At 39.6% G+C, this 72,089-nt stretch overlaps 2 protein-coding genes across 2 annotated transcripts; one reads left to right on the forward strand and one right to left on the reverse strand.

Annotated features, from left to right (window-relative positions):
- The first annotated feature begins 27,133 nt into the window (after positions 1 to 27,133).
- LOC145109384 (uncharacterized) lies at positions 27,134 to 29,985 on the forward strand. Its single transcript, XM_079046519.1, has 9 exons — positions 27,134 to 27,352; positions 27,902 to 28,029; positions 28,250 to 28,297; positions 28,373 to 28,486; positions 28,581 to 28,649; positions 28,758 to 28,808; positions 29,001 to 29,090; positions 29,254 to 29,334; positions 29,780 to 29,985. The coding sequence occupies exons 1-9, from the start codon at positions 27,190 to 27,192 to the stop codon at positions 29,843 to 29,845; spliced, it is 810 nt and encodes a 269-aa protein (XP_078902645.1). The 5' UTR covers positions 27,134 to 27,189; the 3' UTR covers positions 29,846 to 29,985.
- Positions 29,986 to 61,972: 31,987 nt separating this feature from the next.
- LOC145129879 (uncharacterized) lies at positions 61,973 to 62,737 on the reverse strand. The gene has a single exon (XM_079064705.1). It carries the CDS (start codon positions 62,735 to 62,737, stop codon positions 61,973 to 61,975), a length of 765 nt encoding a protein of 254 aa, XP_078920831.1.
- Between the last annotated feature and the right edge of the window lie 9,352 nt (positions 62,738 to 72,089).

Below are 72,089 nucleotides of genomic sequence, written 5' to 3' on the forward strand. Positions count from 1 at the left end.
TAAATTTTGAATTGTTTAGACACACATGTGAGCTATCTAAGGCAAAGGTGTATGAGCTTAAAAAGCTTAGATAAAGGCTTATCAAAGCATTAGGTATTAGAAATATGAACTTAAGGAATTCAATAAGCATTGTTTTATAGAAGTTCAATTGTTTTCTGAATACATGTCAAAGCTAGTGGGAGCATAAGTGTTATGCTGGTAAGAAAATAATCATCATGTTAGTGGGAGCATGATTATTATGGTAAGTATTGCAAGTTAGCAATATTAATTATAGAAAACAAAGATTCACTTTGCAAAGTTGCAAGGGTTGAAAAGTTGTTTTGCTATAATTAAGGGAGAGAATATTATACTTCGTTTCAAAATTCTAAAGCTTAGATCGAGAAACGTTAATAAATATAGTCAAGGATACATAGTGCATTCTCAAAATTCGATTATGATTACGGCATCCCTCTTCATAGTTTGAATTGTGGGAACAGGGCACATAAAATATTATGGCAGAAGGCTGATAAAGTATCACGTTTTTATGTAAGACATTATGCATCGTGTCCAATACGCTTCGGGTATAGGATCGATTGCATATGCTATAATATTTGACCATTCTAAAATTTTCCAAATGCCTAGGGCATTAATAGGGAAAAAGGACTAGAATCGGTTTTGACAAAAATAATTAAACAACTATCAAAGGACGATCTGAGGTTCACTGAGGATTTGTCGCTTGTGAGTAGTTGGATGTGACATCCCCAATTTCACGGCCAGAAAAAAACGATTTCGTTTATGCTTTTCTAAAATAATTTCAGAGTAATCATTTGATTAAAAGTGTTGCGAAATTTGTTCCCAGAAAAACATGATAAATATGTTATCAAATCATTTCCGAAGAAATGTATTTTATTCACTTAAACCATTCGGATGTCATTGTCAATACAAAAACATAAGCATAAACAAAACTTACATTCGTTTACACTAGTGATCTACTTCTCTTTTAATCTCTCAGTGTAAAGCAACTTCGTATCGATACTTGTGATACAAATAAACTGAGTGGGTCAGGCTTGGGAGCCTGGTGAGCATATAGGGTTTTCAACCCACAATAAATAATAAACTTATTAAATTCTCAATCAACAATAAATTTATTAATTTCATCAACCAAAATAACCCTAATTACCCATTCCCATTATCCTCACTTTACGTCCCTAAAACAACTATCATAAGGGACCTAGCCTAAGGATTATCACTAGGGGTGACAACATTGCTTTGGGGGTTCCTCAGGAAGTTATGTCAAATAAAACAAACATCGGGGTGACAACATTGCTTTCCCTCACCAAGTTATGTCAAACAAGACATCCTAACATAAAACAACCAACAAGGTGACAACATTGCTTTCCTTCAGCAATTTATGTCAAATAGGCACGAAGTCACATCGTCGTCATGTGCTAGTCCATAACTCTTATTCATCGACGGTATTTCCCACGAGAGTTTTCCCCGCAATACATGTCAATGGGTTTTCCATACAGCTGATGAACATACTTAAGGGGTTTCCCCAGCCTTACATGCCCTAAAGGCACTCATGAGGGGAATAGAGTACAGCGAATGAACACTTAAGTCCATTAACACCTACAGGTTACGAGCCTGCTAGTGTTCCACAAACCATCAAAACAGTCCATGGTTGTCATCCATACTTTGCTGAATGACGGGGGTTTTAGCGTACATCGAATGAACACTTAAGTCCATTAACACCTACAGGTTGCGAGCCTGCTAGTGTTCCGCAGTCCGTCTAGAACAGTCCATGGTTGTCATCCCTACTCTGCTGAATGACGGGGGTCAACGTTGGGTAAGGGCTTTTCTCATATTGCACCACTCACGCCAACATCTGGGTAAAAGCTTTTCCCATATTTCACCACTAACTCTCAACTCATGATCTATATCACTGATCATCTCATCTATCCAACTTACCTTTCATCACACACCCACTATTTAACTCATGATCTATATCACTAACTCATGAAGCTTGTCCAATCACTTCATAAAAGAACAAAAACTCCAAAGCTCTTCCAAATAAAAGTATAGGGAAAATACTGATAAAGTACTCTCGTACGCTCCCGTACCCCGACACGTAATAGTGTCAAAAGGAAGAACTAATGGATGAACACATAGTTCAAAAACACCTAATGAACATATAGTTCAAGAACACTTTATGAACATATAGTTCAAACATACGTACCGATTACAAGTCTACTAACGTTCCACTAGACTATCTAAAATAGTCTGTGGTCGTTGTCTCTACTCTGCTAGATGACTAGATCATCTTAAACATCGATACCTCTCATCACTTTTATTTTATCACACATCATCTAATTCATCTACCCATGTTTTACCCAACATATTTGTAGATAAAAATATATATACAGTTTAAAGCTTGTATAAAACATCAATTCAATAGTCACCTCAAATAAACAATTAATATATTTACACATAGCACGTATTTTAAGGTAAATACTTCATATCTATGTGTAAGGTGAAAGTGACTACACACTCACCTGATTTAATGAAAATCGGGCAGCAATTCGTTTCCTAAAACGATCGTTTCTAATAAAACCGGGAGTTTTATTGAGAAACCGGGCTCTGCGAAGGTCGGGCTTCGAAACCGAAAAAATAAATTTACCGGGCTTCTCGGGCACTCCAGGACGTGTTTCGGGCGTTGGAATTGATCTCGGGGCATCGGGGGTGGTCAAAATAACCAAAATATTGAAAAAGGGGCCAAAATTGCAAATTTTCCAACTTTAGCCGGGAGGGTTCGCACCCTCCTATTTATAGTGTCCGAAGCTGCTGATCCAAGGGCTGAGAAGCCTCCACGTGTCAGCAGATCCGAAGAGGGCAGATGGCTTCGCACGTGTCCTGCGCTTGCGAGGGCCTCGCTGGCGTCTTCTTTGTGGACCGAAGCCTGGGTCCGAGGGTCGGGTCCGAAGCAGGAGGAAAGGGTGACAGCTGGTGCAAAGATCGGACACTCGGCAGGCTTTGCGAGGTTTGGACTAGGCTGCACACGCGTCGCTCCTCGGATGCGCCACAGCTCCGGATGACTCAGCAATTCTCGGACACGTGACATGCTCTAAGCGAAGGTGACGTGACAAAAACGTGACTATGCGAATTTTCTCGATTTTTATGCAAAAACTTCTAAAATCCATAACTTTCGCATACGAGCTCCGTTTTTGACGTTCTTTATATGCACGTGTAGGTAAAATTACGCTCTACAACTTTCGTTTAGACTTTGTCGGCTAATTTTGACTTTAATTTTTATATTATTATTTTTAACTGACCGGGACAAGAAATCCGTTAAAAATTCATAACTTCTTCATCCGACGTCCGTTTTCGTCAGACTTTTTACCGTTGAGCTACTAATGACGAGACCTTCAATTCTCGTTTAGGTTGTGTCGACAAAAAATCACTCGATCTAAAATTCGAGTTTTTAGCTGTCTACTGCTAAGCTGAAACTTCGAAAAATCATAACTTCCTCATACGAAGTCAGATTTGGGCGTTCTTTTTATCGAACTTCTCGGTTTAACGAATACCACAAGTTTAGTTTAGATCACTAAGGCTAAAAAGTAGTTTATCAAAAACTCACTTTTTACGACATTCGGCCCCGTGCCGGTTTTGTCGCGAAACTTCGACAGGTCATAACTTCTTCGTTATAACTCGGATTTCGACATTCTTTATATATCCGTAATCCTTGTCACGCCCACTACAAGTTTCTTAATAGATATCAGCTTTATCTAATATTTAATTTTGACGCTCATTTTTATTCTTAATTAATTAAACCCTAATAATTAAGCATAAAACACATAATTCACATAAAATTCACATAATTCCTTTTCATTTCTTCTAAATGAGTTACAAAGGTTAACCTAGACCATTATGTCAATATTAATGCCTATCCTAGAAACACGGGTGTTACAACTCTCTCCCCCTTAGAATGATTCCGTCCCCGGAATCACACATTAGCAAACAAATACGGGTAGCGACTCCTCATGTCACTCTCCGTTTCCCTGGTGAGATTTGGCCCATTCGTATGTTTCCAACGCACAAGCACTAAATCGACCATTTTTATATCACAACTTCCTAGTGTTACGGTCAACGATTGCCTCAGGTTCTTTAATCAACCTCTTGTTTTCATCCAACCAAAATTTAGAAATGGGAATTATGTCGAGCACATCTCCCATAAATTTTCTCAAATAACACACATAAAAGGTGTTATGAATACCCTCCAGTTCTTCCGGTAATTCTAGCTTGTAAGCTTGATTCCCGATTCTCTGAAGAACTTTAAATGGTCCAATAAACCTTGGACTTAACTTTCCCCTTCTACCAAATCCTATAAGTCCCTTCCACGGCGAGACTTTAAGTAAAACCGAATCTCCAACTTTGAATGATATCGGTTATCTTTTCTTGTCAGCATAGCTCTTTTGAGCAGCTAACCTCCTTTCCCTAATCACTTTCAACTTTTCAGCAGTTTGATGGACTATTTCAAGTCCCATAAACTGCTTTTCCTCAGCTTCCAGCCAACATGACAGCATTCGACACTTTTCCCCATACAAAGCGTGATAAGGTGCCATCTTGATGCTTGAGTGGAAACTATTACTATAGGAAAATTCTACTAGAGGTAAGTGTTTACCCCAATTACCTTGGAATCCCAGGGTACATGCTCTCAGCATATCCTCCAATGTTTGAATTGTTCGTTCGCTCTTACCATCGGCTTGTGGATGGTAAGCTGTATTCAAACACAACTTGGTACCCAATTCCTCTTATAGACTCCTCCAAAACCTTGAGGTGAAACGGCTGTCACGATCGGATACAATCGTTAATGAAACACCATGAAGCCTCACACTTTCCTTCACATAAGAATTCGCAAGTTTATCCATAGACCATTTCTCGTTGGCTGCTATGAAATGCGCACTCTTAGTGAAGCGATCAACGATCACCCAAATCATGTCGTGACCGTTCCTTGTTTTAGGCAGTTTAGTTACAAAATCCATAGTGATACCTTCCCATTTACCCATGGGTACATGTAAAGGATCTAAACTCCCATACGGTTTCTGATGTTGTGCCATAACCCTAGCACAAGTTACACACTCAGCCACATACTTAGCAACATCGAGCTTCACCATCGGCCACCAGTAATAGGGTTTTAGATCCCTATACATTTTCGCACTGTCGGGATGAATCGAGTACATGGTTTTGTGAGCTTCTTCCATCAGAAGACCTCTTACTCCTCCCATCCTAGGTATCCAAATCCTACCTTTGAATACCTTTAGTCCTTGACCGTTTGTATCAAACACCAACGTTTTATCCCAAACGTTCCTCCTTTCAGTCATTTTTGTCTAAAGCTTCCTCCTGAGCTTTCTTTTATACTTCCCACAATTGTAGAGACAACTTCAATTCTCAACGCTCTTGGCCTTTTCTTTTCAAGATTCACCTTCCAACTGAGAGCATTAGCAACAACATTTGCTTTACCAGGGTGGTAAAGTATCTCACAGTCGTAGTCCTTGAGTAACTCTAGCCAGTGTCGTTGCCTCATGTTCAATTCCTTCTGATTAAAGAGATATTGAAGACTCTTATAATCAGTGAAAAGTTTGCATTTAGTACCATAAAGATAGTGCCTCCCTATCTTTAAGGCGAATACTACCACTGCCAACTCCAAATCATGAGTGGGGTAGTTCTTTTCATACTCCTTCAATTGCCTCAATGCTTACGGTATCACTTTATCCCTTTGGGTCAGAACACAACCTAACCCAACTTCTTTAACAACGAACGCGATACTTCTATTGATCGCTTTGATCAGCCTTTACTTCAATTCAGCTTAAGTCAACTGCTACATCGAACTTGGTTTTCTGAACCACGTAACAAACTCATCGTAGTCGGACTCAATTTGATATGACCACTAGGGTCGGAATAACAATCATCTTCTTAGTCATTACCGAAACGATGGTAACGACAGACTAGAATAAGACGGAATCAATTACGAGTTCCTTGGTAACCTTGTGACTTTCCCTGATCCAAGTGTGAGTCCTGTGCGTCCAGTAGTATAGATCTCTACTACTATTCACACCTACTCATATTCGTCCCAAGTACTGTCTCGCAGTCCCTAAGTCCTAAAATCACAAAACAATTTAACACATACAAATGTGTCCAATTAATCATAGAATTTCCCTAGACTCTACTAGGACTTCTTCCATGCGTATCTTCAGTCATTAATTCTACTTCAACTTGGTTGGTGATGGAAATTCCAGATGATGGAACAACTTCAAGAGATTCACCAACCATTCATCATCCTGCCAATGGGAGGTGTACTTCAGACGTATCGTACCCCTCTCAACGTTCCGTTATTTTATTAGACATATTCTAAAGGCAAGATACCACTCTTATGATATCTTTTGATAGGTATCATTCACTATCATAAGCTTTTCATTTCCTCCATCTATTCAATTCTCTACGAGTCTTTATCATAACCTTTTGTACACCCAAGCAGACGTTCGATGTACCAGTCGAGAATTTAAGATAGGAAAGCTTTATTTACGATAAACGTATAAATCTCCTTATCACTACGAAACGTTTACATGTTAGTTCTAATCTCGTAATCATACGCTTAGAATCCTACACACATAAGGTTTCCAGATCCGGTCGGCAACAGACCATAGATCCGAACAAATAATAGCATCATTATAGCTATAACACAAAACATTTAGCACATAAAAGCATTTTAGGCATCCTTCCTAAAATAAACTAGTGCTTGTGTCAATTTAGGTGTACTACCTAAAATATAATAGACACACTCAACTCACAATCATCGCTTAGCATTCTAAATTTTAAGTCTAGAAATCCTACAATTTCTTAGTTCGCTTAAACTAATGCTCTGATACCAACTGTGACATCCCCAATTTCACGGCCAGAAAAAAACGATTTCGTTTATGCTTTTTAAAATAATTTCAGAGTAATCATTTGATTAAAAGTGTTGCGGAATTTGTTCCCAGAAAAACATGATAAATATGTTATCAAATCATTTCCGAAGAAATGTATTTTATTCACTTAAACCATTGGGATGTCATTGTCAATACAAAAACATAAGCATAAACAAAACTTACATTCGCTTACACTAGTGATCTACTTCTCTTTTAATCTCTCAGTGTAAAGCAACTTCGTATCGATACCTGTGATACAAATAAACTGAGTGGGTCAGGCTTGGGAGCCTAGTGAGCATATAGGGTTTTCAACCCATAATAAATAATAAACTTATTAAGTTCTCAATCAACAATAAATTTATTAATTTCATCAACCAAAATAACCCTAATTACCCATTCCCATTATCCTCACTTTACGTCCCTAAAACAACTATCATAAGGGACCTAGCCTAAGGATTATCACTAGGGGTGACAACATTGCTTTGGGGGTTCCTCAGGAAGTTATGTCAAATAAAACAAACATCGGGGTGACAACATTGCTTTCCCTCACCAAGTTATGTCAAACAAGACATCCTAACATAAAATAACCAACAAGGTGACAACATTGCTTTCCTTCATCAATTTATGTCAAATAGGCACGAAGTCACATCGTCGCCATGTGCTAGTCCATAGCTCTTATTCATTGACGGTATTTCCCACGGGAGTTTTCCCCGCAATACATGTCAATGGGTTTTCCATACAGCTGATGAACATACTTAAGGGGTTTCCCCAGCCTTACATGCCCTAAAGGCACTCATGAGGGGAATAGAGTACAGCGAATGAACACTTAAGTCCATTAACACCTACAGGTTACGAGCCTGCTAGTGTTCCACAAACCATCAAAACAGTCCATGGTTGTCATCCATACTTTGCTGAATGACGGGGGTTTTAGCGTACATCGAATGAACACTTAAGTCCATTAACACCTACAGGTTGCGAGCCTGCTAGTGTTCCGCAGTCCGTCTAGAACAGTCCATGGTTGTCATCCCTACTCTGCTGAATGACGGGGGTCAACGTTGGGTAAGGGCTTTTCTCATATTGCACCACTCACGCCAACATCTGGGTAAAAGCTTTTCCCATATTTCACCACTAACTCTCAACTCATGATCTATATCACTGATCATCTCATCTATCCAACTTACCTTTCATCACACACCCACTATTTAACTCATGATCTATATCACTAACTCATGAAGCTTGTCCAATCACTTCATAAAAGAACAAAAACTCCAAAGCTCTTCCAAATAAAAGTATAGGGAAAATACTGATAAAGTACTCTCGTACGCTCCCGTACCCCGACACGTAATAGTGTCAAAAGGAAGAACTAATGGATGAACACATAGTTCAAAAACACCTAATGAACATATAGTTCAAGAACACTTTATGAACATATAGTTCAAACATACGTACCGATTACAAGTCTACTAACGTTCCACTAGACTATCTAAAATAGTCTGTGGTCGTTGTCTCTACTCTGCTAGATGACTAGATCATCTTAAACATCGATACCTCTCATCACTTTTATTTTATCACACATCATCTAATTCATCTACCCATGTTTTACCCAACATATTTGTAGATAAAAATATATATACAGTTTAAAACTTGTATAAAACATCAATTCAATAGTCACCTCAAATAAACAATTAATATATTTACACATAGCACGTATTTTAAGGTAAATACTTCATATCTATGTGTAAGGTGAAAGTGACTACACACTCACCTGATTTAATGAAAATCGAGCAGCAATTCGTTTCCTAAAACGATCGTTTCTAATAAAACCGAGAGTTTTATTGAGAAACCGGGCTCTGCGAGGGTCGGGCTTCGAAACCGAAAAAATAAATTTCCCGGGCTTCTCGGGCACTCCGGGACGTGTTTCGGGCGTTGGAATTGATCTCGGGGCATCGGGTGTGGTCAAAATAACCAAAATATTGAAAAAGGGGCCAAAATTGCCAATTTTCCAACTTTAGCCGGTAGGGTTCACACCCTCCTATTTATAGTGTCCGAAGCTGCTGATCCAAGGGCTGAGAAGCCTCCACGCGTCAGCAGATCCGAAGAGGGCAGATGGGTTCGCACGTGGACTGCGCATGCGAGGGCCTCGCTGGCGTCTTCTTAGTGGACCGAAGCCTGGGTCCGAGGGTCGGGTCCGAAGCAGGAGGAAAGGGTGACAGCTGGTGCGAAGATCGGACACTCGGCAGGCTTTGCGAGGTTCGGACTAGGCTACACACGCGTCACTCCTTGGATGCGCCACAACTCCGGATGACTCAGCAATTCTCGGACACGTGGCATGCTCTAAGCGAAGGTGACGTGACAAAAACGTGACTATGCGAATTTTCTCGATTTTTGTGCAAAAACTTCTAAAATCCATAACTTTCGCATACGAGCTCCGTTTTTGACGTTCTTTATATGCACGTGTAGGTAAAATTACGCTCTACAACTTTCGTTTAGACTTTGTCGGCTAATTTTGACTTTAATTTTTATATTATTATTTTTAACAGACCGGGACAGGAAATCCGTTAAAAATTCATAACTTCTTCATCCGACGTCCGTTTTCGTCAGACTTTTTACCGTTGAGCTACTAATGACGAGACCTTCGATTCTCGTTTAGGTTGTGTCGGCAAAAAATCACTCGATCTAAAATTCGAGTTTTTAGCTGTGTACTGCTAAGCTGAAACTTCGAAAAATCATAACTTCCTCATATGAAGTCAGATTTGGGCATTCTTTTATCGAACTTCTCGGTTTAACGAATACTACAAGTTTCGTTTAGATCACTAAGGCTAAAAAGTAGTTTATCAAAAACTCACTTTTTACGACATTCGGTCCCGTGCCGGTTTTGTCGTGAAACTTCGACATGTCATAACTTCTTCGTTATAACTCGGATTTCGGCATTCTTTATATATCTGTAATCCTTGTCATGCCCACTACAAGTTTCGTAATAGATATCGGATTTATCTAATATTTAATTTTGATGCTCATTTTTATTCTTAATTAATTAAACCCTAATAATTAAGCATAAAACACATAATTCATATAAAATTCACATAATTCTTTTTCATTTCTTCTAAATGAGTTACAAAGGTTAACCTAGACCATTATGTCAATATTAATGCCTAGCCTAGAAACACGGGCGTTACATTGGAAGTATAGTACTGGATGGACTATATTGACATTATTATGAATAGATAAGATTCTATTAAGAATGAGTTGTCATATGGCAAATATGGAAATGTTTCCATTAATGGGAGCTGGATATTAAGAAATATGTCTAGATTAGAAACTTTTATGCGAGAAGGATGTTCAAAGGAATGTATTTTGAATGTGAGACTTTACGTCTATGGAATTGTCTTGTAACAATTTCCGATAGAATACCTTGTAATTTCATTAGCCGGGTTTTGGTGACTTTTGTGCTATGACATTACGAAAGAATCATTGCATAAAATGTTAGAATCTGACATATTCTAAAAGTGGCAAGAATTTGGTATTCTTATACTAATAATAAGGATTGGGGATTGTGAAATGAGTTTCATTGGAAAAGTTTTCAATTGATCTATTTCACAAAGTATGGACCATAGGAAACTAAAGTGTGTATGCTTGGAGCATGGGACAATTGTGGTTATAATTCGAGTAATAAGTTGATTTTCTAAAACAGTAAGCAATGAATAATGAGTAATCAATATGGTGTTTAAATAAAAGTGTTTTTATTTACGCTCAAAAGTTTTGGGACCATATAGGATTAATATTATTATTGCGTTTCATTTTGCATGTTTTGACTTCCAGAATAACTAGGTTATTCGAACCTCCACAGTCGGTCATACGTTGGAAGTAGGTATGAAGGAAGACTGCCATGAATCTGTCTATAGATTGTCTAAAGTGTTTAGACATAGCACAAGTTTGCTGCAAAGTTCATGAGTGCTTTGATAAGATTAAAGTATTGGATTAAACCCACGCTCACTTGAATCACTTCATGGTTTTATCACGAGTGATTGGTGAGACGATAACATTGTATATTCTTGAAACCGAGACGTGTGAGTTGTTATTTGCTGGTCGGTTGAACATTGATGATAAGTAAACGCACCAGTAACTTGGTGTTATAAAACTTATTGTTGTGTGTGATTCGATTAGTAGGTGCAAGCAAGCATTTGAGTCAAAGTTTATCCATTCCTTTTACCCAAGGTGGGATAAAAGCGATATCTGTGGGCCCCTCGATGATTTAGTGATGACAAAGGAAAGTGCTCGGCCGGGCCAGGACTGATTTGATTTGTTCAATTAGTCAGTCGTCATAAATCGGAAATCGGGAAACGACACATAGACTGAGAGAATGATTTCAATCCATGTCTCATGTCTATACGATATCTTGTAGAATGGAGGAATATATAATCCCTTATCTAAAGGACACGCATATCTGATAAGATCAGAGTTGACAGCGGCTTTTAGAAGCTACGATTGCTGATCAGGTTCTGAAGTCATACGCAGAATAGTTATTAGACTTATCCAAGTGGGAGACTGTTGGATTAGTGTCTAAGTCCGTAACTATTTTGGTATGTACTTGACCCGATTATGAGCATGGTCCTTTTGGGTTGCCTTCACCATAGCAATATGTAGGATGAATTAAGGAGAGAAAGGTTTAAATTATGATTTATTAATATATTATAAGAATAATATATTAAAGGAGAAATCATATAGTTTAATTAATATTAGTCAAGAATTAATTAAGAATTAATTTTGTGGCTAAAAGAGATTAATTAAACTTAGGGGACTGGATTTGTAATTATAAGATAATTACGATTGGGCTATGGATCACCTAATAATATATAGGTTGGACGAATTTATGGGAAGCCCATTAGAAATCGTCCAAGGGATATGTTAAAGGAGTCCATGGGCTGCTTAGAGCCTAAGCAGCCAGATTAGGGTTTCCTAGTTGTAAACCCTAATAGCCTACATGTATATAAAGGACCCTTAAGCCCCAAAAATGTGGACAAGTAATCCTTTAGGGTTTCCAGCCGTTTTTGGTGCCTCCTCTCTCCTCCCTCTTCATCCAAGTTGCTTAGTGGTGTTTGTGACTCCATTAGAGGTGCAACACTTGAGGCACTAAGCTTTCTGAAGCCAATCAAAGCAAGGATTGATTGTTATTGCTATATAACAATCAAAGGTAATTACTTAACCCTTATTTCAGTTCTTATTTGATAGATCTAGGGTTTGTAAGTCTTGGATTCATTGCATGTACAATAGAGAAACCTAGATCCAAGCATTAGGGTTTGTATGAGCACATAGGATTGTTCTTATGCATAAAACCCATCAAACGCATCATAGGAAAATAGACACATTCATTGTTCATTGATAATAATTCCTTATGTATATGAAAATTTGCCTTTATAAGGCATACGATACGTGAAATGAAATAAAACCTAATAGAATAACGACTCCATGAGTAGTGTAATCACTTACTCATGTTGTCGGTAGTACATAGGGAAAAGCATAAGGGAAAACGAATAGGATAGCAAGATAAAAGGTACCAGTCGTGACGAGTAGGGCCTGGTGGTGCTGACGATGAGGTAGACGCGCCCTGAAGTTCGACTAATTTACGTTCGGAGATCCGTACACGTTCCTCCAGCGCGGTGTGTCTCTCCTGGTATTCTCTGACCTCCGCTCGTGCAGTGGTAAGATCTTCCATGAGCCGTTCCATCGGGTAGAAGTCTCGCTCTAGGTCTCGCGTGCGAGCATCTGTAACCTACATAGCCGCCAACATCTGTATTACCCGGTCGGTGGTCACCTGAGCCTGGTCACCGATGTCCCTAATACGTCTGACCATGACAGGGAGTGTGCGATCCGCTGGTCCTCCATCCTGGAGGTTGTAGTAACCTCGGTTCATCCCAAATGGTGGTTGCTGACCCTGACATTGGCCCCATCTCTCGATATCGCTAGCCCAAGGAGGTGTAGGGCCATTATAACCCATCCTATGCGGTGGTACCCTTGCCATGTAGGGAGGGTTGATAACTTTAGACTCTGCGTCCGATTCCTCGTCCTCTTCAACCTCTTCCTCGTCATCTTCCTCGACTTCTTCATCGATGTCCTCTTCTTCAAACTCTATCGGTACTTCGGGATCTTCCATGGGTTCCTCAGGGTCTTCTTCTGGGTCTTCCTCAATCCAACCCCCATTCCCCTGATTAGGAAAGTAAGGGTCTCCGGGGAGGTGAAAGCCTGCCATGTCGTCTGTGCAAGAATATATGAGTACGAGAAAATAGATAGAATGCCAAAATACTCCTATAGTATTTTAATTATTTTAGGTTTGGTCCTTAAAACATTTGGGTAAACAATTGGGAAGCTTTATACTTGTTTCAACACCACTACCACTCCCGAACACATGTTGGTCATATCTCAAATAAATATAGTTGATCAGACTATATTTATCCCATATATGACTACATAACTGCCCAGGTTTGACTGTAGTGTTCAACCTTTAAGTTATCTTGTTTTGTTCTTGTTATGATACGGTCCTAACAAGTATGTATACTTTTAGTCAGAGTGTTTTAGTCCCATTGTATTTATAGTTGTATATCTTGTATGGCTAGATATACTAGTTCACTATAAACAATGTTTTGATACCAATCTGTCACACCCCCGGACCAGAACGGCGGAAACATCCGGAGGCGGGTGACTTCATTGAGCAGTATCATAACAGTTGCATATAAATGAAACATAGAAAATCCAAACATCATACATCAATATAACAAGCTTACATTGTTTTACATCTTGTTTATGTTCTCAAATTTTACACAAAAGAGACATCAGTAAGCAAATCCAAAATATAGCAAATTAATCTTGAGTCCGCGATCCACAACCTGCTTATTGGTTTCCTGAGAATACAAGTGGTTTGAAAAGTGTCAACATAAAATATGTTGGTGAGTTCCTAAGCATTTTTGTATAAAACTTTGATGATAGTTTAGAAATCCAGAAAATCCGATATTTTCTTATTAAAATAGTTGTATGTCTTGTTTCAACTCGAGCATAGTTGCATGGGTGCCTTAGTTAGTCGTTTTCGAAATCGTATATAATTGTTTCCTCCAGAAAATCCTATATTTTCTGATGTATAAAATAGTAGCTTTGAAAACCATAACACTTGTGTAGAAGAGTTTCATTTGAACAAACCAAAACATAGTTGCTTTTAAACCAAAAGTGAAATCTGTATAAATCCATTTCTGATATATTCTAGTGACTCGTTATAACCATACTAATATGACGGAGTGCCCGTTATGACGTTCTTCAGGCGTCGGTTTCGTTTAAGACATTTGTTACCCTAGACTGGTCGGTCTAGCTGTAGCGAACAACGAAGGTGCGGGGTGTCAATCCCGTATAGATCTATACACAAATTCCCGTTCCCCCTCCAAGAGACTCTGGTTATAACTCTTACAGGAGTTTAGGCATACACTATTATATATAAATATATGTACTGTGAAGATTGTCTGACTAGAATACTAATAGATTTTTGAACAATCGTGAAATCTATTATTTATTAATTAAATAATAGTAGTTGTACTCGTTGACTAGATATTTCGTTTCGTTTCGTTTCGTTTGTTGAAAATAATTCGCTTTGTATATTTATCAATCGACCCAATATTAGAGAAGTCGGTAAAATGGCTCTTCCCTTTATAAATTACTAAGTGAGACCCCATTTGTCGGAAGGTGTCAATTTATGATTTGTGTAAACTATGACTTGTGCGCAATTATGACAGCACCTTTATGACATGCAAATTTTTCTGTCATAAAGGCTCTATTTGTACATTTTCTTAATGAAATTATTTATATCAAATATTTATAAATAATTCCTAACAGTTTGCAAGTAGTCCTTAATAGGACATAATGTTCCAATTCTCGAAAATTCTAGAAATAATATTAACATTTCAAGGTCTATTTCAACAACTTTTTATTTCTAGATATGAAGACATGGATAAAGGGAGTATACTGGACACACCCAAAAACTTGGGAGGCTCTTTTGTAAACAAGTATTCTTTATGTGGTGATTAAAATATTATTTATACTTCATGAGATTTGTGAATTCTCACGTTCATGGAAAGTTATAATAAAATAATAATATTTTAACACTCACCCCAAACATACAGTACATGCAATTATCCAAGGATTTAGAACAAGAGTTGACTTGTACTCTCCCCCAAAAACAATAAAAACTTTGAAAAAGGTGGGGTATTAAGCTCACCTTGGTTAGCTTGCTGGGTGATTTGAAGAGATGTTAGGAGTTTCCAAGTTCCCACACTTAGAAGTTTCTTTGAACTTAGAAATATCCTAAGGAAAATTTTTGTGTAAATATAATGAAGCCTTAGGAATATTGTGACGAATCACTTAGCCAAAGAAGATGAACACTTACAAAAATCTGGGAATTTTTCTTGAAGGAGGGGGACTTGAGGCTTGAATGAGTTGAGAGCACCCTTAGGAGTTTACTGGATGTGAAAGTGAGAAGTGGAATATGGGAAGAAGGAGTTCACGTATTCTAAGTGGGGAGGTTAGGAGATGACTTGACACTTGCTTGGAGGACTGGTGTACAAGGCTTAGTTATCTATGGGTGTTTTGTGTTTATCTGGGATTTGCATGGGAAATGAGGGATTTACATCACATCATAAAGTCAAACCCCTTTATCTTCTTAAAACCTCTTTAAAATCTTGGGTATTATTTTATATGAATATGTTTAAAATAATTAATTTTGGCATAAAGTAGGGGTTTAAGGGGGTCTAAGATATGAAAAATAAGAGTTTGGTGTGATTTCCGACGTCAAAATGCCTTAAAATGTTGAAAAAGTCCAAAAATGACAAAAATCCGGAGTGTATCCTTGCTCCTGCCAGGGTCCGAAGTGCTTAGGAAGGATTCCGGAGTCATGATCCAAGTTTCAGAGAAAGGAGGGAATTTCCGAAGCCATACAGTAATTCCCGGAGTCAGCAAGACGAATTCCGAAGCGCTTCTTCTGATCCGGAGTCAGGAGGCGAAGTCTGGAGGTCTGGTCCGGATGTGCGAAGCCGGCTCCCAATTCTGAAACGGCGTGAGCCAAGGTCTTCTGGAGTAAGGTTCCGAAGCAAGCCTTAACCTTCCGGAGCATGCGAGATCCGAAGCTAGGGAGGGGTTCCGAAGATGCGAGTCCTCTTGGTTCTTAGAAGGAATTCCGGACTAAGAGGGTTCCGGCCAAGATGTTCAGGACCATGAGGGTTCCGGACCAAGAGGAGTCCGGACCAAGAGGATTCCGGACCAAGAGGGTCCTTTTGGGTTTTCTCCTTTGGTTTTGGGTTGTTTTCGACTGAGGAAGGTACATAGAGAGATTTGGGAGAGATTTCACGTACTTGGAGAGATTTAGGAGAGATTTCACATACTTGGAGAGATTTGCGAGAGAGAGAGAGATACGGTGGGAGAGATTGAGAGAGACTTTTCTGGGGGCCTTTATTAATGTTTTTCTTCATAGTGCAAGGTCCTTAGACTTAGTTACATTCTATTTTGAGTGTTATATACCCCCGAAGGGCACGCAATAGTGTTTTATAGAGTTGTTATTTCCCCCAATCTGATTAGGGTTTAGAATTTTGAACATTTGAAACTTTCAAGTGTCACCTTGCATTAAGATTTAGAGCCATACATTAGTAAACATAAAGTAATCCCTAACATAATAACACTAGTTGAGTTGACCAGTTGAACTTGACTTGATTTTGACTTGACCAGAAGTTTGCCGGTTGTCACAGTTGTCACCGGGAATGCTTTTCTGCCACCGTGAAGGGTGGCTGAGCTCATAGAATCATGACGGGGACGCGTCATATGGCTGTAGTAGCAAAGCAATGCCGGTGTGAGTGTCTTCTCGTGAGGAGTCGGAAAACCGTTGTTGCGGCTTCCGGAAGCACCGCTGCTGCCGCTGTTTTGTGTTGTTGTTGCCGCCGTGTGCCACCAGGTGGGTGGCTGGGGTCGTTTTCTGATCATTTAGGGTGTATGTGTTTATTTTAGTTAAGTGGTGTTGGGTTGTTTGGCCGAAATTCGCAAGAACAGCCACCGCCACCACGAGCCACCGCCGGCCACCACTAGGGTGGCTGTGTGTGTGTATTATGTTAGTTAGTGTGTGTGTCTATCTTTGGATTAAAGCATTGTAATTGTTATTAACAAGAGAATAAAGAAAAGAACCAAATCACGACCGTGAGGTGGTGGCCGCTGCCGTGAGCCGCCATTGACCACCACTACCCGTGGTGGTAGTGGGTGGTGCCCTACTAGCAAAACCCTAATTGACCTAATGAAACCCTAATAGGCTTAATGATTTAGTTTTGAGCCTACTGGGCCATGATTGGATGGGAAACCCTAATTAGGGTTTAGAAAATCAAATCCTGGCACCACTCAGCCCTTGTGGCCATGGAGGTTCGCCTGCAGTGACTCCAGGGCATGAGGCAAAGCTTCATGTTTGCAGCGGGGGATTAGTCGGTGCACGAAAGCTGGCCCGGAAACCCTCGTTAGGGAAGTTCCCTTTCCAAAAAAAACCCTAATATTGGATTATGGGCCTTGGACTTATTGGGATCCACATTTGGGCCATTGGAATTGGACTATGTATTAAGCCCGATTACACCATATGGTGTATCTAGTAGATTAGTGGACCTAATGGATTAACTCCTTAATGGATTAAGTCCTTAATAGGTTAAGTGAGAAACACTTAACCCTAATTGTCATTTTATGTGAAACCCTAATTTTACTTGGGCCTTTGTTTTGGGCTTTGGTGATTGGGCCAATAATGGGCCATTCAAGAACAATCATATGGACTAGAATAATTTAATGGGCTTAAGGGTAAGGCCCATGTAAGGGGGTTGGGCCCAATTTGGAAAATTGAGCCATAGATGGGCCATAGTTCGGGCCTTGATGAGCATGAGTTATTGGACCATCAGAATGTCAAGTATTGGACCAAGAATAAATGGTTGGGCCTTAAGGCAAGACCATGTAGAGACTTGGTCCCAATTGGGAAAATTGGGCCATAGATGGGCCATTGTTAATTATTAGACTTTTGGGGCTTTGGGATTGGGCCTTGGGCTTGAATCAAGCTAAGATAAGGGTAAAGCAGTCTTTTACCCCAAGCATGGACTTATGAGTATATGTGATGGAACCCAATTATTAATTGGGTGTGATTTTGATGTTGACAGATTCGGGAATCTGTCATCCAGCAGCTAGGGTTTTGTCAGCAGGACTTCAGCAGTGTGAGGTGAGTTTTCCTCCAGTAGGAACGGGTCTAAGGCACCAACGCTGGTTCGTTTATGTAGTTGCAGTATGCCGGGGTAAGCCCGATGCAGTTTATATGTTTCCGGACTTCGGTCCGATGTCGGGGCGGTCCCGAGAAGTAGTTATGTATGCTTGATGTCTTTGTGATTCATGCATGTTTATGTTATGTGTTATATGTTCCGGACTTCGGTCCGATGCCGGGCAAGCCCGATGTAGTATATGTGATTATGTTATATGTTTATGTTTATGTTATGTTCAATTTATACCGGACTTCAATCCGATACCGGGCGAGGCCCGATGCAGTGGGCGGGGCCCAAGTTATTCCGGACTTCGGTCCGATGTCGGGTGGGGCCCGATGCAGTGGGCGGGGCCCAAATTTATGCCGGACTTTGGTCCGATGTCGGGCGGGGCCCGATGCAGTGGGCAAGGCCCAGTATGTGTTATATATGTTATTGTATGGTATGTGGTAGTTTGGGGGAGCTCACTAAGCTTCGTGCTTACAGTTTCAGTTTTGGTTTCAGGTACTTCTACTAGCAAAGGGAAGGGCTCGGGATGATCGCATGACACACACCACAACTTTCAGCCTGGGATTGATTGAGACTCTGATATATTTTCTCATTTGTTTTTGATACAGTATTTGATATGAGATTTTGAGATACATAACACTTGGTTTTCTTATTGATTATGGATGATTATAGTTTTTATAATATTTTCAAAACGAAATTTTTGGCTTGTGTTTTTGGGATGTTTCAAGTTGGTATCAAAGCCTTAGTTTGAGGGATTCGAGCACACTTTTGGGTGTGTCTGAACTCAAACTAAAGAATTGGTGTAGAAATTTTCAAAAGGAAAATCAATTTTTGTAAGAAGGATTTTGAGGAAAGAAAAGAGTTTTAGAAAAAGCGAAAATAAATTTTAGAAAGAAAAGAACTTTGAAAAGAGAAAAGGGTGTGGTGCATGCAATCAGCCGAGCTCAAGTAAGTACTCCCAAATTACCCATACAAGTTTATGTTATGATATGTTTTTCATCTTTATGAGAACAACATGCTAGATAAGGACTAAGGATCTAGGAAGGATGCCTTATGTGCCTATTATATGTGTACCAGCTTATTAAGAACTGCATGCTAGTACAAATTAGTCAGTATGATAGCTAGAGTAGTATATGCTTGATTATGTGTACTCAATGCCCGAATGTTGCTAGCTTTGTGCTTTTAGGAGTTCTAGTTGTCTTTCACCAACTAGTAAACGAATATGTTAAGCTACATATTGCAAGGACTAATAATTTCAGAAGGTTCGGTCTAGCTCTATTTCGCAGCTCTTGTTTGAGTCCAACCGTTGTAGGGTAGGATCTCTTATTCGAAGAATTATCTAGTCTGAGTAATATGTAATAGTATTTGCGAGCTAGTTGGGGGAAGAAAGCAGGGACTTCTTATGCAGCTGATGGCGGAGAGTGAGTTGGTGATTACCCTAGGGCAAGCCTAGGATGAGAGTAACAGAGAGCAGTATCAGTAGAAGGGACTTGGTGGAGTCAAGGCAGTTCTTGAGGAGAGTACGGATAGATGTGGAAGGTAGTATGGGCTCGTACTACTGAAAGCAGAGGATCCGTACTCGAATCAAGGAAGACTGAGGTAAGACCAGAGAACTTGTAGTGTGTGAGATCCCTCGAGTTTTGACGAGTATTATGGTGATTGTGATGGTATATTTCCGAGTATAGTGACGCTATGTGGCAGAACAAATGGTAGTTCTGGTGTCGACTAGGGATCAGGCTCGGACTCTGTAGCCGGGCAGCTCGATGATCAGATAAGGGAGTTCATTCCATATGAGATTACGTGCAGTATTATTGACCAGACTCCTGTGATCCTCAGTATGATCAAGGAGGGCATTATAGAGATTTGTGATGAGAGACCGAGTGTATTCTGCACTGAGATAGCAGTCATGATAGGGACCCGTACGTTGATGTTTCGGGAATTCAGAGTTTGTGGAGCTTCAGATTGTCATGAGGCATAGGGACATCATTGTTAGCAGCAGATGGTTGGCAGATGTCGCCAACACCTTTCTTACCAGACGTTGTCTCGAAAGGAGACAAGATCTGAATTACTTCCTGTCTCCTGAGGGACAGAGCACGAGATTGATAGGGAGAGGTTGGTAGTAAGTTGAGTAATGAAGCGGTTGATGCTATGTCATTGGATGGCTTTTAGATCAGATTCTGGGCAGAGTGTGCCCAGGCGATTGAGGCGCAGCAGTTGGCGCGAGAGTTGTTAGATCTCCACCAGACGACTGAGACTGTGGCAGAGATCACTGCCAAGTCTCGGAAAAGAGCTTATATGGTACCGCAATATGCAACAGAAGAGGAAATGAGTAAGGTAGGACATCATGACATACTATAGAATGATAGCAGGTAGATTGGGAGTATCTCGGGGTGTGAGACCCTGGATGATATGACTTCTAGAGCTCGAGATTGGGATATTGACTTGGAGCACACTGGGAAGAGGGAACCAGATCAGTTGCTTATATTGAGGGGTCTCGGGAGGAGACTGTAGATTTCAGATCAGCTTTTGAGAGGCCAGCAGGGTCAGATTCAGTACAGCACGTGCTGGAAACTGCACGATGGAGCCTTTCGTTCCAAGGTTTTGAGTAAGTGTAACTCTGGGTTATCCTTTTTTTGTGTTTGAATTATATTTTCAAGAGATGTCATATGTTAATTGCATACCGAGAAGTATTAGCGGATAGTGAAAGATCATTTCCCTAATTGCGGGATTGGGAGAGTACAACGTCATCTTGGTATTTCAAGACTAAGGGGTAGCACAAGGAGCACCTGAGGGAGGTGCTAGAGACTCTGAGGAGGGAGAGACTTTTTGCAAAGTTCTCCAAATGTGGGTTCTGTTTGCGCGAGGTGCAATTTCTTGGGCACCTTGTCAACCAGAAGGGTATTTAGTCGATCCGACCAAGATAGAGGATGTGATGCAGTGGGAGATTCCGACGTCTCCAACTGAGATTCGGAGTTTCCAGGGTCTAGCGAGTTATTACCGAAGATTTATTCGGGACTTCTCCAGGATTGCATTTTCGTTGACTTGACTGACCAATAAGTCGGTGGCCTTTCTATGGGGGCCTGAGCAGCATGCAGCCTTTGAGACTCTCAGACCGCGGTTGTGCGAGGCACCAGTTCCCACCCTACCAGAGGGTGTAGATGATTTTGTGGGTTATTGTGATGCTTCGATCATGGGCATGGGTGAGGTACTGATACATCGGGGTCACGTGATAGTAGTCCTTAGGGAATTAGGTTGGGGATTCCAGTCAGGACATGGGTTCAATAGAGTGTTTGGTCAAGCGCGCGTTCCACCCAGGTAGTGTGAGAAAGTGTTGTAAGTCTGTGGGTGTAGCCGCAGCCTTCACTAGCAACCATGTAGTGTGAGAAAGTGTTGTAAGTCTGCGGGTGTAGCCGTAGCTTTCACTAGCATCCAAATAGTGCTAGAGTGTTCTGAGACTATGGGTGTAGCCGCAACATTCACTAGATTGGTAGATAGCATGGGAGTGTTGCTAGATCAAAGAAGGAATAATAGTACCCGCCAGTTCGGGTGTAGCAGTGAGGATATGGAAATCCACGGATTGGATTTCAGAATTTCCCAGATGGATTAGATCTGGCTGAGCCAGTGATAAGACTGTAGGAGCGCCACTACAGTTATGGGATCAGGGAAGCAATGGACCGAATAAGATTGCTTGTGATATCAGGCTACCATTAGTCAGGTAGTAATCACTTTTAGCCTTGGATTTGGAGGATGCCAGGATCCGACGTATGGACCCGATCAGTTAGATCAGAAAGTTATTAGAGCCTCAGTGGCATGATAATTAGTGGCAACTAGTTCCGGAGAAGGATTTCATTCGGAAGTTGTGTGAGGCGACTAAGTGGGAGTTCTTTTAGCAACAACCGGGCCGGAACCCGGTATTTTAGAGGACTGACGAATGAATTGAGACCAGGAAGGCTTCGATAGGTTTTGGGAAGTAGCCAAGTAGCAGCGTGATGTTTCAAGAAGTTCAGTGTTTTAGGCAGATCAGTGCTTCAGACCGTTTCAGTGTCTCAAGAAGTAACGACATTTTGGGATTCCATGTATGGTTAGAGTCAAGGACAGCTTGGGTTATGCTAACTCACTCACAGCAGGATTATCTGAGCCTTGGCCAAGTATCAGTAAATTACATGGATAAGCGGATTTGTGATTATGTTTTCTAGTGGGAACCTCGAGTTATCAGAAGTTGAGTAGGCAGCTAGGGGACAAGTGGAAGGGTTCGGCGATAATGATTCAATATGGGCGGTTCGTCAGAGATTCAGACCATCTCGAGACTACAGATTTCAGAATGAGTAATGTGATCATAATGCAAGGAATTCGCTTATCTTCAGGTTTTAGAATCCTGCGAGGGGTAGTTTTGGTTGTCTTGGAAAGGTTAGGTTATGCTCGGGATTATGGCCATGTCGTTCGAGTTGTCTGGCATGTAAGGAATGATAAGGGTTGATTTCGAGGATGAAATCCAATTTAAGTGGGGGAGATTTGTAACACCCCGTTTAATAAATAAATAAATAAATGTAATTCCCAGACTATTTTGTGATGAATTTTGATAGTTGAGGGTTGGTTAGTAAATTACAGAGTTGATTTGAGAAGAATTTTAGAAGCGGGGGTATGTTTGGTAATTATTAGGACTTATTATGATTGGAATTATGGAATGATGGGCAAAAGGATAAATATTGGATTTAATTTGAAAAGATCCCATGGGGAGGGACCAAAATTGTAATTATGGAAAAGTTGTGAAATGGAAGGGGTATAAGACCCGGTAACCCTAACCCTAACTGATGAGGGCAGCCGCCATCATCGGAAATCCTCCAGCAGCCACCCTCGCCTCACCTCACCTCTCTCCCAGCCGTCGCAACCTCCTAGCCGCCGTGAATCCGGAAACCGCTGAAGCCGACCGCCATGCACGTTTTTCCGGTCAGCCATGGTTTCCATGTGATCCCTTGCCGCCTTGCTGCTGTCACTGCTGCCATTTCCGACGAGAGGTGAGGCTGAGAATCGGAGCCGGACGTCGTGAATCGCTGTCGTCAACCTAAGTCGCCGGTGCTGCTTGGGCTGTCGAACGCCGCCACTCCTCCGCCATTGAAACGCTGATAATGCTGCTGCCGGTTTTGTTGAAGGCCCAGTTGTCGCCGGGAATGCTTTTCTGCCACCGTGAAGGGTGGCTGAGCTCGTGGAATCATGACGGGGACGCGTCATATGGATGTAGTAGGAAAGAAATGCCGGCGTGAGTGTCTTCTCGTGAGGAGTCGGAAAACCGCCGTTGCGGCTACCGGAAGCACCGCTGTTGCCGCCGTTTTGTGTTGCTGTTGCCGCCGTGTGCCACCAGGTGGGTAGCTGGAGTCGTTTTGTGATCAGTTAGGGTGTATGTGTTTATTTTAGTTAAGTGGTGTTGGGTTGTTTGGCCGAAATTCGCAAGAACAGCCACCGCCACCACGAACCACCACCGACCACCACTAGGGTGGTTGTGTGTGTATTATGTTAGTTAGTGTGTGTATGTCTATCTTTGGATTAAAGCATTGTAATTGTAATTAGCAAGAGAATAATGAAAAGAACCAAACCACCACCGTGAGGTGGTGGCCGCCGCCGTGAGCCGCCATTGACCACCACTACTCATGGTGGTAGTGGGTGGTGCCTCACTAGCAAAACCCTAATTGACCTAATGAAACCCTAATGGGTTTAAAGACTCAGTTTTGGGCCTATTGGGCCATGATTGGATGGGAAACCTTAATTAGGGTTTAGAAAACCCTAATATTGGATTATGGGCCTTGGACTTATTGGGATCCACATTTGGGCCATTGGAATTGGACTAGGTATTAAGCCCGATTACACCATATGATGTATCTAGTAGATTAGTGGACCTAATGGATTAAGTCCTTAATGGGTTAAGTGAGAAAAACTTAACCCTAATTGTCATTTTATGTGAAACCCTAATTTCACTTGGGCCTTAAGTTGGGCCTTTATTTTGGGCTTTGGTGATTGGGCCAATAATGGGCCATTCAAGAACAATCATATGGACTAGAATAATTTAATGGGCTTAAGGGTAAGGCTCATGTAAGGGGTTTGGGCCCAATTTGGAAAATTGGGCCATAGTTCGGGCCTTGATGAGCATGAGTTATTGGACCATCGGAATGTCAAGTATTGGACCAAGAATAAATGGTTGGGCCTTAAGGCAAGACCATGTAGAGACTTGGGCGCAATTGGGAAAATTGGGCCATAGATGGGCCATGGTTAATTATTAGACTTTTGGGCCTTTGGGATTGGGCCTGGGGTGACAAATATCATACCGTCTGACGCCTGAAGAACGTCGTAGAGGTCATCAGTCATATCAAGCATGGTTATACGACCCACAATAGTATATACTAACCTTTTGTTTACATGATTTCATTCTTCATTAGTTTTATTTTAATTAATGAAACTAATATACCTACTGATAGTAACCAGGGTTTTCCAACAGAACATTCTATACATACTGGTGATAGCCAGGGTTTTCGTATTTATAGATCATTGTAACAAATTCATACATTAGAAAATATTGTATTTTCTTGGGAACATATAAACATTTTCACTGATTCATTAACAGGTTTTTATCACAAAAACATGCTTATGAACTCACCAGCTTTAATGCTGATACTATCTTTTCAAAATCGCTTGTATTCTCAGGTAATCAGTAGACATGTACCTCAGCAGATTTTTGAGAAAACGGAGCATATAGAGTCACGTCTTTATATTTTTGTTATACTTTTGATGTATATGAATACGAATCAGACAGATGTAAATACTTTTTATATATTCAATGTAATGGTTGTGTTTACTTTGAGTACTATGATGCAATTGTTGTGATACTACATATGACGTCATCCACCCCCGAACGTTTCTGTCGTTTCGGTTTGGGGGTGTGACACGTACGCTGTGCGTACGAGGGTCAGGTTGAAAACCCAAATTTTAGGGTTGTACCCTATATAAGCATTATGTTAGCCCTTTTCCTTCATTTCTAGGTCAGCCTCCACCCTCTCAAAACCCTAAATCGTCCTTTAGCTTCCTTGGTGGCATTTTGAGCTCATGGTGTCCATTTTTGGTGTATTTGGTCCATTTCCAAGAAGATGGAGTTTGGTGCAAGGATGGGAATCAAGGAATAACTTATGGATCTTGCTTATGTGTCTCATTTCTAGCTTGTTGGAGGTAAAAAGCTTTAAACTTGATCATTGATGTCTTAGATCTATCATGTATGAGTTTTGGTTCATTTTGGTCCCAAGAATGAGATCTAGTGGTATTGATCGCATTCCAGGAGCTTTGAGTTGCCCCTCTTAGTGTGTCTGAGGTTTAAGGTCCATAAAGTTGGCACTTTTAGAGTTTAAAACCATCCATGTTTGAGTTTGGGTCCTTTTCATGAAAGTAGAATGCTACACTTTGAGATTGGGTCTTCCTGGGGCATGCAAAGTCACCAAGTCAGTGACTTTATGGTTCTAGATGTTCATTTAGAATTGATCTGTGGTTTGGACTTATGAGATCAAGCATTAAGAGCTTAATGAAGGTTTTAGCTCAAAGGAGGAGTATGTTGGGCGTACAAGTCTGTACGTGCAGCGTACAAGCCAAGCAGCCTGTACGCTTAACGTATAGCTGAGTACGCCCCGCGTACTCAGTCATGGGAAGTTTTGCTTATTGGGCTTCGGTGTCGGCCATCTGTTGGGCTTATTTGTTATGGGCCCTGTTGGTTTATCGGGTTTTGGTCTGATAGTGATTTTGTGAAGGCCCACAAATGGTTTGGGCCCAATTTGGAAAATTGGGCCATGATTTGGGCCACGAGTAGTTTTTGGTATTTTTGGGCTTGAGTGTTTGAGTTATTAATGGGCCATTAGAACACAAAGTGTTTTGGACTAGAAAGAATGGTTAGGCCTTGAGGTAAGGCCCATGTAAGGGGTTGGGCCCAATTTGGAAAATTAGGCCATTGGTCGATTAATTGGCGTTTGGGCCTTTCAGATTGTAAGATTGGGTCTTAGAATTGGACAAATCTAGGTTAGGGGTAAATGGTCTTTTTACCCCAAGTATGGACTTATGGTTATGGATTGGAACCCAATTATTAAATTGGGTGTTGTTTTGTTTGATAGCGGGGGGATTTAACGGATCTGCAGTCAGAGAGTATCTGTGGGATTCAGCTGTCCGATATGAGTCTTCTCATTATATCCATGGGTCGAAGGCAACAATGTCGGTCCATTATGTGTTATGTGATATGCTAGTTGTCTCTGTGATACTTGCATGGAAGACCCCGGGGGAGCCCGTGGCATTTGGACATCAGACCATGGGGGGGGGGGATGACATTCCAGGTAAAGACCATGGGAGGAGCCCATGACATACCAGATAAAGACCATGGGGGGAGCCCATGGTAGCTATATGTATGTTGCATGATAATCTGTGGTTGTATGTTGTATGGTAATTTGGGGAACTCAGTAAGCTTTATGCTTACAGTTTTCAGTTTATGTTTCAGGTACTCCGGTTTTTAAATGGAATGCTCGGGATGATTGCAAAGCACACACCACATATTTCCGTTTTCTATGAATTACTTTGATTTGTAGATGTTTTGGCAATTTAAATCTTTTTAAGTTTCTATTGCTACGGAAAAAATTGATTTTACTTTTAGTGCTTAGCTTTGGTCCACTTTTATGGTTTGACAACTTAAGTCCTCCTAAATTTTAATTTTGTTTATGATTTGGCAATTAGTCCTCCTTAATTTCTATTGCTACCGAAATAGTTCTTTTTATTTTCCAATTAATTTTAAGTTTCTATTGCTCCTAAATTTCCTACCCATACTGTACATAACTCGAAGAATATGGACTATAATGAAACTCTTTGATGTTTAAAACTAAAATAATCATTGACCGGAGTTACAGTGAGAGTGAGGGAGCAGACGAAGAACAATGACGATCTCACCTTCCATGCTTCCCGCCGTTTTGTTATTTTATCTCTTAATAATATGCAACTCAATGGCTGAGATTCCTCAATCTTCACGCACCGGCGGCGATGCTCGCCGATATTTGATAGATGAAATTCGAGAAGCGGAGCTAAAGGTCGTTAGATTAGGTAAGTTGTTCTTCGATCTCGAAATTGTTTTCTTTTTAGCATCGAATTATTATTCACAACTGATTTCTTAAGTGTTTAGCCACTCACCACATTAGTATATCTATTTTTGTTTACTTTCTCATTAGCTGTAAATATGCGAAAGAGCATTGATCTTCCTGAGTCAACTTTTTTCAAATTGGAAGCTGCAACTGATGAAAATCTTCTATTCAAAGTGTTATTTACTAACTTCGATGTAGTTATCAAGGTTTTGCAAATCTAATTTTTATGATCCTGAGTTGAAAGTTAGTACTGTAATAGTACATTAGCAGTTCAGCACCAAATTTAGCATTATATTTTCACTATGGAAAGTAAACCTACAAAATCCAAAATCTTTAAATCTTCCAGGAATATTTAGTAACTCAAGAACTACTGCTTCTGATTACTACATATGTTATCTCAATAGATTTTGGTATTTCTATTCTTTCAAATAGTAGGGTTTAGAAAGAAACACTTTGTGCAAAGTCATGAATATTGCTTTTTTCATTGTTGTCCATGTGGACATTAATGCAGAATCTATCCTTGTGGAAAGCAATTCAATAGTAGATTCAAAAGATCTTTATGTCAAAGAAAGTGAGAAGATGGTGGAGGAGATGAGCAATGAAGTTGATCATTTGCAATCTGTTTTGTTAGCTATGAAGGTTCTCATATTTATTTCTTCTTTTGTACTAAAGGACATAACATATTGTACTATTTTTGGCATGTATTGGATTAAGACTCTAAACTGATGTCATCATGACAAAAGTTGCAATTTTTGTTCCACCAAAAAAGGTGGAACAAGGTAGGAAAGAGACTCACTCTTGCACTCTCGTTTGTGTAAATGACGTAAATGCCCTCTTCATTCCCATCATGTGTTTGCAGAATGATTCATCAAGTGAAAATGAAAGGTTTACTCGGCTTGAAGAAGAGGTTCAATGCTATTAAATAAACTTTTCATTTACTTCACTTGTAACAAATGTAACTAAATCAGATGCCTGTGTTCAGGTTCGACTTCTTTGGGATACTGCAAGAAGAAACAATTTTGAGCTTCACAATTTGGAATCCAAAGCACAAGATGCTGAAAAAAGGCTGAAAGTAACCAAATCAAGGATTGAAAAGGTTAGTGATTGCTTTTCTGTAATTCTACAATGGTAAAAAATCACTGAATTCATTATTATCTCTTTCAAAAAAAAAAAATTGTTTATAAACACAGATGGATGCAATTGTAACAGAACAATGGATTCATATTCAACATCTTGAACAGGCTCTTGAAATTTCACAGGTTTGTAATTCTTTCTTTCACCCTAAAATATCGATTTATAATGGATTCAAAATTTCTAAGCAAATAAAAAAAAAAACTATTGATGAAGTTGTAAATCTTAAATTACAGAGGCGAATAGAGGAGGTGAAAAGGAATGCTACCAGGTGCTATTTTCTAAAGGTAATGATACATAATACTTCATTTTTCATACTTTCAATTGTAAATGTCAAACATTTTATTCAACTTTCATAGCAAAAATGCAAAACCTTCTAAAATGGTAATAACAATAATAATAATAATAATAATAATAATAATAATAATAATAATAATAATAATAACAATAATAATAATAATAATAACTATTATTTGTAGTTTGGCAAAAGTCAACTCGGAAGTTTTGTTGATGACTTGTGGAGAATGATGGGAAGAAGTTGGTCAGCAGTAAAACAGTATCATCACCAGGTGAAGAAAATGAGATTGTAAACTATTTGAACATTCTTACGAGTTTACCCTTGTTGTACAATTGGACAATGCCTGTCGTACAATGACCACAGGGGTATATTCGTAAATGTAGCTGATTAAATTTCAAATAAAAAAATATTGACATTTGTGTCTTGGTATTCAGCTGCAAGGGTTTGTAAAGAATGAAATGCAGAAATGGAAATACACTGCTGCTTATGCCAACAAAGAAGTAGTCTTTTTCTTGGTAAGATGCTTTTGCATTATTTGACAAAAATTACATAAATGGTCCTTGTGGTTTACCAAGGGTCACAAACTCAGTCCTTGCTAATTTTAAACTTGTATGAATGGTCATTTTTGATAACACCGTTAGTTTTAGTCCGTTAGTGTGAGGGTAATTTGGTCTTTTTAGGTAGCAGGGACTGAGTTTGTGACAATGGGTAAACCATACGGACCATTTAAAAAATGAAAGTTTAAAAAATGAAAGGGAGGAAAATAACATTTTTACAAAGTTCAAAGTGAAGGGTGAAAATGAAAATTTAAAAAGTAAAGGGTGAAAAGGACTGAGTTTGTGACCTTTGGTAAACGATAGGGACCATTTATGTAAATATGTCTTATTTATTTAAAAAAATCATCTTTATGCATTAAACGAAGAATTAAATCCGTATTTATCTAAAGATTGAATATTTCAGGCATCTGCTCTAATCACATTCCCAGCTTTGAGCTTTGGGGTGTTTCTCTTGAACAATTTTTGCTAGCAAATGGATCTCTTTACATTGATAAAATAGTTTATTATAATTACAGGTCTGAAAATAGGATGATTTAGCTTGTATAATCTTCAAATACATGATAATGTAAAAGATTATTTTTAATAAATTTGTAGGTAAAAGTTGCGTTAGCTAGTGATATTTTTATAGTTGGGTATTCATATATACGTGTTATGGTACACTGGATGGATCCCAAAACTTGGTTTATGCAAAAAGTATTACACTATTTTTAGAAGATTACACCAATTATTTACAAATTACATGTCTTTCAATGCTTCACAAAATTTGTCACTTATATTGCAACACAATTTGGTGCTACAATTCAAACTCTTCAACGTGACAACAAAAAGAGTACAACTCCCACTTTATGAATTTTTGCAACTAAGGCATCCGTTATATATCCACCACTAACCACTACAGTGGTAGATGTCACATCATCACCATACTCTCTACCACTAAGGCTACCCGGTATGGGACGTTTTTCACGCGTCTTGGGCTGAGGTGGCAGCCTCTCCCACGCGTGAACACCGCCCCCAAAGCCGGTGGACTGCGTGTGACGTGGCTCCGGAGACGCGACGAGACGCCCAATCAAAATTTTTCATTTTCTAACGTTCGGAATTTTGTAAACAAACGGCTATATAACCGTTTAAACATTAAAAAAAAAAATTACTATTTACAATTAAACACAACCATCTACACCTATAAATTATCCACTATTCTACTTACAATTTACACTTCAAAAAACACTCTCTATATTTTATTACCTTCTACAAAAAAACCTCATCTCTCATATTTTTTTTTTCTCTCTACATGGATTCAAATCCAAACACCCCAAACACTCCAAATGCAAATGTTAGCTACATGTAATTGTTAACCTCCCCAATCCAACAACAACCTCTATTCACCACTTCATACCCCCAAAACTTCTACCAACAACAACCACAACAATTCAATCAACCCCAATTCCAAGCCTTTCAACAACAACCTTCTCAACAATGTCAACAACCTTCTCAACAATTTCAACAAACTTCTTTTACACTTCAACAATTTCAACAATCTCAATCTCAACCTATAAATCTCGACAATGACGACGACGACGAACGAGTCCAAGAAACACAACAACCAACTCGTCGAAGGCAAAAAAAAACCAAAGATCCAAGAAAAAAAAACTACCGCATGGAACGAAGACGAGGAGGAAGCTTTAGCAAAAACTTGAATTTTCATATCCCAAGACGGGGATGTCGCCAACGCACAATCGGGTCAAAGTTTTTGGTGTCGTATTTTAGATCATTTCCACGCGTTATTAGGAAAGAAAACGGAGCGGACGTACGACTCGATCAACGCAAAATGACGTGACTTACGAGCGGCTTGCACCAAATTCAATGGCATATTTGACAAGCTTAAAAACATGCATAGAAGTGGTAGCAACGACTTCAACATTTTAGCGACCGCGGCCTACGAATACAAAATTACCACCAACGGTAAACCGTTCGGCCACCAAAAACCGTGAGAAGTTTGTCGTAACGGTCCAAAATGGGTTCTATATCCGGAAATGGAGAACGTCCGAGTCGGACGTGGGTTTTGGACTCGACGTCAACGATGACTTCGACGCCACCGAGGGAGAGGGCCTACCGGACGTCCAACTTCGTCGACCACCGGGACGGGACAAAGCGAGAAAGGGAGCGTCTTCAAGCGGAAATGCACCGGCAACTAGCGAAAGCGAGCTTGCGACATCCATAGATAAGGCTCTAGTGTTTCTAGAAAAAAAGTACGAATCGTCGGAGGCAGCTAATCGCCAAAAAATAGCTCTTACCGATCTTCAAATCATAAACACAAAGCCCCAACCAGATCTCGACCCGGAAAATCTTGCGACCGTTCTTAAAATTCAACGACAAGTCCGGGAGAAATATGAAATTTAGGTTCTAATCTCAATGGTTTTAAGTAATTTAGGATTTTATTTATGGTTTTAAGTAATTTAGGATTTTAATTTTTTTATGTTTTTTTTAAAGAATTTAAGAATTTTAATTTGTGTTTTTTATATTAATGTAATATGGTTTTAATTTTAATGTTTGTGTGTTTTTTTATTTAAATTATGGTTTTATTTTAAATTATGGTTTGTATTTTGTTTTTTATTTAATATAATGCTAAAAAAAATAAAAAGAAGGAATTTGTGGAGTGGTAACCATTTCCAATATTTAGTGGGTTGGTGGTGGGTTGGGTGTGAAGCTGACGTGGCGCACACGTGGCAGCACTTTTCCGGTGGGGTGGGTGTGACCATTCCCCATAGCCTAACCATGGGATACCTACCACTAAACATACAGCTCCAACTTATTTTTTTAAATTAAATTTAAATAAAAAATACATAAAAATCATATAAAATTTTCTAAATACTGTTTTTCATTAATTTAAAATACCAAATTACACTAAATAAAAACTACATTAATTAAAATAAAAAAATAAAAATAACATTAAAAATAAAAATTACATTAATTAAAATAAAAAATAAAAATAACATTAAGAATTAAAAACCTAAAAATACCAAACTTCTAATTTGTGTGTTTAAGCAAAGTTATTCTATTTTGGGGAATTCTTCAACTTTTGACAAACTTTGGCATGTCCGAAACGCTTATGATTTGTGTTTTCATATTGCTCCATGGTCATATTAACCAGATCCATATCGGCTTCGTGTACTTTGTTTATAACAAAATTTTAAATTTCATTGAATTCAGAACATTTGGCCTCATATCGCGCCACTTCGAGAATATTTCATTAACATTTCGAATTGCACAACCCATTAAACCATGGAAAACACTTTCAACATTTCTTCAAAGAGAACCAGAAGTTTAACCTGCGCCTTCTTCCGAACCGTCACCCATGCTTGTGCTAATTTCTCTTCTTCCTTTTTTTTTGACCATTTCTTATTTTTGGGAGACATGGTTTTTAAAGGATCAAACAACAAAAATGTATGATGACTAAAGTGAAAAGAAATGTATGAAAATTAAAAAGATGAGTGGTAGTATTTATAGGTAAATTTAGAAGGAAGATAAATAAATTGAAAGTAGCCGTTAGGAAGGAGGAAGGAGGTCAAACAAGATTTAAGGCAAAAAATGAATTGATTGGCCGTTTGAAATCGTTGTCCGGAGCACGAAGGGCAATGACCATGACCCACCACGAACCACCGGGATGGTGTGCACGGTCGTGGTTCGTGGCCACCTAGACCACGACCCACTTCGTGGCCACATTCCGGATGGTCTAACATGGCATCACCTTTTGATTCACTTTCCCTTACATGTTTCCCCCAAAATTGTAAGGTAGGATGGAAAATTTGTACTATAAGCAATATTATCCGATTTTTAACGATTTTGAAACATAGTTACCTCTTTGAGTCATTTTCCTATTGTTTTTTTTCCTTTACTTATTTTTTACCGGTAATTGCCGGTTACCAAAGGTAAAATTTGAACAAAGAATGTACTTCGTTAGTGTTTTTTGTACAAATGCTTTACTTGGATGATGCTTTTTGGACACACCAAACTTGAATGGTATTTTTTGAACGATTTTAAAACATAGTTACCCATATAAGTCATTTTCCCTATTATCCGCACCCACCTTAATAACAATAGCAAGAAAAAGATACACGGTTTATCATCTTCTCAGTCCATCTCTAAATAGTCTAATAATAAGAATTTAGTAGTTGCCTAGTTGCTCTAAATTTAACGTATAAATATATATTTTCAAATATATTTTTTTATATATTTTGCATATAAAAATACATATTTATACTTAAAAATATAGTTTTATACGTAAAAGTAAAGGTTTAAATGTAAAAGTGGAAAAAAAATACATATTTTTGTACAAAAATATTTCATTTATACATAACGATATGTTTTATATTTATTTATACATATGAATAAATAAATAATATGTATGTATACTAAAAGATACTAAAATACATAGCAGGAATATATATTCTACATAATAGAGGTAATATTAATTTCAACCACAAGGTTTGGCCTAATCGTAAATCCATTGCCAAACTGCAGATTAACCGATTTTGATTCCCGCCTCTATTTTTGTGTTTCTTTTAAAAGTTGGCAGACCTTGTAACAATATATTATATTAGTGAATGTTGAAAACTAAAGAGTAAAAACGCTTCACAACTCAGTGGTAGACTCGACACTTCCCTGATTGTGACAACCCGAAATTTCTGTCATGTACAACCATTCAATTCAATAGAAGTCAAAACAGTTTCTGCTAACTTTCAAGCTTTTTGGAATAAGTTTGAGTGTTTTGAAGTTAGTACTTTAGGAGATAACAGTAGAGAGGATGCCCTAGGGTTTATTGTGCATCAATAAAGTTCCAAAAACTCCAAGAGTTTGGAGTTTACGGCCCAAATGGTATTAGGGCCGTAAACCCTAATGACTATATAAGTGACACTTAGTTTATTTTTAACTTTTTTTCACACTTCCAAGTCTAGAACCAATTCTCTCTCAAGTATCATCCAAAGTTCTTCAAAAATCTTCAAGAAAGTAAGTGTTTTCTTCCTTGTTTAGTTGATATCTACCCTAATCTAGTGATCTTATATGATTTCATCCATGAAATCATTCCATTTGTGTAGATCTTCAAGTGTTCTTAGTTTCACCAAGAACACCAAGAACACACACTAGTGTTCTTGGACTTTTAGCACCTTTTCAAGCTTTTACATAGTAAGTACTCTTACCTTGGCTTGTTATAAGACTTGTTACACTCCTAAAACATCTAGAAATCACAAGGAAACACTAGATCAAAGGTGTTTACAGTCCAAGATGTTCTTGGACCGTAAACCCTAATAAAGGGGCCAAAGTGTGCCCTAGTCCCTACCAAGCCTTGTAAACTAGTTTAGATCTCATCCTTGATGTGCTTAGGACTTAAAACATCAAAAAGACCATAATCCATAGGGGTTTACGGCCGTAAACACATGGAGAAGTGGTCCATGGGCCGTAAACTCCATTTAGGAGTGAAATGATGCCACAAACACTTCCTAAGGCTTATACATGAAGTAGGATGCTTCCTTATGACTTGAAAAGCTTCAAATCGCAAAATGGTAAAAGTACCATGAGTTTACGGCCATAAACTCATGGGTTTACGACCGTAAACTCAAGGGGTGATGGTCACAAAACCGTAAACTCCAATAAAGGGTCCCCTTGAACCCTAAACTCAATAGCCAAGTCCTACCACCCTTAGATGCAATCCTTAGGACTTATAGCACCTAAATCAAGTGTTTTACATGTCTTAGGATGTCTTAACTTGGTTAATTAGTTGTTTTATAACTAATTGGATACATATATGTGTCCTTATATGTTAACTAGGATCCTTGTGTGTGCTCAAGTCTTCACTTGACACTTAGCATGCTATATCAATCCGTTCATCCAAACCACTCACTACAGGTGAGTTCATACCCCTTAATTAACCTTTTAAATGTTTTTAAATGCTTTTGTGGGGGGGGGGGGGGCGGGGATACAAGTTGATCTATTATAGTTATTATATCAATCACATGTGATTAATAACTACCAAACAAGTGTATTTCTTACTTTTCAAACTGTTTTACTTCAAACTGTTCTACAAAACCCTTTTTCATGTCAAATACTTTTACTTAAACTCTTTTACACTTATTTTCTGTTAAATGTATATCTTTATAGATATAGTTATATAAGTAGGATTGAAAGGACTTAGAACTGATAACTCACCTTACCTCCTGTTCCTCGTTTGGTTGTGGACTTAAGGTATCGGTTATTTGTCCGAAGGTCGTTTGAATCGTAGTTATATATTATGTATATGTATATAGATATAAAAGTTTCTTCTTTCTATTCAAAACCTTTGGGTAGCAAAGGCATACATACATGTTTATACATTCAAATCATACTACTAGTAAGCTACTATAGGTGTAGTTTAGGGAGTTACTAATACTATTACTAGAACAATGAATCATACAATGAGTCAGTTCATACATGAGTCAATACATGCTAGATAGAGAGAGAACACACAATACAGCTAGTACACACAATACATTACAATACATGCTAGATAGAGAGAGAACACACAATACAGCTAGTACACACAATACATTACAATACATGCTAGATAGAGAGAGAACACAATACAGCTAGTACACACAGTACATTACAATACAGGCTATGGCTCCATGTTTCCAAACTTTCCACCCACGGAGGCGTCGGGCCTTGAAAAGTCGGACGAGGGTTAGGATCAGCCCATGCCATTCAATGGAGACCGAAGCTTTTATGACCTGAGTGAAGGAGGCTCAGCAGACAGAGTCTTGCCAATCCTGGTCCGCAGAGTGGCCCGAAATGAGATTCAAGGCAGGACAACCCTCCATCAAATCACGGAAGTTGTCACCAATACGAGAATGCATACCCTCCGCACCATTCGTCTGGAAGATTCTCGTGACAGATCTAGAGTAGACCATGAGACCCTGCAGCAAGAGCTAGCTGAAACTCGAGCTGAAGTCATAGAGCTCCGAGTACGCCAAAGGGTGTACGAAAGGCACCTCATTGATATGGAGCGTCAGCTGGCTGAACTAAGGGTTCACCCAAGGGATAACCGTCACCAGTAGGAGATATTCTACCTTTATTTCCTTGGTGGAAAGAATAGTCTTCCTATCTATGCTCTAAGTACCACTTTTCTAAGTAACTAACTTTGTACTATAAGTACTTTCTAGTTAGGCCAGTATGCCATCAAAACTTTTTCTACTTCGGATATGATGTAAGACCTACTCCAAGGTCATTTTTCCCAAATATATTACATCTTAAATATCAATGATATTGTCAGTCGGCTAAATTCTGTGCCAATCCCTATTCAGATACTTTCGTTTTACTATCGTTAGAATCCTATCTAAACCCTCACTTCGTCGAATTAATGAGCTATGGTGAATTAGCTCAAGGATTCCTTCCAATTCTTGCCGAAGGTTGGATAGCAATTGTCTTATAACCATTCTATGAACTTACTTCTACTCTTTACTAGGACTGCATCATAGGGATATATGTCAAACCCTCGAGAACTTACTCCTACTCTTTACATGAATGGTCGAAATACTCCTAAGTTCAACCCTAACCACTCACGAACTCATTTTCTTTTGCATAACAGAATCATGTCGTCACCCAGGAATAACCAGCCGAGCAACGAAACCACTATCCTTCATATCGACTCCGCTACGTTCCAAGCAGTGGTAACAGCTGTCGTGGCAGCTGTCCTTGCATACCTCAACGCTAACAGCCCAAGCAAGGCTGACGAGGGGGTTGAAAATTTCGATCGTTGTATCGATTCGGGAAGCCAAAAAATGATAACAGTCACAGACTCACAAAGCCGAAAAACAGAGAACAAGAAACGAAAGCGCCAAGCCCAGAAGGAGCGCAAGCGATCCCAAAGACTTGCCATGCAACAGCAACAAGTGGCAACCCCTGCCATCCCAGTACCGATCAGACCGTACGAGGGAAAACTTCTGAGGTGTGACAAGTGTAGCTTTCATCATAATGGGGCTTGCCATGAAATCCAATGTTGCAATTGCCTGAAAATAGGGCACCATGCTCGTAGCTGTGGAGCACCGGCACGACCCATCACTCAAGCCCCTGACATCGGAGTCAGCCAGGCTTACTATGGTGCCGGTGAAATCGGACACCTTAAGAGGAATTGTTCGAAAAGGAGGAGCAGCAAAAGCGACCGTGACTACATAAACCTGACCCGACACATCATTTCCACCACCGATGCGGGTGCTCGCCAGATGTGTCATTTATGTGGTGAGATAGGACATCTCAAGAAGGATTGTCCAATAACGAAGAACTCTGGCGCAGACGGGAAGATACTAAGGATCACAGCCGCAGGAGAGACTACTCCGGACCCACGTTGAAATATTAGGGCGTTTCGTTTTATTAGACTTATAAACTGTTAAAAACTAGTGCAAATCGAATCTTATCTTTTTGGCGAGATCCCGTCAGTCAAGGGACTCTCGTGCTGCGTATACTTGCTTTTTGTGGTATACCCTGTTCGCAGCAGTAGTCTTATAGATAAACCTAAGGTACTTAAACTTTGTAGAAGTTGCACTGTGATGTTTTGTAACCCCTTTATGATCTAGTCTAACGCCTTTTATTCCGAGTAGTCTGACATTATCGTTTAACTTGAGTAAATGCGATCCTCACAATGCCAGTTTCATGTGTAAATTCTTTTCTCCGAAATCGCCTTTCTAGCGAAGCCGTCATTCCAGAACTCCGAGGTACTCATGCAGAGAGTACCTTATGTCTCGTATCCTTCCCGAAGACACTTCAGCAAAACTCCCCAGAGTACCACTCGTACAGTACGTCAAGTTCAACCCGAAGACCCGTACGATTGATCTATCACTGAAGAAGGTATACGCAACGGTGGTATATAATCAAGGTTCTACAGGCTTAGAATTGGTAATTCCGCTTTAACTTCTTTTCCTTGTTTGGATGTGAGCTTGAAGAAGAATTATTTATTCGATTGCCTTTTCAGTCTTAATTATATACGACTCGTATACACGAAACTGTGATTGATGAACCAAATATGACTTCCGATATGAACTTTACGACGGAGACTGCCCAAGACTACGAGTGATAGTACTGCCATGCGCATAAACTTAGAATCCAAATCAAATGCCCTTCCCACCGATCGAGTAAATAGATTCAGATAGAACAGAAAACCCCCAGGATTACCTCCACAACTCCGAGTCGAGTTCAGAATCGACTTAGTTTCGGGGGCTACCCCAGTAGCCAAATCGCCCTATCGTCTAGCACCTGCAGAGATGCAAGAACTATCCAGTCAACTTAACGAACTGCTCAGAAGGGCTTAATAAGACCAAGCTGCTCACCATGGGGAGCCCCAGTCTTGTTCGTCAAGAAGAAAGACGGGTCGTTTAGTATGTGCATCGACTACAGGGAGCTCAACTAGTTGACCGTTAAGAATCGTTATCCTCTGCCTCGTATTGATGATTTATTTGACCAACTTAAAGGGGCGAACTTCTTTTCAAAAATCGACTTAAGATCCGGATATCACCAACTACGAGTGCTAGGGGAGGATGTTCCGAAGACAACCTTCCGAACTCGTTATGGGCACTACGAATTCGTAGTGATGCCGTTCGGATTAACAAACGCGCCCGCAGTATTCATGGAATTAATGAATAGGGTGTGTCGTCCTTACTTGGATCAGTTCGTCATCGTCTTCATCGATGACATACTTATTTACCCTTGTAGTAAGGAGGATCATAGTCAACAACTTCAGCACGTACTGGAAACATTTCGATTAGAGAATCTTTGTGCGGAATTCTCTTAAATGCGAGTTTGGATTCGAAGGGTCAAATTCCTGTGTCACATTTCTAGTGAAGAGGGAATTCCAGTAGACACTTCCAAACTCCAGGCCGTTGAGAATGATTAGATCCGAAGATACCTACGGAAATTCGCAAATTTCTAAGTCTCGCAGTCTACAAAGTAGATTCTATCAGAACTTCTCCCAATTCGAGAAGCCCCGTACAACTTTGACCCAGAAGGGCGTGGCCTGTGACTGGGAAGAGAAGCCGGATAGAGCGTTCCAAACGCTAAAATGAGCCTTGTGCATCACGCCAATACTATCCCTCCCTGAAGGGATAGAAGACTTCGTTGTCTATTTCGATACGTCAAATCAAGGGCTCGGGTGTGTTCTGATGCAGCGAGGTAAGGTTATTACCTAAGCCTCCCATCAGTTGGAAACACTCAAATCTAGTTATGAAATGCACGATCTGGAGTTAGAGGACATCAATAGAGAGGATCGTTCAGTTTAATGGACGATTAAAAGCCTCTAATTGTCCGACCGAAAGGTTACGCAGGGCTTTCCGAGATTCTCGCTGGAATCGGCCCTGTAGCTTACAGACTCAACTTACCACGCGAACTCAGTAGCGTACATTCTACTTTCCACGTCTCGAACTTGAAAAAGTGTCTGTCCGACGAGACTCTTGTAATCCCACTCGACGAGATCGAGATCAACGAGAGCTTCAACTTCGTGGAAGAACCTGTAGAGATCATGGACCGGGAGGTCAAGCAAACGAAACAAAGTCGTATCCTGATAGTGAAGGTTCGCTGGAACGCCAAGCGAGGACCTGAATTCACTTGGGAACAAGAGGATCAGATGAAACTGAAATGTCCTCGTCTGTTACTTAGTCATTTGTAACTACTTATTTGCTTAAATTCTAATTTTGGGACGAAATTCATTCTAACGGGGGGATGATGTGACAACCCGAAATTTCTGTCCTGTACAACCATTCAATTCAATAGAAGTCAAAACAGTTTCTGCTAACTTTCAAGCTTTTTGGAATAAGTTTGAGTGTTTTGAAGTTAGTACTTCAGGAGATAACAGGAGAGAGGATACCCTAGGGTATATTGTGCATCAATAAAGTTCCAAAAAACTCCAAGATTTTGGAGTTTACGGCCCAAATGGTATTAGGGCCGTAAACCCTAATGACTATATAAGTGACACTTAGTTTATTTTTAACTTTTTTTCACACTTCCAAGTCTAGAACCAATTCTCTCTCAAGTATCATCCAAAGTTCTTCAAAAATCTTCAAGAAAGTAAGTGTTTTCTTCCTTGTTTAGTTAATATCTACCCTAATCTAGTGATCTTACATGATTTCATCCATGAAATCATTCCATTTGTGTAGATCTTCAAGTGTTCTTAGTTTCACCAAGAACACCAAGAACACACACTAGTGTTCTTGGACTTTTAGCACCTTTTCAAGCTTATACATAGTAAGTACTCTTACCTTGTCTTGTTATAAGACTTGTTACACTCCTAAAACATCTAGAAATCACAAGGAAACACTAGATCAAAGGTGTTTACGGTCCAAGATGTTCTTGGACCGTAAACGCTAATAAAGGGGCCAAAGTGTGCCCTAGTCCCTACCAAGCCTTGTAAACTAGTTTAGATCTCATCCTTGATGTGCTTAGGACTTAAAACAACAAAAAGACCATAAACCATAGGGGTTTACGGCCATAAACACATGGAGAAGTGGTCCATGGGCCGTAAACTCCATTTAGGAGTGAAATGATGCCACAAACACTTCCTAAGGCTTATACATGAAGTATGATGCTTCCTTATGACTTGAAAAGCTTCAAATCACAAAATGGTATAAGTACCATGAGTTTACGGCCGTAAACTCATGGGTTTACGACCGCAAACTCAAGGGGTGATGGTCACAAAACCGTAAACTCCAATAAAGGGTCCCCTTGAACCCTAAACTCAATAGCCAAGTCCTACCACCCTTAGATGCAATCCTTAGGACTTATAGCACTTAAATCAAGTGTTTTACATGTCTTAGGATGTCTTAGCTTGGTTAATTAGTTGTTTTATAACTAATTGGATATATATATGTGTCATTATATGTTAACTAGGATCCTTGTGTGTGCTCAAGTCTTCACTTGACACTTAGCATCCTATATCAATCCGTTCATCCAAACCACTCACTACAGGTGAGTTCATACCCCTTAATTAACCTTTTAAATGTTTTTAAATGCTTTTGTGGGGGGGGGGATACAAGTTGATCTATTATAGTTATTATATCAATCACATGTGATTAATAACTACCAAACAAGTGTATTTCTTACTTTTCAAACTGTTTTACTTCAAACTGTTCTACAAAACCCTTTTTCATGTCAAATACTTTTACTTAAACTCTTTTACACTTATTTTCTGTTAAATGTATATCTTTATAGATATAGTTATATAAGTAGGATTGAAAGGACTTAGAACTGATAACTCACCTTACCTCCTGTTCCTCGTTTGGTTGTGGACTTAAGGTATCAGTTATTTGTCCGAAGGTCGTTTGAATCGTAGTTATATATTATGTATATGTATATAGATATAAAAGTTTCTTCTTTCTATTCAAAACCTTTGGGTAGCAAAGGCATACATACATGTTTATACATTCAAATCATACTACTAGTAAGCTACTATAGGTGTAGTTTAGGGAGTGACTAATACTATGACTAGAACAATGAATCATACAATGAGTCAGTTCATTCATGAGTCAATACATGCTAGATAGAGAGAGAACACACAATACAGCTAGTACACACAATACATTACAATACATGCTAGATAGAGAGAGAACACACAATACAGCTAGTACACACAGTACATTACAATACATGCTAGATAGAGAGAGAACACAATACAGCTTGTACACACAGTACATTACAATACAGGCTAGACAGAGGGAGAACATACAATACAGCTAGCACATACATTACATATACATTTCTTCAGTTATGTGAGCCACGTAACGGGGCATGGCATCACCTGCATGACCGTTTTGTATCCAGAATCTCCTTAATTGGGGAGCGTATGAGTTTGTGTATAGATCTATACTGGATTGACTATCCTACACCTTGCTGCTCGCTATAGTGGGACTTGCAAGTCTATGGGTGCCAAACGTCATTTCTTACAACGTCTTACATCGTCGTTTTTCTATAGTCGGTAGCAGGATACAGGCCGATCACATGGTACTTTAAATTACAGTTGGTTTAAGGTAGTTAGTACAACAGTAGTTACTTATTACAATACTACAGTACTATTTCATTTTCCCATTACATTCACTTTTTGATATTTCACACAATAAACAGTAATGTAAAAACTATATTTTTGGTAAATGATAGTCAGATTTGGGAAAATACATACTCTTTACAAGAGACACACACACGATCACTATATGCCTTGGTAGAAGGCTACTTTTAGTAGGAAACATAGGGTTTTCTAGGAGATTCAAACCTTTTCAAACATTCACAAACTTTTACATACTTACACAGCACATCCTTACAAGCACTTTCTTACAAATACATACACTAAAATACTTATGATCTCACCAGCTATAAAGCTGATACTCTCTTTCAAAATAACTTATATCTTCAGGTCACCAGTAGACAGGTACCGATACAGGGTTTAGAGAAGATGGAGATCGTTCAAGACTCATCTTTCATTTTGATTTGTATTTTTGGTGTCTATTAAATTGTCAGAACACACTTATATTAAAATTATATTATTAATGCAGTGGATGATGTTGTTGCTTGTTTACTACTATTCATTGTTGTGATACTGTACATGACGTCCTCCGCCCCAGAACGTTTCCGCCGTTCTTGGTTTTGGGGTGTGACAGATTGGTATCAGAGCTTTATTTTTAGTGAATTGAGTATATCAACCCATAAAAGATATACAGACTATAAATACAATGGGATTAAAATACTCTGACCAAGAGTTTATACTTCTAAATAATAAAATATTTAATTAAGTATACATGCCTGCATTCATACTAAAATCAATGTCACTAGGACAAAACAAAAGTATTACGATTGTTGGGCAGCACAAGTAGACTTAGAGACATATAGTCAAAACTGGGAAGATATAGCCTGATCAACTATATTATCCGAGGGTTGACTAGCATGTGCCTAAGTGTGGTTGTGAGGTTGCAACAAGTCTAAAAACTTACCCACAATACCACAATGAGAACAATAGAACATAAACCTAAAATACTATAGGGGTATTTTGTGTTACTATAAACTACTTATGTGCTAGATTCTTATATCCCTTTTGTCGCGTAGATCATGGCTGGATTCCATCCCTACGAAAACTTGTACTTCCCTAACCAAGGTAATGGAGGAGGGTTTGAAGCTGATCCAGGAAATGACCACCCAATCCCCGTGGATGGTCACCAGGCTGAAGGCTTCGCAGATGGTTCTGACTCCGAGCCTGAAGTTGAGAACCTACCCCCGATGGCTCTTGTTCCAAATCCTAACCCTCGTCCGGCTTTTCAAGGCCCGACGCCTCCGTGGGTGGAAAGTTTGGAAACATGGAGCCAAGGGCAGGATCAGCCCATGCCATTCAATGGAGACCGAAGCTTTTATGACCTGAGTGAAGGAGGCTCAGCAGACAGAGTCTTGCCAATCCTGGTCCGCAGAGTGGCCCGAAATGAGATTCAAGGCAGGACAACCCTCCATCAAATCACGGAAGTTGTCACCAATACCAGAATGCATACCCTCCGCACCATTCGTCTGGAAGATGCTCGTGACAGATCTAGAGTAGACCATGAGACCCTGCAGCAAGAGCTAGCTGAAACTCGAGCTGAAGTCATAGAGCTCCGAGTACGCCAAAGGGTGTACGAAAGGCACCTCATTGATATGGAGCGTCAGCTGGATGAACTAAGGGTTCACCCAAGGGATAACCGTCACCAGTAGGAGATATTCTACCTTTATTTCCTTGGTGGAAAGAATAGTCTTCCTATCTATGCTCTAAGTACCACTTTTCTAAGTAACTAACTTTGTACTATAAGTACTTTCTAGTTAGGCCAGTATGCCGTCAAAACTTTTTCTACTTCGGATATGATGTAAGACCTACTCCAAGGTCATTTTTCCCAAATATATTACATCTTAAATATCAATGATATTGTCAGTCGGCTAAATTCTGTGCCAATCCCTATTCAGATACTTTCGTTTTACTATCGTTAGAATCCTATCTAAACCCTCACTTCGTCGAATTAATGAGCTATGGTGAATTAGCTCAAGGATTCCTTCCAATTCTTGCCGAAGGTTGGATAGCAATTGTCTTATAACCATTCTATGAACTTACTTCTACTCTTTACTAGGACTGCATCATAGGGATATAGGTCAAACCCTCGAGAACTTACTCCTACTCTTTACATGAATGGTCGAAATACTCCTAAGTTCAACCCTAACCACTCACGAACTCATTTTCTTTTGCATAACAGAATCATGTCGTCACCCAGGAATAACCAGCCGAGCAACGAAACCACTATCCTTCATATCGACTCCGCTACGTTCCAAGCAGTGGTAACAGCTGTCGTGGCAGCTGTCCTTGCATACCTCAACGCTAACAGCCCAAGCAAGGCTGACGAGGGGGTTGAAAATTTCGATCGTTGTATCGATTCGGGAAGCCAAAAAATGATAACAGTCACAGACTCACAAAGCCGAAAAACACAGAACAAGAAACGAAAGCGCCAAGCCCAGAAGGAGCGCAAGCGATCCCAAAGACTTGCCATGCAACAGCAACAAGTGGCAACCCCTGCCATCCCAGTACCGATCAGACCGTACGAGGGAAAACTTCTGAGGTGTGACAAGTGTAGCTTTCATCATAATGGGGCTTGCCATGAAATCCAATGTTGCAATTGCCTGAAAATAGGGCACCATGCTCGTAGCTGTGGAGCACCGGCACGACCCATCACTCAAGCCCCTGACATCGGAGTCAGCCAGGCTTACTATGGTGTCGGTGAAATCGGACACCTTAAGAGGAATTGTTCGAAAAGGAGGAGCAGCAAAAGCGACCGTGACTACATAAACCTGACCCGACACATCATTTCCACCACCGATGCGGGTGCTCGCCAGATGTGTCATTTATGTGGTGAGATAGGACATCTCAAGAAGGATTGTCCAATAACGAAGAACTCTGGCACAGACGGGAAGATACTAAGGATCACAGCCGCAGGAGAGACTACTCCGGACCCACGTTGAAATATTAGGGCGTTTCGTTTTATTAGACTTATATACTATTAAAAACTAGTGCAAATCGAATCTTATCTTTTTGGCGAGATCCCGTCAGTCAAGGGACTCTCGTGCTGCGTATACTTGCTTTTTGTGGTATACCCTGTTCGCAGCAGTAGTCTTATAGATAAACCTAAGGTACTTAAACTTTGTAGAAGTTGCACTGTGATGTTTTGTAACCCCTATATGATCTAGTCTAACGCCTTTTATTCCGAGTAGTCTGACATTATCGTTTAACTTGAGTAAATGCGATCCTCACAATGCCAGTTTCATGTGTAAATTCTTTTCTCCGAAATCGCCTTTCTAGCGAAGCCGTCATTCCAGAACTCCGAGGTACTCATGCAGAGAGTACCTTATGTCTCGTATCCTTCCCGAAGATACTTCAGCAAAACTCCCCGGAGTACCACTTGTACAGTACGTCAAGTTCAACCTGAAGACCCATACGATTGATCTATCACTGAAGAAGGTATACGCAAGGGTGGTATATAATCAAGGTTCTACAGGCTTAGAATTGGTAATTCCGCTTTAACTTCTTTTCCTTGTTTGGATGTGAGCTTGAAGAAGAATTATTTATTCGATTGCCTTTTCAGTCTTAATTATATACGACTCGTATACACGAAACTGTGATTGATGAACCAAATATAAATTCCGATATGAACTTTACGACGGAGACTGCCCAAGACTACGAGTGATAGTACTGCCATGCGGATAAACTTAGAATCCAAATCAAATGCCCTTCCCACCGATCGAGTAAATAGATTCAGATAGAACAGAAAACCCCCAGGATTACCTCCACAACGCCGAGTCGAGTTCAGAATCGACTTAGTTTCGGGGGCTACCCCAGTAGCCAAATCGCCCTATCGTCTAGCACCTGCAGAGATGCAAGAACTATCCAGTCAACTTAACGAACTGCTCAGAAGGGCTTAATAAGACCAAGCTTCTCACCATGGGGAGCCCCAGTCTTGTTCGTCAAGAAGAAAGACGGGTCGTTTAGTATGTGCATCGACTACAGGGAGCTCAACAAGTTGACCGTTAAGAATCGTTATCCTCTGCCTCGTATTGACGATTTATTTGACCAACTTAAAGGGGCGAAGTTATTTTCAAAAATCGACTTAAGATCCGGATATCACCAACTACGAGTGCTAGGGGAGGATGTTCCGAAGACAGCCTTCCGAACTCGTTATGGGCACTACGAATTCGTAGTGATGCCGTTCGGATTAACAAACGCGCCCGCAATATTCATGGAATTAATGAATATGGTGTGTCGTCCTTACTCTGATCAGTTCGTCATCGTCTTCATCAATGACATACTTATCTACCCTCGTAGTAAGGAGGATCATAGTCAACAACTTCATCACGTACTGGAAACATTTCGGTTAGAGAATCTTTGCGCGGAATTCTCTTAAATGCGAGTTTGGATTCGAAGGGTCAAATTCCTGTGTTAGATTTCTAGTGAAGAGGGAATTCCAGTAGACACTTCCAAACTCCAGGCCGTTGAGAATGATTAGATCCAAAGATACCTACGGAAATTCGCAAATTTCTAAGTCTCGCAGTCTACTAAAGTAGATTCTATCAGAACTTCTCCCAATTCGAGAAGCCCTGTACAGCTTTGACCCAGAAGGGCGTGGCCTGTGACTGGGAAGAGAAGCCGGATAGAGCGTTCCAAACGCTAAAATGAGCCTTGTGCATCACGCCAATACTATCCCTCCCTGAAGGGATAGAAGACTTCGTTGTCTATTTCGATACGTCAAATCAAGGGCTCGGGTGTGTTCTGATGCAGCGAGGTAAGGTTATTACCTAAGCCTCCCATCAGTTGGAAACACTCAAATCTAGTTATGAAATGCACGATCTGGAGTTAGAGGACATCAATAGAGAGGATCGTTCAGTTTAATGGACGATTAAAAGCCTCTAATTGTCCGATCGAAAGGTTACGCAGGGCTTTTCTAGATTCTCACTGGAATCGGCCCTGTAGCTTACAGACTCAACTTACCACACGAACTCAGTAGCGTACATTCTACTTTCCACGTCTTGAACTTGAAAAAGTGTCTGTCCGACGAGACTCTTGTAATCCCACTCGACGAGATCGAGATCAACGAGAGCCTCAACTTCGTGGAAGAACCTGTAGAGATCATGGACCGGGAGGTCAAGCAAACGAAACAAAGTCGTATCCCGATAGTGAAGGTTCGCTGGAACGCCAAGCGAGGACCTGAATTCACTTGGGAACGAGAGGATCAGATGAAACTGAAATTTCCTCGTCTGTTACTTAGTCATTTGTAACTACTTATTTGCTTAAATTCTAATTTCGGGACGAAATTCATTCTAACGGGGGGATGATGTGACAACCCGAAATTTCTGTCCTGTACAACCATTCAATTCAATAGAAGTCAAAACAGTTTCTGCTAACTTTCAAGCTTTTTGGAATAAGTTTGAGTGTTTTGAAGTTAGTACTTCAGGAGATAACAGGAGAGAGGATACCCTAGGGTTTATTGTGCATCAATAAAGTTCCAAAAACTCCAAGAGTTTGGAGTTTACGGCCCAAATGGTATTAGGGCCGTAAACCCTAATGACTATATAAGTGACACTTAGTTTATTTTTAACTTTTTTTCACACTTCCAAGTCTAGAACCAATTCTCTCTCAAGTATCATCCAAAGTTCTTCAAAAATCTTCAAGAAAGTAAGTGTTTTCTTCCTTGTTTAGTTGATATCTACCCTAATCTAGTGATCTTACATGATTTCATCCATGTAATCATTCCATTTGTGTAGATATTCAAGTGTTCTTAGTTTCACCAAGAACACCAAGAACACACACTAGTGTTCTTGGACTTTTCGCACCTTTTCAAGCTTATACATAGTAAGTACTCTTACCTTGTCTTGTTATAAGACTTGTTACACTCCTAAACATCTAGAAATCACAAGGAAACACTAGATCAAAGGTGTTTACGGTCCAAGATGTTCTTGGACCGTAAACCCTAATAAAGGGGCCAAAGTGTGCCCTAGTCCCTACCAAGCCTTGTAAACTAGTTTAGATCTCATCCTTGATGTGCTTAGGACTTAAAAAAACAAAAAGAGCATAAACCATAGGGGTTTACGGCCATAAACACATGGAGAAGTGGTCCATGGGCCATAAACTCCATTTAGGAGTGAAATGATGCCACAAACACTTCCTAAGGCTTATACATGAAGTAGGATGCTTCCTTATGACTTGAAAAGCTTCAAATCGCAAAATGGTATAAGTACCATGAGTTTACGGCCGTAAACTCATGGGTTTACGACCGTAAACTCAAGGGGTGATGGTCACAAAACCGTAAACTCCAATAAAGGGTCCCCTTGAACCCTAAACTCAATAGCCAAGTCCTACCACCCTTAGATGCAATCCTTAGGACTTATAGCACTTAAATCAAGTGTTTTACATGTCTTAGGATGTCTTAACTTGGTTAATTAGTTGTTTTATAACTAATTGGATACATATATGTGTCATTATATGTTAACTAGGATCCTTGTGTGTGCTCAAGTCTTCACTTGACACTTAGCATCCTATATCAATCCGTTCATCCAAACCACTCACTACAGGTGAGTTCATACCCCTTAATTAACCTTTTAAATGTTTTTAAATGCTTTTGTGGGGGGGGGGATACAAGTTGATCTATTATAGTTATTATATCAATCACAAGTGATTAATAACTATCAAATAAGTGTATTTCTTACTTTTCAAACTGTTTTACTTCAAACTGTTCTACAAAACCCTTTTTCATGTCAAATACTTTTACTTAAACTCTTTTTTCACTTATTTTCTGTTAAATGTATATCTTTATAGATATAGTTATATAAGTAGGATTGAAAGGACTTAGAACTGATAACTCACCTTACCTCCTGTTCCTCGTTTGGTTGTGGACTTAAGGTATCAGTTATTTGTCCGAAGGTCGTTTGAATCGTAGTTATATATTATGTATATGTATATAGATATAAAAGTTTCTTCTTTCTATTCAAAACCTTTGGGTAGCAAAGGCATACATACATGTTTATACATTCAAATCATACTACTAGTAAGCTACTATAGGTGTAGTTTAGGGAGTGACTAATACTATGACTAGAACAATGAATCATACAATGAGTCAGTTCATTCATGAGTCAATACATGCTAGATAGAGAGAGAACACACAATACAGCTAGTACACACAATACATTACAATACATGCTAGATAGAGAGAGAACACACAATACAGCTAGTACACACAGTACATTACAATACATGCTAGATAGAGAGAGAACACAATACAGCTTGTACACACAGTACATTACAATACAGGCTAGACAGAGGGAGAACATACAATACAGCTAGCACATACATTACATATACATTTCTTCAGTTATGTGAGCCACGTAACGGGGCATGGCATCACCTGCATGACCGTTTTGTATCCAGAATCTCCTTAATTGGGGAGCGTATGAGTTTGTGTATAGATCTATACTGGATTGACTATCCTACACCTTGCTGCTCGCTATAGTGGGACTTGCAAGTCTATGGGTGCCAAACGTCATTTCTTACAACGTCTTACATCGTCGTTTTTCTATAGTCGGTAGCAGGATACAGGCCGATCACATGGTACTTTAAATTACAGTTGGTTTAAGGTAGTTAGTACAACAGTAGTTACTTATTACAATACTACAGTACTATTTCATTTTCCCATTACATTCACTTTTTGATATTTCACACAATAAACAGTAATGTAAAAACTATATTTTTGGTAAATGATAGTCAGATTTGGGAAAATACATACTCTTTACAAGAGACACACACACGATCACTATATGCCTTGGTAGAAGGCTACTTTTAGTAGGAAACATAGGGTTTTCTAGGAGATTCAAACCTTTTCAAACATTCACAAACTTTTACATACTTACACAGCACATACTTACAAGCACTTTCTTACAAATACATACACTAAAATACTTATGATCTCACCAGCTATAAAGCTGATACTCTCTTTCAAAATAACTTATATCTTCAGGTCACCAGTAGACAGGTACCGATACAGGGTTTAGAGAAGATGGAGATCGTTCAAGACTCATCTTTCATTTTGATTTGTATTTTTGGTGTCTATTAAATTGTCAGAACACACTTATATTAAAATTATATTATTAATGCAGTGGATGATGTTGTTGCTTGTTTACTACTATTCATTGTTGTGATACTGTACATGACGTCCTCCGCCCCAGAACGTTTCCGCCGTTCTTGGTTTTGGGGTGTGACAGATTGGTATCAGAGCTTTATTTTTAGTGAATTGAGTATATCAACCCATAAAAGATATACAGACTATAAATACAATGGGATTAAAATACTCTGACCAAGAGTTTATACTTCTAAATAATAAAATATTTAATTAAGTATACATGCCTGCATTCATACTAAAATCAATGTCACTAGGACAAAACAAAAGTATTACGATTGTTGGGCAGCACAAGTAGACTTAGAGACATATAGTCAAAACTGGGAAGATATAGCCTGATCAACTATATTATCCGAGGGTTGACTAGCATGTGCCTAAGTGTGGTTGTGAGGTTGCAACAAGTCTAAAAACTTACCCACAATACCACAATGAGAACAATAGAACATAAACCTAAAATACTATAGGGGTATTTTGTGTTACTATAAACTACTTATGTGCTAGATTCTTATATCCCTTTTGTCGCGTAGATCATGGCTGGATTCCATCCCTACGAAAACTTGTACTTCCCTAACCAAGGTAATGGAGGAGGGTTTGAAGCTGATCCAGGAAATGACCACCCAATCCCCGTGGATGGTCACCAGGCTGAAGGCTTCGCAGATGGTTCTGACTCCGAGCCTGAAGTTGAGAACCTACCCCCGATGGCTCTTGTTCCAAATCCTAACCCTCGTCCGGCTTTTCAAGGCCCGACGCCTCCGTGGGTGGAAAGTTTGGAAACATGGAGCCAAGGGCAGGATCAGCCCATGCCATTCAATGGAGACCGAAGCTTTTATGACCTGAGTGAAGGAGGCTCAGCAGACAGAGTCTTGCCAATCCTGGTCCGCAGAGTGGCCCGAAATGAGATTCAAGGCAGGACAACCCTCCATCAAATCACGGAAGTTGTCACCAATACCAGAATGCATACCCTCCGCACCATTCGTCTGGAAGATGCTCGTGACAGATCTAGAGTAGACCATGAGACCCTGCAGCAAGAGCTAGCTGAAACTCGAGCTGAAGTCATAGAGCTCCGAGTACGCCAAAGGGTGTACGAAAGGCACCTCATTGATATGGAGCGTCAGCTGGATGAACTAAGGGTTCACCCAAGGGATAACCGTCACCAGTAGGAGATATTCTACCTTTATTTCCTTGGTGGAAAGAATAGTCTTCCTATCTATGCTCTAAGTACCACTTTTCTAAGTAACTAACTTTGTACTATAAGTACTTTCTAGTTAGGCCAGTATGCCGTCAAAACTTTTTCTACTTCGGATATGATGTAAGACCTACTCCAAGGTCATTTTTCCCAAATATATTACATCTTAAATATCAATGATATTGTCAGTCGGCTAAATTCTGTGCCAATCCCTATTCAGATACTTTCGTTTTACTATCGTTAGAATCCTATCTAAACCCTCACTTCGTCGAATTAATGAGCTATGGTGAATTAGCTCAAGGATTCCTTCCAATTCTTGCCGAAGGTTGGATAGCAATTGTCTTATAACCATTCTATGAACTTACTTCTACTCTTTACTAGGACTGCATCATAGGGATATAGGTCAAACCCTCGAGAACTTACTCCTACTCTTTACATGAATGGTCGAAATACTCCTAAGTTCAACCCTAACCACTCACGAACTCATTTTCTTTTGCATAACAGAATCATGTCGTCACCCAGGAATAACCAGCCGAGCAACGAAACCACTATCCTTCATATCGACTCCGCTACGTTCCAAGCAGTGGTAACAGCTGTCGTGGCAGCTGTCCTTGCATACCTCAACGCTAACAGCCCAAGCAAGGCTGACGAGGGGGTTGAAAATTTCGATCGTTGTATCGATTCGGGAAGCCAAAAAATGATAACAGTCACAGACTCACAAAGCCGAAAAACAGAGAACAAGAAACGAAAGCGCCAAGCCCAGAAGGAGCGCAAGCGATCCCAAAGACTTGCCATGCAACAGCAACAAGTGGCAACCCCTGCCATCCCAGTACCGATCAGACCGTACGAGGGAAAACTTCTGAGGTGTGACAAGTGTAGCTTTCATCATAATGGGGCTTGCCATGAAATCCAATGTTGCAATTGCCTGAAAATAGGGCACCATGCTCGTAGCTGTGGAGCACCGGCACGACCCATCACTCAAGCCCCTGACATCGGAGTCAGCCAGGCTTACTATGGTGTCGGTGAAATCGGACACCTTAAGAGGAATTGTTCGAAAAGGAGGAGCAGCAAAAGCGACCGTGACTACATAAACCTGACCCGACACATCATTTCCACCACCGATGCGGGTGCTCGCCAGATGTGTCATTTATGTGGTGAGATAGGACATCTCAAGAAGGATTGTCCAATAACGAAGAACTCTGGCACAGACGGGAAGATACTAAGGATCACAGCCGCAGGAGAGACTACTCCGGACCCACGTTGAAATATTAGGGCGTTTCGTTTTATTAGACTTATATACTATTAAAAACTAGTGCAAATCGAGTCTTATCTTTTTGGCGAGATCCCGTCAGTCAAGGGACTCTCGTGCTGCGTATACTTGCTTTTTGTGGTATACCCTGTTCGCAGCAGTAGTCTTATAGATAAACCTAAGGTACTTAAACTTTGTAGAAGTTGCACTGTGATGTTTTGTAACCCCTATATGATCTAGTCTAACGCCTTTTATTCCGAGTAGTCTGACATTATCGTTTAACTTGAGTAAATGCGATCCTCACAATGCCAGTTTCATGTGTAAATTCTTTTCTCCGAAATCGCCTTTCTAGCGAAGCCGTCATTCCAGAACTCCGAGGTACTCATGCAGAGAGTACCTTATGTCTCGTATCCTTCCCGAAGATACTTCAGCAAAACTCCCCGGAGTACCACTTGTACAGTACGTCAAGTTCAACCTGAAGACCCATACGATTGATCTATCACTGAAGAAGGTATACGCAAGGGTGGTATATAATCAAGGTTCTACAGGCTTAGAATTGGTAATTCCGCTTTAACTTCTTTTCCTTGTTTGGATGTGAGCTTGAAGAAGAATTATTTATTCGATTGCCTTTTCAGTCTTAATTATATACGAGTCGTATACACGAAACTGTGATTGATGAACCAAATATAAATTCCGATATGAACTTTACGACGGAGACTGCCCAAGACTACGAGTGATAGTACTGCCATGCGGATAAACTTAGAATCCAAATCAAATGCCCTTCCCACCGATCGAGTAAATAGATTCAGATAGAACAGAAAACCCCCAGGATTACCTCCACAACGCCGAGTCGAGTTCAGAATCGACTTAGTTTCGGGGGCTACCCCAGTAGCCAAATCGCCCTATCGTCTAGCACCTGCAGAGATGCAAGAACTATCCAGTCAACTTAACGAACTGCTCAGAAGGGCTTAATAAGACCAAGCTTCTCACCATGGGGAGCCCCAGTCTTGTTCGTCAAGAAGAAAGACGGGTCGTTTAGTATGTGCATCGACTACAGGGAGCTCAACAAGTTGACCGTTAAGAATCGTTATCCTCTGCCTCGTATTGACGATTTATTTGACCAACTTAAAGGGGCGAAGTTATTTTCAAAAATCGACTTAAGATCCGGATATCACCAACTACGAGTGCTAGGGGAGGATGTTCCGAAGACAGCCTTCCGAACTCGTTATGGGCACTACGAATTCGTAGTGATGCCGTTCGGATTAACAAACGCGCCCGCAATATTCATGGAATTAATGAATATGGTGTGTCGTCCTTACTCTGATCAGTTCGTCATCGTCTTCATCAATGACATACTTATCTACCCTCGTAGTAAGGAGGATCATAGTCAACAACTTCATCACGTACTGGAAACATTTCGGTTAGAGAATCTTTGCGCGGAATTCTCTTAAATGCGAGTTTGGATTCGAAGGGTCAAATTCCTGTGTTAGATTTCTAGTGAAGAGGGAATTCCAGTAGACACTTCCAAACTCCAGGCCGTTGAGAATGATTAGATCCAAAGATACCTACGGAAATTCGCAAATTTCTAAGTCTCGCAGTCTACTAAAGTAGATTCTATCAGAACTTCTCCCAATTCGAGAAGCCCTGTACAGCTTTGACCCAGAAGGGCGTGGCCTGTGACTGGGAAGAGAAGCCGGATAGAGCGTTCCAAACGCTAAAATGAGCCTTGTGCATCACGCCAATACTATCCCTCCCTGAAGGGATAGAAGACTTCGTTGTCTATTTCGATACGTCAAATCAAGGGCTCGGGTGTGTTCTGATGCAGCGAGGTAAGGTTATTACCTAAGCCTCCCATCAGTTGGAAACACTCAAATCTAGTTATGAAATGCACGATCTGGAGTTAGAGGACATCAATAGAGAGGATCGTTCAGTTTAATGGACGATTAAAAGCCTCTAATTGTCCGATCGAAAGGTTACGCAGGGCTTTTCTAGATTCTCACTGGAATCGGCCCTGTAGCTTACAGACTCAACTTACCACACGAACTCAGTAGCGTACATTCTACTTTCCACGTCTTGAACTTGAAAAAGTGTCTGTCCGACGAGACTCTTGTAATCCCACTCGACGAGATCGAGATCAACGAGAGCCTCAACTTCGTGGAAGAACCTGTAGAGATCATGGACCGGGAGGTCAAGCAAACGAAACAAAGTCGTATCCCGATAGTGAAGGTTCGCTGGAACGCCAAGCGAGGACCTGAATTCACTTGGGAACGAGAGGATCAGATGAAACTGAAATTTCCTCGTCTGTTACTTAGTCATTTGTAACTACTTATTTGCTTAAATTCTAATTTCGGGACGAAATTCATTCTAACGGGGGGATGATGTGACAACCCGAAATTTCTGTCCTGTACAACCATTCAATTCAATAGAAGTCAAAACAGTTTCTGCTAACTTTCAAGCTTTTTGGAATAAGTTTGAGTGTTTTGAAGTTAGTACTTCAGGAGATAACAGGAGAGAGGATACCCTAGGGTTTATTGTGCATCAATAAAGTTCCAAAAACTCCAAGAGTTTGGAGTTTACGGCCCAAATGGTATTAGGGCCGTAAACCCTAATGACTATATAAGTGACACTTAGTTTATTTTTAACTTTTTTTCACACTTCCAAGTCTAGAACCAATTCTCTCTCAAGTATCATCCAAAGTTCTTCAAAAATCTTCAAGAAAGTAAGTGTTTTCTTCCTTGTTTAGTTGATATCTACCCTAATCTAGTGATCTTACATGATTTCATCCATGTAATCATTCCATTTGTGTAGATATTCAAGTGTTCTTAGTTTCACCAAGAACACCAAGAACACACACTAGTGTTCTTGGACTTTTCGCACCTTTTCAAGCTTATACATAGTAAGTACTCTTACCTTGTCTTGTTATAAGACTTGTTACACTCCTAAACATCTAGAAATCACAAGGAAACACTAGATCAAAGGTGTTTACGGTCCAAGATGTTCTTGGACCGTAAACCCTAATAAAGGGGCCAAAGTGTGCCCTAGTCCCTACCAAGCCTTGTAAACTAGTTTAGATCTCATCCTTGATGTGCTTAGGACTTAAAAAAACAAAAAGAGCATAAACCATAGGGGTTTACGGCCATAAACACATGGAGAAGTGGTCCATGGGCCATAAACTCCATTTAGGAGTGAAATGATGCCACAAACACTTCCTAAGGCTTATACATGAAGTAGGATGCTTCCTTATGACTTGAAAAGCTTCAAATCGCAAAATGGTATAAGTACCATGAGTTTACGGCCGTAAACTCATGGGTTTACGACCGTAAACTCAAGGGGTGATGGTCACAAAACCGTAAACTCCAATAAAGGGTCCCCTTGAACCCTAAACTCAATAGCCAAGTCCTACCACCCTTAGATGCAATCCTTAGGACTTATAGCACTTAAATCAAGTGTTTTACATGTCTTAGGATGTCTTAACTTGGTTAATTAGTTGTTTTATAACTAATTGGATACATATATGTGTCATTATATGTTAACTAGGATCCTTGTGTGTGCTCAAGTCTTCACTTGACACTTAGCATCCTATATCAATCCGTTCATCCAAACCACTCACTACAGGTGAGTTCATACCCCTTAATTAACCTTTTAAATGTTTTTAAATGCTTTTGTTGGGGGGGGGGGATACAAGTTGATCTATTATAGTTATTATATCAATCACAAGTGATTAATAACTATCAAACAAGTGTATTTCTTACTTTTCAAACTGTTTTACTTCAAACTGTTCTACAAAACCCTTTTTCATGTCAAATACTTTTACTTAAACTCTTTTTTCACTTATTTTCTGTTAAATGTATATCTTTATAGATATAGTTATATAAGTAGGATTGAAAGGACTTAGAACTGATAACTCACCTTACCTCCTGTTCCTCGTTTGGTTGTGGACTTAAGGTATCGGTTATTTGTCCGAAGGTCATTTGAATCCTAGTTATATATTATGTATATGTATATAGATATAAAAGTTTCTTCTTTCTATTCAAAACCTTTGGGTAGCAAAGGCATACATACATGTTTATACATTCAAATCATACTACTAGTAAGCTACTATAGGTGTAGTTTAGGGAGTGACTAATACTATGACTAGAACAATGAATCATACAATGAGTCAGTTCATACATGAGTCAATACATGCTAGATAGAGAGAGAACACACAATACAGCTAGTACACACAATACATTACAATACATTCTAGATAGAGAGAGAACACACAATACAGCTAGTACACAGTACATTACAATACATGCTAGATAGAGAGAGAACACAATACAGCTAGTACACACAGTACATTACAATACAGGCTAGACAGAGGGAGAACATACAATACAACTAGCTTATACATTACATATACATTTCTTCAGTTATGTGAGCCACGTAACGGGGCATGGCATCACCTGCATGACCGTTTTGTATCCAGAATCTCCTTAATTGGGGAGCGTATGAGTTTGTGTATAGATCTATACTGGATTGACTATCCTACACCTTGCTGCTCGCTATAGTGAGACTTGCAAGTCTACGGGTGCCAAACGTCATTTCTTACGACGTCTTACATCGTCGTTTTTCTATAGTCGGTAGCAGGATACATGCCGATCACATGGTACTTTAAATTACAATTGGTTTAAGGTAGTTAGTACAACAGTAGTTACTTATTACAATACTACAGTACTATTTCATTTTCCCATTACATTCACTTTGTGATATTTCACACAATAAACAGTAATGTAAAAACTATATTTTTGGTAAATGATAGTCAGATTTGGGAAAATACATACTCTTACAAGAGACACACACACAATCACTAGATGCCTTGGTAGAAGGCTACTTTTAGTAGGAAACATAGGGTTTTCTAGGTGATTCAAACCTTTTCAAACATTCGCAAACTTTTACATACTTACACATCACATACTTACAAGCACTTTCTTACAAATACAGACACTAAAATACTTATGATCTCACCAGCTATAAAGCTGATACTCTCTTTCAAAATAACTTGTATCTTCAGGTCACCAGTAGACAGGTACCGATGCAGGGTTTAGAGAAGATGGAGCTCGTTTAAGACTCATCTTTCATTTTGATTTGTATTTTTGGTGTCTATTAAATTGTCAGAACACACTTATATTAAAATTATATTATTAATGCAATGGATGATGTTGTTGCTTGTTTACTACTATTCATTGTTGTGATACTGTACATGACGTCCTCCGCCCCAGAACGTTTCCGCCGTTCTTGGTTTTGGGGTGTGACACTGATAGATTGGTATTTTCCCATAACGTAATCTTCATTACTCAATAAAATATATACAAATACAAGTATTGGGCTACAACAAATACATGGGCTAAACTAATACAAATGGACTACACATAATAATACATATACACTAATACACCCTCGTAGTTTGAGCGGGAGGTCGAGGGCAAACACTCAAATTGGATCTGAATTCCGTGAAGAGGGATGATGGCAGTCCCTTGGTGAAGATGTCGGCGTACTGAAGTGATTGAGGGACATGTAGAACGCGGATTTGACCTGTGGCAACCTTGTCTCGAACAAAATGGATATCCATCTCCATATGCTTGGTGCGCTGATGCTGAACAGGATTCGATGATAAGTACACAACACTGACGTTGTCATAGTAGACAATGGTTGCTTTGGCAAGCGGAGATTGAAGTTCTCGAAGTAGATTGCATAGCAGCAGGTTTCAGCTACAACATTGGCGACACCTCTGTATTCAGCTTCTGCACTCGACCGAGAGACAGTCGGTTGACGTTTTGAGGACCGCGACAAAAGATTGTCACCAAGAAAGACACAGTAGCCACTAGTGGAACGTCTAGTGGACGGACACCTTCCCTAGTCTGCATCAGAGTACGCAATGAGACCCGTAGTTGAGGATGGGTGTAGCTGGAGTCCATAATCAAGGGTACCACGAACATAACATAGAATACACTTTAATGCATGAAGGTGTGGTTCCCTGGGGTCGTGCATGAAGAGGCAAATATGTTGCACGTCATAAGATAGGTCTGGACGGGTGAAAGTAAGGTACTGAACACCGTCCGCCAAGCTGCGATATAAAGAAGGGTCCGAAACTGGAGGGCCTGAAGGATCCAGTTTGGACTGAGTATCGACGAGTGTGCGAGAAGGATTGCAGTTAGAGATGTTGGCTCTCTCAAGGAGTTCCATTGCATATGTACGTTGAGAGAGAAATATACCCTTGTCGTCACGAGTGGCTATAATACCCAAAAAATATGATAAGTCTCCTAGATCCTTCATGGCAAACTCACATGCTAGAAGAGAAATGATGCGCTGCATGAGATCCGTGGTGGAAGCTATAAGGAGAATGCCAGCCACATATAGTAGAAAATATGCTACTTCAGTTCCCCAACAAAAAATAAACAGAGAAGAGTCGCAATGGCTGGGAGTGAAGCCGATGCTGGTGATGTAAGAAGCAAAGCGTTGAAACCATGCAAGAGGTGCTTGTTTCAAACCATAAAGATACTTCTAAAGGTGGTACACATAGTCTGGATGAGTAGAGTCTCGAAATCCTGGTGGCTGGTGCATGTAGACAGTCTCATAGAGATGGTCATGTAAAAATGCATTTTTGACATCGAGCTAGTGGATAGGCCATTGACGAGAGACAGCAATGCTCAAAACAGTCCGAATGGAAGCCAGTTTAACTACCGGGCTAAAGGTCTCCTCAAAATCAATCCCGGGTTGTTGACTTTTTCTATTCGCTACCAATCCCGCTTTATAGCGTTCAAAAGAGCCATATGCCTTATGTTTCTTCCTGTATAACCACATAGAGCGAACAATATTGGCCCCTTGGGGCCTCGAAACAAGAGTCCACATCTTATTATCAATAAGAGCATGAAATTCATCTTGCATGGCAATGGACCAATTAGGCTCTTGAAGGGCTTGGATGTGAGATTTAGGCATGGGAGATTCGGTAGTGGTGTGAAGATTTAGGCGTTGGATGGGTTTAGAAATGCCAACACGAGAGCGCGTGACCATGGGATGGGGGGGGGGAGGGAGTGGGTATGGGGTCCTCGGTTGAGGGAGACCCGTGATTAAAAGGAGTGGTGTTGGGTATGGGATCCGAGGGCATTGGACTAGGGCTTTCGGTTGTAGGGGAACCGAGAGGAGGAGTAGTGGAGTCGGGTTGAGGAGTATTGGATAAAAACATGTCACGATACATGGGAGGAATGTCGGAAGGAGATGTATCAAGGAAAGAGTATGAGGATGGATGATTTGGAGAAAAGGATTTAAAAGGAAAGATTGTTTCCTTGAAGACCACATGGCGAGATATAATAATGTTTCGAGTAGTATGATCAAAACATCTAAACCCATAGTGATTTGAAGGGTAACCAAGGAAGATGCAAGGGGTAGATCTTGGAGCAAGTGTGTGAGGAGTTGGAATATGTGGATAACAAAGACAACCAAAGACACAAAGATGAGAGAATTGGGGAGGTTTTTGGTATAATTTGGTGAATGGAATGTTATTATTTATGGAGGATGAGGGTGTGATGTTGAGAAGGTGGGTGGCCATGTGAAGGGCCTCAACCCAAAAAGTGGGTGGAAGATGAGCTTGGAATAATAAGGTACAAATTATGTTGTTTATAGTTCAAATCATACATTCCGACTTTCCATTTTGTTGGGAAGTGCGAGGGCATGAGAAACGAAAGGAGATTCCATGCTGATCAAAAAAGTTTTGAAAGTGTTTGTTATCAAATTCACCCCCGTGATCACATTGAAATTGTTTGATTTCAGTTTGAAATTGATTTTGAATGTAGGCACGAAAGTGTAAATTTTTTCCAAAAACATCAGATTTATATCGTAACGGGTAAACCCATAGAAAATGGGAGAAATGATCAAGAAAAATAATATAGTACTTTATGCCGCTGGTGCTTGGAATAGGAGATTCCCACAAATCAGAATGTATAATGTCAAAACAAGCAAAAACATTCGAGTTTGATATAATAAAAGGTAATCTAATGTGTTTTCCAAACTGACATGCTGAACAATTGATATGAGATGAAGTCTTATTACGTGAAATAAAATGACTGGAAACTAATTTATTGAAAACACTAGCGCATTGGTGGCCAAGGCGTTGGTGCCATAAAGACGAGCTATTGGCGATGAGGGCAACAGAAGACCGGAGAGACGAAGGAACAAGATATAAATCGCCAAAACTGTCACACATAAGCATGGCCTGATGGGTTGCCAAATCCTTTACAGAAAAGCCAAATGAGTCAAATTCAATGGAAACTTTATTATCAGATGTAAAACGACGCACATAGATTAAGTTTTTGATAATATTACGTGTGACAAGGATGAAGATGTAAGGGTGTATGAGTATTGTGTAATTTGGACTGACCAGAGTGAGTAACAGGAATAGATTATCCATTGCCAACAAAATCCGAATTTATATTGCAATTATTTGTAATAGACGAGAGACTACCTGTATCGGATGCGAGGTGTGAAGTTGCTCATGTATCCATGTACCAGTTTGTGTCTGTTCCATCATTCACCGACATGGAGTTGAAAGCTTAAGTTAAATCCGTCGGTTGATATTGTGCCATTGGAGGGAACCATTGCCATAGAGGTTGAAAGGTAGGGGAGACCGAGACATGGAGAGCGTGGGCAACAACATGTCCAGGAGAAGTAGCAGCAGAAGAGGGTGATGGTGGAGGGTCAATGATGCTTGGCTGTTGAGTAGTTATTGGAGTCATGCCAGAGAAGCGATGAGGCTGTTGAGGACCGAGGCTGATGGGTGGATATCCGGGCCAGAATAGGGGGTAACTCCATGGGAAGGGCTGCTAAGGCAGCTGGTATTGTTTTTCAAGGCAACTGCTGTGACTGATGAGCTGTAGAAGACGCAACAGGAGGCTGTCGGCGTTGCTACTGCTCGGTGTTGTGGTTGCCATGGCGTCGCTGCTGGTTGGGGCGGCGATTCCCACAGGATGAGGTGGTGCTGTTGCGGTTGTTGTTACCAGCAAGTAGAACAGATGGATTTGATGGGTGGTCCGAGTGTGATGCTTGAGGAGGGCGAGAATTCTTGAACCTTTGTTCTTCAACCAATAGTTTTGAGCGAGCTTGAAGAAAAGTGGGTAGAGGATCCCGGTGGCGTAATAGGGTGGCAATATGTTCATATTGAGGATAGAGGCCATTGAGAAGATGAGCAACGAGTGTTTTCTCAGATATAGGGTTGTCAATTTTCGCCAAGAGATCTGATATCGACTTCATTCGTTCACAATATTGAGCAATGGAAAGATCACCTAGTGTTATGCTTCTTAGTTCATTGTCAAGTTCAATTTCTCTGGCGTCTTTGTTATCACGAAGAAGATTTTCAAGACTTAGCCAAACCGTGTGGGATGTGGAGTTCTTTGTGAGAATCATGTTGAAAAGGGATTGTGTGAGGGTGCCATAGAGCCACGTTTTAACCATAGAATCAAGTGTGAACCATTCTTCCTCTTTGTCAGAAGTGGGTTTGGAATCACCTGTGAGAAAATCACGAACACCAAAGCTACGACAATGGGTTTCAAATAATTCCCGCCATGCATCATAATTGAGCTCATCAAGATGAAGAACTATAGGAACATACATCTTGATATTGATAGCACCAAATGGTTTCTGATTTTTGGGATTGGAGGTTTCACCAACCATTGTTGAGGATAAAAACAGGGAATGAAGACAAGATGATTGCGAGGGTGGGTTGGCCGGCGGCTAGGTTTAGGGCCGACAACAGTAGGATCGAGAAGAAGGTGGGAAAGTAGGGTTTCTGGGAATTACTCTGATACCATGATAGATTGGTATTTTCCCATAACATAATCTTCTTTACTCAATAGAATATATACAAATACAAGTATTGGGCTACAACAAATACATGGGCTAAACTAATACAAATGGGCTACACATAATAATATATATACACTAATATTCCCTTCCTTTTAGTCATGGGTTCGAAACCAAGCATCATCATTTATTCTCTTTTTCATAAATTTCTAAGACTATTGGTATAATGTAGGGCTTGCAAATATGTACCACGGAAAACCAACCACCATGTTACCAACCAAACCAAGAATATCGGTAACCAACATGTTTGGTTGGTAGTACTATACCAATTGCGAAATCATGGTACGGTAGTGGTACAAAGTTTTCAATACCACTGTAGTACCATACCAACTTATTTAATGTGTGTATATATATATATATATATATATATATATATATATATATATATATATATATATAGTATGTTTGGTGCTTTTGATTTACGACCTTTGATATTAGCATTTATTGAATTAGTAAAGTTTAAAGTTTTAAACTTATATTGGTGTGTCCAATATTCCTCCACCGCTTTAGCTTATAAACTTATAATAAAAATTAATAAAATCATTTTGGGTTGATTTTCAATCTTAACCATTACAAAACTCTTATTCACAAAACCCCCCCATTGAAGTTTCACCATCCTTAAGAACACGAAAATCATCATTCACAAAACCCCCATACATGTTGGTATATATCATTACCAACATGTACCAACCAAACTTATTGGTAGTCAAACATATCGGTACCAACTATACTTGGTATGGTAGTGGTAGAATGTTTTTTGTACCAAATACAATTGGTACGGTATACGGTTTAGTGAAAAACTAAATTGGTACTTACCAATTCCACCCCTAGTACAAGTTACAGACTTGTAAAAAAGAGTAACCAGATGTGAAAATTCAATCATTTTAGTGTGTTAGGGGATTTGAGCAAGTAAATCGATCTAAGAGTAAAAAGATGGTTGAACAAGTATGTTTCAAGCCAAAGATTTAGCAATCAAACAATTTTTATTTTGTTTCACTTTTCATTATGCATGTTTGTGGTTAAGAAAATCTCAATTAAAAGAATTAAGTATTAACAAGCTCTAAAAACTCAAAATACAAGAATTACAAGATTACAAATTTATGTATTCGATCATGTATCATTTGATATTAGTTATAAACCAGAAATTTCCTACTGGCACTCCGCGGGGGACGCAGACATGGTTGTGTTTTGTGTGTGCGGTTTGCGCGCGCACAGGGGGGGGGAAGGAGGAGTGGTGTTTAGTTTTACGATTGATTTGTTTATTTTTGGGGAGACCAAACTTGACGACATACGAAAGTATAGGGAAAAAAAGCTACAAACATGCCAATATACAAAAGTTCAGGGGTTGAAAATGTCGATGTTCAAATTTGAGGGGATAAAAGTGATATTTTTCAAAATAAAAGGGTCGAAAGTGACATTCTACAAAGTACGGGTAGAAAGTGACAACATACAAAAGTGTAATTGTCAAATTTATCTACAAAAATAACTTTTATGGCCAAAGTGTGAAACTAAAAAGCTATAGTCTAGGGACTAAATATGTCAAAAAAAAGAAACTTTATGGCTGAAAATGTCGATGTTCAAATTTGAGGGTATAAAAATGATATTTTACAAAATAAAGTGTTAAAGTCAAATTTATCAAAAATAAAAAAAATAAAAAAATTGTGGCTAAAGTGTGAAACCACAAAACTATAGTCTAGGGATTAAATATGTCAAAGAATTAAAATTTTGTTGCTAAAATATAAAATATAAAATATGTGGCCAAAATATGAAAACATAAAAGTACAATATTACTAAGAAGTTTTATTCTAATATATAGTATAACTAGGTTAAACCCTGTATGCTACATGAGTGATAGGTTAAAATAACTTAGATTTTAGAAATAAAAATTAAAGAAATAACAACATAGTTTCATTTGTTGAACGTAGAACGCATGATTTTATGAAAACTAAAAAATCAAATAGAAATGTACATTGCATGTACATTGTTATTTCTGACTATATAAAAACTTCAACATACCTATCTATTACACATACTTTACTAAAAGTACTAACACATATAAATATAACTACAAAGAACTATTTTTTAATAAAAAGGACATAGAAACTCCTATAAACACCTATCAGACAAAATAAAAAAAAAACAAAAAAAGGGTATGGTAAATCAGTGTCAAAGCAAACTGTCATGTGCAAAATAACAATTATGGCATCCATTTCCATCTTAGGGCAAGAACCTATAAATTTAAATTCTAAATTTTTGATAGAATAGTATGCTAGGTCTTGAATCCAGAGGAAGAGAGAACCAGGAATCTATAGACATAAACCCACCTCGGCATAATTAATTAAAATTAACAAAAAAAACACTATATGAGGTTGATTAAAAAGACATACTAAATACGAAGGAGACATGAACACAGTCACATACATACACACTATTCTTCTTGGAGATGGGAGTTATAAGCTTCAATATTTGAATTTTCCTTGTGTTTATGAGTGACAACTTGAAAATCATGACTATTTGAGAATGAAACTCAGCAGTCCCTATTTAAAAAAAATTAAACTGGTTTGTTTCAAAAGGCTTATTTGTGCTTACACACACATCCAAAGGCAATTTTGATAGTATTAGCTAAGCATAAATAAATTCAGTTTTGTCCATGTTTAAACATGGAAAATTTATAAGGCAATTTTGATAATAGTGAATAAGCACAAAGAATGAAACTCAGCAACAACAAAGAAAACTCAAGGCCAAGCTATGTAGCTTCATTTGGTAAAAATAATTTAAGCACTGTAGAACATTTTCATCACAAAAAAATACAATGCTACAATGTAACAGAAGATTTTAAGAAATGGTCCATGTGCAACATTTTCGTCACAAAGAAAAGAATTTAATTTTTTTTTTACAAAAATAAAAATATTAACAACCAAGTGATGCCATTTATAGCATTGTACATAGAAACTACATCATTATAATTGGGAGTAATTAAGGAACCTGATCATTTTAATGTCGAAAAATTAGTTTATTCTATAAAACAATCATGGAAACCGACACATGAAATGGTTAATAGGAAGTTGGTAGGTTAAGTTAAATTAACCTTGGAAGCCAAAAATTTCTCTTCCTTTTTCAGTTAAATGACCATATATAAAAAGCACAACCATGTCATAAAACTTTATTGGAGTGAAGCAAATAACGCCCACATATATGATGGCACTGCAATATTTCATCACAAACAAAATACTTATAAAAAATAAGATTTTGAGAGGACTAAAAGAAAGATTAAAAACTAAATGATGCCAATTATAACATTATACTTAGAAAGTATATTGTTATAACACACACAATGAAGTGAAGAAGAAAGGGGATTGGTGTTTGATAATATTAATGATGATGTTAAGCCAAAATGTTAGGATGAATGGAATATGGTTAGTTTGGTATTTAAGTACCAGAAAGAAAGTTTGGTCTAAAATGTAACACTCTAAATCAGGTATGACCTTGTAACCCTTGAAGTATTTCTATTATATCATAAGAGACCCTTAAGTACGCTGGGCGTACTTATGAGTACACTTAGCGTACTTGGCAAGGATGATCGCGGAGAGGCAGCACGTACGCTGGGCGTACCAGCAGTACGCTGGGCGTACGTGCCGGGATGTTCAAACCCTAAAATCCGGACTTGAGACCTATATAAACACCCTTAACTCTTTTCAGCCTCATCCTTAACAGCCTCCTTCACCTTCAAACGCCTCTGAAAACCCTAATATCATTTGTGAGTGCATTTTGAGCTTCAAGAGTGCATTTTTGGTCCTTTTAGTGTTCATCCAAGAAGAATAAGTTGTCAAGGAAGCTTGGAGTGTCATTTGGCTTCAAGAACCTTCATATTGTCGACCTTGAGGAGCTTCTGGAGGTATAAAGCTTGCACCTTTCCATTTAAATCACTAGATCTAGCTAGGGATTTCTAGTTTTGTCCCTTTGGCTGGTTTTGGACCTCCTCTTGTGAGCTAAGCAATTCCAAAGGATGGAAATGACAGATCTGAGGTCTCTTAGTCCTTTTTCAACAGAAAAATGGAGTCTTGGTGGGTATTTTGACCTCATGCATGGGTTAAGAGCTTTAAAAAGGTCTTAATGAGGATGTTGGGAGCATATGGGACATGCAAAGGCATAAAGTTGCCAACTTTATGCCTTAGGTCGTCTTAATAGGCTTAGATCTGACTTCTGGACGTAAAAGAGTATTAAGCACTTAATGGAAAAAGTGCTTAATCTGTTAGTATGCTGGGCGTAACCCAGTATACGCTGCGCGTAAGCCCCAGAACCCCAATACGCTGCGCGTACCAGGATGGTACGCTAAGCGTACGCATCATAGTTGGGCTTGGATCTGTTTTGGGCTTTTGGACTGTGAGGCCTCATTTGGTTTTGGACTTGATTGCATTCTGAGAATAGTGGGCCATTTTATCTGTATCGGGCCATTGGTGTTATGATAACGTCGTATTGGGCCATTGGTGTTATGATAAGGTCGTATTGGGCCAAGAGGCCCATTAATGATTTTTGGGCATGGACTTGGGGCCATTAACAAAGAAAGGATATTTGGGCCTTTATGGAAGAACTTGGGGTTTGGGTTTCCTTTGATCAAGTAAAGTCCTAACAATGGTTAATGTTCTTATTCAATACGGGTGGTTGCGAACAGTTAGGAAAGCCGCTTTCAGATTCTTCGGATAGAGGTGAGTCTCCTCACCATACCAATGGGTCTAAGGTACCAAGGCCGGCCCATTTTATGATGTGTAGTACCCTAGCTGAGATTGCATTATGTGGCATGTTAGTTGGTATGAGCTAGGAAGTATGTTATTGATATATGTATTATGTTGTATGGAAGACCATGGGAGAGCCCATGGCACTTGGATGTAAGATCATGTGGAGAGCCCATGGCTTTCCTATCAAATACCATGGGAGAGCCCATGGCACTTAGGTGTAAGAACATGTGGAGAGCCCATGGCATCCTGATGTAAGACCCTGGGGACGAGCCCACGACATCCTTATCGGTTGTATGCATGGCTTATGTGATATGTATAGCTGTATTAGCTAGTATGATGTGTTGTATGTGGTTTCTGTGTGGTATGCTCTGGGGAACTCACTAAGCATTAACTTACAATTTGTGGATTTGTTTCAGGTACATCTGAGACCAAGGGCAAGGGCAAGGCGTGATAACGCGGCGTGCACTCTCTCCCAGGCGTTTTTATGGACACTCTGATGTTGGAATAAAAGCTGTATTTGACATATGTTTTGAAAACATTTATGATTGAATTTCTTAAATCATGGAAATGTATTTGACTATTCAAAAATGAAATTTTTCTTTGAAAAATTGGGTCGTTACAAGTTGGTATCAGAGCCTTGGTTTGAGGGATTCGGGCACACCCTCGGGTGTGTCAGGACTAAAACTGAGGAAATGGTAAAACTGTTTTCAAAAATAACATAAAAATGTTTTTTTTAAAAGAAATGAAAAGATGAGAGTGCAACGCGCGTGATCAGCCGAGCCAAGTAAGTAGTTTCCCTAATATGTTAGCCATGTTATACTGATATTTGAGATTTGTTGAACTTGCTATGTGTATGCTTTTAAAATTGTATACGGGTAGGAGCTTATAGCCTCAGAAAGATCGATTTGGCCTTATTTCCTGTTCCTTGTTTGGTTGTGGTCCTAGGGTAGAATATTTTATTCAAAAGTCTATATAATCCTTTTCTGTGTATAATTTGCATGCATAAAGGCAACCTGTTATGATTGGTCTGATTGATATTGGTAGAGCAAATCTTATGACAGCTTGGGATTTGGGTTATGTGGTGGTTTGTGGTTTATGATTTATTTTGGGACGAATTGGAGTTATCAGGTAGAGCCTTGGGAAAAGGTACAGGTAGGTGTGGAAGGTAGTATTGGGCCCGTACTACTGAAAGAACAGGACCTGTACCCAAACCAATGTTAGATCTGACAGCTCTAAGGAGGACCGGTGTGGGAAGATCCCCTATATATATGTCCTGATTATTATGGTTTATGACATTTCAGTTCAGCATGGTGATGACACGATTTGGGACAGGGGGATCAAGATCTGGATCGGGATCGGGCAGTGGTACGGAGCCTATTGATGAGAGGCTGCGCGAGATCATCGCAACCGAGGTTACGAAGGGCATCCTTGACGCTACCCCAGTGATCTTTGGGACAGTCAAGGAGGGTATTATGGAGATTAGGGATGAGCAAAAGGACCGAACCGGCCGGAACCGGCCCGAACCGGAACCGGCCCGGGAACCGGCTTCGGCCAAAATCAAGAACCGAACCGGCCCGGCGGTTCTACCGGTTCCGGTTCCGGGTCCGGTTTTTGCCGGTTTTTCGATATTGGAACCGGCTACCTCCTATTTTTGCCAAACACATTTAGAGATGATTTTTCTATAATTGTGATGATTTTGGAACCGACTACCTCCTATTTTTGCCAAACACTTGCTACTAACTTTTGTCTAATTAGGAAAAATCCAAAGGCGGAAAATTAAATTAAAGAATATCATATATTTACAATTTACTACAAAGACAGAATATATCTTGTGTTTTGATAAGTTTGTTAGACTATAGTCATTGTTTACAAGGTTGTGTTTTATCCTATTTGTGTTTTGCTTTTGTCAAATACTAGAGCAAGAGATGTTATGCGCCTGTTGTGCTCCAACTGTATGCTTTTTGTGCTTCAAGAAATCTCACAAAATAAGCTTAATAGTAATTAGTAAATACACACAAACGAAACGATTGTGTGATTTTGTTTCATAAACATTGATTAAACATATTATTTGGGAGTGATTTTTTGGTGATTGTGATGATTTTTATATGATTGTGATGATTTTTATGATCTAATAATAAATAAACTATCCAACATTCAAACATTCAACATTCAAAATACACTTTCAACATTCAAAATATACTTTCAAGTTTCACCAAAAAAAACAAAGTCTAATATGTGGATTCGAACATCTCTTTGACATTTTGACTAATTCCCCAATCTCTTCCCCGTTAGCTTCAAGTTGTGTATAGCATCCACAATGTCTATATATAATACAAAAGAAAAACGTTATTACTTACTAAAATGTAACAATTACTAATAAGATGTTAAAAATAAGATGTAACAAGTATTAATGTATTACCGATAGCGAGGTCATCGTCAGCTAACACATCGTGCACTTCGTCGTAGTCATATATAGGCAAACTACTCTTTCTTAGCCAATCTTGAGTACATATCAATGCCTCCACAATCACAACGGACAAATTAGTACGGTAGTCGATAATTACTCGACGACCGTTACTGAATGTGGATTCGGATGCTACGGTGGAAATTTGCATCCCCAAAATATCTATTAAGAAACAAATTAGTGTATAATACACGACAAAAATTTATAAATTAAAAATGAAAATTAGAGTAAAAGAAGGTCGATACCTCTTGCCATTCGAGCAACGATGGGGAACCGCACCGCGTTATTTTTCCACCATGTGAGGATATCATATCCTTTGTCAAATCCGATTGGGTCCTCGTTTAAGTACCGTTGCAATTGACTTTCTGACGAAGTCGAGGGGAAACTTCCCGAAGTCATATAGCTTCGAAAGAATTCGTTTTCGTCATCAAAATTAACAACTTCTTTGGGAGTTTCTTGTTCAGACGATGAGGTCGTGTTTGACCTTTCCAAGTATGTCTTGAAAAACTTGTCCAATTTGCATTCGATATCAATAACCTTAGCACGTGCTTTGGATTCTATCTCATCAACGGACATCTTTTTATCCTTGTTCTTGGCTTTAAGCATTTGGGTAAAATCAACTTTCATAAACTTTGACTTGCATTGAGGATCTAACAATGTCGCAAAGAAGACATAATCACTTATAGTATCATAGTCACCCCAATATTTGTCATATTTATCTTTCATATCCGGTACCATAAACAAAAAATCCGGGATGCTTTCATGTTTCCTAAGATGTTGCTCTATGTCTAGGATCTCCCGGGTATACGTATGGAAGATAGGCTTTGTTGAACACGAAACTTTTTCAGTTTTCTTCTTAAACTTCTCAAGGAAACCCATCATCTTTTTAATCATCTCGAAGTCTGAATGTGATGGTATCCTTCCCACAGTTTTCTGAAACATTGGATCTATAAAAAAGAACAAAGAAAATACAATCAAAGTTTCATGTATGTTGCTGAAACAATAAACAGATTTGGTATGGTATATTCGAAGACATGTAACTCATTCAATTTTTAACCAAATCAAGCGTTTTTATAGTCTACACTCAACTACAAATCCTAATCTACATGTAGGAAAAAGATTCAGATCAAAACAAGTTAAATTGAATGAGTTATGCACATTTGAACAACAAAGTCATATTACGTTTTATTGCTGTTACAAAAAAATCAGATTTGACACTCTTCCTTGCGGGGCTTGTAACTCATGGAGGAGAGGCTCAGGTCATTCAGAGCCAAGATTGCTGCGGGCCAGATCGGGGCCCGAATTCCCTTGTTCCGGGAGTTCAAGGCATGTGGAGCGCCAGAGTTTTTCTGTGTCAGGCACCCTATTGTTAGCCGACGTTGGGTGGCGGATATTGAGAACGCCCAGCGTACGAGTTCTTACCTTGATGCGGAAAAGGTGGGTTTTTCTTCATGTATGCTACGAGACTGAGCCCGAGATTGGTGGGGGGAGGTGAATAGCCAGGTGGGTGCAACCAGTGTGGCTGAGATGACGTGGGCCGAGTTCGTTCGACGATTTGATGCGGAGTTTGCACCACCTATTGAGGTGCAACGACTTTTGAGGAGTTTTATGACCTTCAGCAGACCACCGAGAATGTGGCGGAGATCACCGCCAAGTTTCGGGAACAAGCTTTGTTTATCCCACAGTATGCTACAGATGAGGATATGAGGCGGACGAGATATCATTCCATGCTGAGGGATGATATCCGGGAGTTTGTGAGCTTTACAGGGTGCAAAAACCTGAATGAGATGCTGGAGAAGGCCCGTGAGCGGGAAATGGAGTTGGACTTCCGCACCAAGCGGAAGCTTGAGAAGGCACTGGCGGCGGTAGGTTAGGCTAAAAAGCCTAAGACCTCAGACACATCTAGCAGGGGCTAGCAGGGCCGTGGCCGGTGTGCCAAGTGAGGCAAACCACACAATGGGGC

The sequence above is a fragment of the Lactuca virosa genome, chromosome 1 (assembly GCF_052849685.1).
Source record: "Lactuca virosa cultivar CGN04683 chromosome 1, Lactuca_virosa_CGN04683_v6, whole genome shotgun sequence".
Lineage (NCBI taxonomy): Eukaryota > Viridiplantae > Streptophyta > Magnoliopsida > Asterales > Asteraceae > Lactuca > Lactuca virosa.

Coding starts and splice junctions, on each gene's coding strand:
- LOC145109384 (XM_079046519.1), top strand. CDS start 27,190: ATGACGATCTCACCTTCCATGCTTCCCGCCGTTTTGTTATTTTATCTC. Junction 28,809..29,000: donor CCAGGTGCTATTTTCTAAAG/GTAATGATACAT, acceptor TATTATTTGTAG/TTTGGCAAAAGTCAACTCGG. Junction 29,091..29,253: donor TAAAACAGTATCATCACCAG/GTGAAGAAAATG, acceptor CTTGGTATTCAG/CTGCAAGGGTTTGTAAAGAA.
- LOC145129879 (XM_079064705.1), bottom strand. CDS start 62,737: ATGGTTGGTGAAACCTCCAATCCCAAAAATCAGAAACCATTTGGTGCT.